Genomic DNA, 68180 nt, shown 5'->3' with positions numbered 1-68180 from the left:
AGTGACAAGACAGATGCCATCCTGTCCCTGCCCTTGCTGGAACTCGCTGGAAGGTTGCAGGAAGGGTCTCTGTCCCCCAGGACTGTCCTTTATACTTATGTACAGAAGGTGAGTGCCTATTTGCATCCTAAGGGCAAATTGCTTATGTTATCCATGCTGTGATGTGTGGGATGGTGACTTGCTGATTATGGCATGTCTTTAGTATAGCAGATACCAGAAGAAAGATGCAGAAGGACAGGGATATCTCTGTACCCATCACCAAATAACCCTTTCAGATGGTTTGAGCCCTTTCAGATGTTCTGGGGAGGGGGTTACCATTCAAATCAAGCTTCTCACTTTGTAGATCCAGATAGCTACTGGATGCAGCCATGTCATTTCATTGCTCTTAACTAACACCTCTTCCTCCATCTGTCTGGAAAAGGCCCTGGAAGTGACCCAGCAGACAAACTGCGTGCAGTATTTCATCCCAGAGTGTGAAAAGCAGCTCCAGGAAATACAACAGCAGAGGAAGAAAGGACTTCTCTATGGCATTCCTGTCAGCATCAAGGATCACATTGGCCACAAGGTGCTTCCCTTAGTGCCCATGAAACATCCCATCCTGAGCTGGGCTGGATGGTGAAGTGAATGAACATAGGAACCTGGCTAGGCTTGGGGCTGTGACTCCATATCTCATCGCTTCTGCAACCCACGGAGTTAGGAGCTGCTGATGAGTAGTGATGATTTCTTAGATGATCAGCTCCATGCTGATTTACCAACACAGTTAAGAGGACGCTGAGCCCAAAATAAGACCCAGACACCAAGGCTAACAGGAAAAGGACCATGCTGTCATTGCCAAGGGCTTGTATTCCCTCCCTGAACATTCAGCAGATGCTTCACCTGGACAGCAGGATTCTGGGTTTGATCCTGAGCAAGTGAACAAAGAATGCCTGCAATGTTGCATCTATGTCAGGGGAGAGAAATAGCATGAAAAAGAGCAAGGGTAGGCTCAGGAGAAGCCTTAACCCTGTGTTTGGCAGCATTGTGCTTATGATAGGAGTGGGAATCCTTGGCCCTTCATGCAAGGGAGTGGATTAGTACACCCCAAAGCAAACACCAGATCTTACTCAGAGACAGGTGAGGCCCTGGGACAGCTGCCCAAACGAGCTGTGGGTCATCTCTGTAGGTGCTCAAGGCCAGGCTGGATGGGGCCCTGGGCAGCCTGATTTACTGGGCACAACCAGCCCATGGCAGGGGCTGGGAACTGGATAGGCTTTAAGGTCCCTTCCAACCCAACCGTGTTATTGTTCTATGATTATGATATTCCTTCCAAAACAGCAGGGAAACTGAGCTGACACTGTCCACTGTCACCTCTCCTTTCTGCAGGGGCATCTTTCAACCTGTGGGCTCGTGAAGTTCCTCGGCACTCCACAGCAGGAGGACAGTGTCCTTGTCAAGGTTCTGAAGAGACAAGGCGCCATCCCATTCGCTAAGACCAATGTGCCACAATCCCTCTTCAAGTAACATACATCATTAGAAATGCCTCTTTTCCTGAACCTAAAACCCAGCCTGTAGCTCATGGGTTTTAGGGACAGACTTCTTCCTGTCTCCTGAGATGTTCCCAGACAAATCTGACTTCCATTTGTTGCCAACAATCTCAGTTCAACTGAAAATGGCTTTTCAATAAGATTAAGGGGGAAAAATCCCACCATGGTGTAACAGAAATCAAGTGCACTTGTGCATGGGAGGTGGCTTAATGGGAACGAGCCATGTGTGAAAGATTTACAGGGTGGAAGGAGGGGTTGGCTATGCCATGTAAACCCACTGCAAGGAACAGGCAACTAACTCAAGGGGCTTGGCTGCTCCTTACATCCTCCTTGCTGGTTTGCTCCACAGCTATGACTGCAGCAATCTCATTTTTGGCCAGACGCTGAACCCCCTCAACCACCAGAAGACCCCCGGGGGCTCCTCAGGAGGGGAAGGAGCTCTAATTGCAGGGGGAGGCTCCCTCCTGGGCATTGGCTCGGACGTCGGTGGTAGCATCCGTCTTCCATGTAGCTTCTGTGGGCTATGTGGCCTCAAACCCACAGCCAAAAGGCTCAGGTAGGTGCTGGGGTCTGTTCTTCCCACTCTGCTAGGAGACTCTTAGCTCACAGCCACCCTGTGCACCTACCTGCCACGTTCAGGGAGGAGTCAGTAAGCAGATGGATCTGCTGCCTGTTCATGTAGGGTGTCTTTGGTGAGAGAATGGGAATTCAAACCTGTCTGAGTTTCAGTCCTTAAATCTCTGGAAGCTCCAAAATTGAACAATTTTTGCTTAAACAAAAGTGGTTTGGGATTTTCTGTTATCATTTTGATCAAGATTTTCTGTTTTACTCAGTTCAAATTTATTCTATTTCAGGACCTGAACTGAAGACTAATAATGTGTTCAGACAGGTTGGGAATATTTTTCTTTTACTTGAAATAACCATATATATTTTTTTCTTTTCCTGCAGTCTGTCTGGAATTAATGGCCCAGTCAATGGGATTGTGTCAGGTGTGTGAATTTCAGATTGTTTCTCTCCAGGCACTGTGAAGAGCAGGGAGAGTGGAATGTGGTAGAAGCTGAGGTTTGCTTCTATCTGCTTTGTAGGACACTGATGTGGGTTCTAGAAACCCAGGTGCAAATTGCCATGTGTCCCTGGGGTCACCTCAGTGAAGTTATGTCATCTTTGAGATCTTCTGTCATCCTCCAGGCCTGAGGAGGGCTGAGACTGCCAAGATTTGTGTGGGGGCCAGTCTAGAACATCCCCCTTCGTTGCCCAATGGTTCCTTGCATGATGGCACACCCCTCTGTTTACCACAGACATTTTCTCTCATCCCATGCCAGTTCCGTGCGCACTGGGGCCGATGGCAAGGGATGTGGACAGCCTGGCCCTCTGCATGAAGGCGCTACTCTGTGAGGAGATGTTCCAGCTGGATCCCACCGTGCCCCCCATCCCCTTCGATGAGGAGGTGAGCCTTGTCCTCAAGGGTTCTGCATGCCTCAAGGACCCAGTTATCTTGACAGTACTGGTGTGGTTTGTGGTTTATCAGGTTGAGACACCGCAACATGGGATGAAGGCAGCACCAGACTGGTGTCTCCTTTGCTCCAGGTGTACTCAAGCTCTGCTCCCCTGCGGATCGGATGCTACGACACAGATGGTTACTTCCCATTGCCTCCTTGCGTGCAGAGGGCAGTGCATGAAACCAGGGAGGCTCTTCAGGCAGCTGGGCATGAGGTGAGCACCGCTATGGGAGCAGAGATGGCTGGGATGGCAAAGGGCTGCCCAGCGGTGTGAGGAGCCCAAGGAGGCTTCTACTCCAGAGGTCTACAACTATAGCCATAATCAGGCCATGGAAATTATTCACGTCCTCAGGCTGCCACATGGTCTTATGTTTTCATGCAGCTGGTGCTCTTCTCTCCACTTCACATCCACCATGTCATGACTGAACTGTTTTTGAAGACATTTTTTGCTGATGGAGGCCGTGCTTGGTTGGATGTGTTGTAAGTAGAAGCATTCCCCATGCCCATGAGCACAACTCACAGCAAAACCAGCTCTTTTCACACCCCAAACAGGAGATACTCAGCTTCCTGAGAAAGGGCCAACAGCTCCTCTGACATGATCCCCTCCTCTTGTCATTTTTCAGTACAGGAAATATTGTAGATCCAAGCTTAAAACCCCAGGTGAATTTCTGCAGGATCCCAAGGCTTGGGAAGAAGATGCTGGCTCTGATTCTTAAACCTCTGGTGAGTTCCTGGCTTCATTCTCAAAGCTGAGTGGTGTCAGCGAGCCTTGAGGTTCTTGAAAGTGGGATGGTACTGGCATCTCCATACACCTCCAACTAGGAACACTGGGACTTCAGGCCAAGGATCCTGCTGGGGTTTATCCTCCTGGGGTTTATCCAGTGCAAAGGAAAACAAGAACAAGACCAGCTAAGAGCTGTGAAAGAATAGTGCAGAGCCCACAGCAAGAGGTTCTCCAAATGCTAGATCTATTGGTGCCAGGTTTCCTACATGCATTGGGATACTGTGGCAGGGGGAGTCGGATTTGAAGCTCTATCCTAGGTTGGAAGCAAAGCAAAACAAGAGCCACGTGGAGCCTTTTTAAGCAGTGTCACATCCCTCCTCAAGGGCTGAGGCAGGACAGCAGTGGATGTTGGCTGGGAGGTGCTGCACCCCACCTTATCTCCCTAACAGCAACTCTTCTCCTTTCCAGTTTCCCCGCATGGCCGACTATCTGAACGCCCTGGGTGGCATGAGGTAAGACAGCATCCTCTGCAGGAGTGTCTGTGGAAATGAACTTTACCTTCTCCTCTGCCTGCAGCGGGGTGGAGGGTGCTGGGTTCACAACAGGTTCTGACCCACTTTCTGCAGGACCTGTCCTGCCCTGGACGCTTCAGATTTCAAGAGCTTGTTTCCCCACTCCTCTGGTGTTACACTGTCCCTGGTGTTACTAAAAGGATTAGGGGACTTGGGTAGGAAGAGAAATCTTCCAAACGTTTGTTGTTTAACTGTATGGACAAATGCCAAAGGAAACTTTGGTGAAATTGGGCAAGATACATTACTTTATGGAATTGCTAAAATCACTGAGGGTTATCAACCTGGAGAATTGTTTGAGCACTTTCTCTTCCTCACCAAAGTGCTTCAAAATGGCTATAAAAAGTTGCTGTGATTTCCACTCACAGGTCAGTGAAGGAAATGTGGGATCATCAGCATCAAATAGAGGTACGTTTTGAGGATTTTTCTCTCCAACATCATGTTATGAGTTGAGTCTTAAGGGCAAATTCCAGGCTTGTGGAGGCCTGTCAGTATTTAAGAAAGTGGGGTGCTGAGAAGAAGACAGAAAGAAAGGCACAAAAGAGAGCTGAGAATGGCATAGCTGGGACTTTCGGGTCAACCCACTTAAGACTTGACTGGCTGCACAGTGGTCAGTGCCCATGCTCAGTTGCCCCAGTGCAATAGGGCCAGCTAAGGAGCGACCTTTCAAATTCCTGTCCATATTTTGTCCACGTGCTGTGGAGACAGATGCTTATACACTGGACTTTAGTGTCTGTCTCCCTTTGGGGATATCAGCACTGAGAGACTGCAAGAGCTGGTTCCACTTCAGGACTGGGTCAGCAGTGACCTCTATCTGCTGTGGCAGCACTGTGACCCAGCAAGGATTCCCCTGCCATGCATACTCCAAAGAAACTGAAATGGTCCCAGCATGTCTCCCCTTTCCTCCCACAGGTGTACCGCTCTGAGTTCATCACCCAATGGAAGGAACTGCAGCTGGATGTCATGCTGTGCCCTGTGCTGGGGCCAGCTTTCACCATAGGGTTCCCTGGGAAACTCCTCTGTAAGTGAGCTTTGGCCTCCCTGGGGGCAGAGAGGACTGGCCTTGTAACAGGACTGGGACTTGTGGATGATCAGCCCTAATTAATCTCATCTCCAAGGAGCAGCTGCTTCTCAGAGCCTTCAAAGAACACGGATATAATTGAAGGAACACGAGCCTGTGGCCACATGTATTGTCTGTTTTTCTTCTTTCAGCTGCCATCTCCTCTACGATGCTGTACAACGTCCTCGACTTCCCCGCCGGGGTCGTACCTGTCAGCACAGTGACAGAGGCCGATGAGGAAGAGCTGAAGCTCTACAGAGGATGCTGTGATGACCTCTGGGACAGGATGCTGAAGCAGGTATGTGACACAGGAAGTGCTGGATGTTCAGAGTGACAGTGTCACTGAAAACAGCAGCTCCTAAACGTCCCCTCACCACCTGTGTCCCCATTGCAGGCTGTGGAAGGAGCCGTGGGGCTGCCCGTGGCCGTGCAGTGTGTGGCATTGCCGTGGCAGGAGGAGCTGTGTCTCCGGTTCATGAAGGAGGTGGAGACCCTTAGCCGAGCAAAGAGAGCAGCATAGCCCCTCCAGTCCCACCTCAGCAGGGTGGGAAGGGGGACAGCTGTGCATCACTGCTCCCTTTTGCAATCTGAAGGACACAGAATTACAGTAAGGAGGGACGGAAGAAAGAAAAGCTATTTCCTGCCCCTCTTCTTGCTGACAATCACAGATCCTGTTAAAGGACACAGCCATTTCCTCAGTAGCCATTACAAAGGCTGTAAGTCTGCCTTCTTATCCTGTCCTGGCTGAGACGCTGCAGGACTCAGCTCTAAATAGCCCAGCAGCTGAGGCAGAGACCAAAACATCAGCATAAAAACTGCAGCACTTCATCACAGTGATGAAGACTTCACAGCACCAAACTTCTTTGTAAAAGGGAATCTTGCCTGCATCAGTCTTCCTTTGAAGAAAAATGATAACACCCAAAGACTCCACCTGGACACTGCAGCTTCACAACACACCTGTCCCCCATTCCTCTGCTTCTCGTTAACCTTTTCCCCTTTTTTGCACCAGTGGCTGAAAACAACCAGTCACTGTTGCTGCATTAATAACTATACAGCATTCCCCACCAGCACACTGTGCAGTCACACCAACACTTGTCAGAGATGTGACGCAGAGAGCTGAGCTCAAATGATCAACAATCCATGAACTGCACCTTCCTGAAAGGATGGATACGGGTGGGTGGTCACTTTCATTTACATCTATGCAGCCTCTTGCAAGAAGCAGGGCAAGGATAAGGGAAAACTCAGTAGTGTTTTCTTGCTGGCAGAGGATGCAACTATGTGGCTAACAGCCCTGCATGGAATACATCCATGTCTATCTATTACTGCACCACTATTCTGCCCACAAAAATAAAAATATTATAATAAACTTGAGTAACCCTCCACTGATGGATACAATCATACAAGTGCAGTTATTACCCAAAATCATGCACTTTCCCACTGGCCATTACACAGCACCCAGAACGTGTGGCAGTTCTCACACCCCTCTCTGCCTGTCTGTGGGAGATGGCAACACATCCCTCTCTACAGCACTGAGCTTTTTCCACCAGCAGACCTCAAGCATCACGAGTGGTATTTCCAACCCCAGCAGAGGAACATTCTTCAGATCCTCTTCTTTCAGGATCTTACGCTGCTTCTTCTAAAAGCAGACAGGAGAGTAGAGACCTGGTAGAGTAGGAAGCCAGAGATCCATGCCCAGCTAGTATTTATTATCCTGAACATGTTCACATAAGATGAAAACAATTTAGCCCATCTGAGACATTTGAAAAGAAAAATAAATATCCTTTAAATACGCTCTCCCTGGACATTCAGGGTATTTCATGATAGCCAGCAATCGGGAAACAACATCAGTTCCAAACGTGATGGCCCAGAGACATATAGTGAGGAAAGTTGAGCTGCCCCAAGCCCAGATCTGCCATCCCTTATGCTCGGCGTAACTTGCAGAAATACATCGGCCCAAAGTTGGCTGTGAGGTGAGGAAGAACGAGCTCCCCCAGTCGGCAACCTGAGAAGAAACAAAATGTGTCCTGGAAGAGCACCCTGAAGTGGCTCAGGTCCTCAACGTGGACAGTGATGCTGAATTGGGTTTGTGCAATGTCTATCGCTCTCTCAACCACGTGTTCATTCTGCAGCTGAGAGAGGGAGCACGTGGAGTACACCACCTCTCCCTCTGGCTTGGCAGCAAGGATCCCGGCCCTGTGGACAAGATGGAAAAAACATACCATCAGGGGAGGAAGAGGAAAGTATGGGACAACAGCAATAAGGAAGCCAGCAAATAACCCATATGAGGTGGGGAGAGCTCTCGACTAGGCACGTATAAGTAAGAAGAGGTTTCAGTGCTAATACATACAGCAACAAAACAGCTTCAAGCTCACTCACATCAGCAGCTGCAACTGCAGCATTGGCAACATCTGACGCTCCTTGGTTCTCATTTTGTGGAAGATGTTGTTCTCCTCCTCCATGACGGAGTGCCTGTCTGTTGTGCAGGGCACATCCACAAGGACCTGCAGCAGCACAGATCCTACATCAGCTCTGGGCCTTGGTCTGTCTCAGAAATCCCCCAGCACCACCTCACCCAATACTTCCACCACACCAGACAAACTCAGCCCTCTGTGCCTTGCCTAGCTTATGCCACTAGATAAAAGTACAACTCAGGATACCCATACTCACAGATCCTGGAGGAATGGTACAGCCAGAGGAAATACTACTCTGTATCTGGCTTAGTCTTAGCTCTTGTTCAGCATATCAGGCTATGCAAAGCTATACAATTACACTGCTGTCCTCCTCTGAAACAGGAAGAAACTAAACTAGATGTGAGGTGCTGGCATAGGTTGTCCAGAGAGCTGTGGGTGCCCCAACCCTGAAGGTGCCCCAGGTCAGATGGGGCTGGTGGAGGCAACCAGCCCACAGCAGGGACTAGAACTGGAAGGGCTTTAAAGTCCCTTTCAACCCAACCATTCTATGATTCCTTTCACTGGTTTCCAACCATTCACCTTATGAAAAGTTCCACCTTGCAGCTCTCCCCAGTCTCTTCCATCATGCGATGTAACGCTCACAGTCTCCCTGATTTCCTTGGGAATGTAGCTATTGAGAATGTGGTACAACCTCCTTGTTCGGGAAATGGAGACGTCATTGGCTGCCAGATGCCCTGAGGTGAGAGATGGGAAACAGCATGCTGAGAAATTCACTCTGGAAAAAAAAAAACAACAACACACTAACTCCTATAAGCAGAAAAGATGAACAGAGAGGCATCATCATGTACCCCACACTCTCTCCATCTCAGCTTTGTAATAGAATGGGGCTGAGGAACAACTCCTCCACTTACCACAAGCCCCAGTCTGCAGCAAAGCCAGCGTCTTGCCACCTGGAGCTGCACAGAGGTCCAGGACGAGGTCATTCAGCTGCACATTGAGGGCCAAAACAGGCAGGAGGGATGCTGCATCCATGAGATAGTAGCTGAGGATCCCAAGAGAGTCTGGCCTGGAAACCACCATTTTGCATATAGAAAGCAAGGGAAAAAAATATAATTGGAAACTAAGATGAGGATGGCCAAAAGGACCTGGTGCTAACAGCCTGACACTGGTGCAGCAGAAATGCTAAGTCACGACTTGAAGTAGTGATGGAGCACCTGGTGGGAAGGCAGGGCCAACCCAGGGGAGTAACCAGAATATAGAGTCAGGATCCAGCCCTTCCCAGACCTCATTTAAGGGTTGGCAGTGGAGGTGAGGCTATCTCTGGAGAACATCTAAGGGTAAGAAGTTTTTCTTCCTTTGTTTCTGTGTCCATGGCTGCTGCATTTGGGCTTGTTCTCATTTGCTGCAGTCTAGGACTGTACCACCCCACTACTATCGCTGAGCTTTCTATCACATTATAGATTACAGTATTACAACTACCAATGTTGGTTTGTAGCAGGAACAATTACAGAAACACAGACTCATGGAATCATAGCATGGCTAGGTTGGAAGGGACCTTATGGACGGATCAGCCAGCTCCAACCCCTGCCATAGGCTGGGTGGCCCCCCAACAGCTCTGACTGCTTAGGGCCCCATCCAACCCAGCACTGAGCACCTCCAGATACGGGGCAGTCAATAAAGCATTACCAGAAGCCTGACTGTGCCTGCACTATGGTTAAAAGTGGAGTGAAGGAAGCAGGAGAACCATCTCACCACGCAGGACGGAAGCGTGAGATGTCGCCCCTGGGGAAGGTGTAGCACTTGATGTTGGAGCTGACAGAGGCATGAAGCAGCGGTGACGTCTCTGTTGGCACCATCGTCCCATCTCCACCAGACCCATCCAGGGAAGTTTTCCTCCTCTCTACTTCCACACCCTCACTTTCCTGCCAACACCGCGCCCTTCTGGCAGCTTCAGAAACAAAATCGGTGGCGCTGAGCAGCTCCAGCTGCTGGGCAATCAGGTCGGCAGAGGCGAAGTTGTTGAGCAGGGCTCCGTACTTCTGCTCGCACAGCATTGCAGCTCGCACGGCCGGCCAGCGCTCCTGCAGCTGCAGGCTGTAAGTGGTGTCAAAGTGGTGCAGTCCCAGGCGTGTGGCCGGGATGCGCGGGGAGGTGGTGGCCTTTGGAGAGAGACATCCAAGGGGTGAAGGGGCTGGGAGCCCAAAACCCGGAGCATTTAGGAGGGGAAAGGCAGGAGGGCTCAGGGAGAGGTGTATGGGGTGCAAGCTGGGATAAAAGGGGTGAGGGGTGAAGGAGGGTGCAATGGGAGCAGCGATGGGTGTAACGGGGAGAGGGAAAAGGGTGCAGAAGTAACAGAGCTGGGGGGGTAAAGAGGATGAAATGGGGACAGAAAAAGGAGGTGCGATGGGAGAGGCACAGCGAAGTTGGATCGGAGGTAAGAAAACAAGCGCGGAGCTCCCCCCCGTTCTCACCCACTTCTTCTTGTAGAGGTACCGCCGAGGCACCGGGCTCAGCCCCAGCACAGGACCTCTCCGCAGCAGCATCGCCGCCCGCCCGCTCCGCGCCGCCATGGCCGCGCTCAGCAGCGCCTTCCGGGGCGGGACCGGAGCTCCCAGCCCTCCCTCGGGTTCGAGGCTGCCGGGGAATGTGGGAAGCAGAGCCGGCCTAATGCGGACCTTACAGCTGTGCGAATAGAGCTGTTTCGAGCTGTTAGGGATTGAGCTTGAGAACCACCAGCAAAAGGATGGCATTGCTGCTACTGCTGCTCTAATAGCAGCCGCGTTTAAAAGGTGCCATTTTGCTTGGACAAAGAGCCGAGGAAGTATTTGCTGCCCAAGGAAACAGCCCTGTAGTATTCCTGCTGTTAAACCTCCTGCTCTGAAGCAGAATGACAGAGCCTGAACTGATAGGTTGCACTTTATGATCCCTAAGGCCACTCCTGTCTCTGGATCTTCTGTGATTCAAGAATTCAATCTCACCACCACAGCCCCAGGGCAGCAGAAAGGGCTGGTGCTTACAGTGGTACAGCAGCAGCGCACCAGTGACTCAGATGGCACCACCACTGTGCCCACCTGCAGCCCCAGGGACAGCTGCTCTGGGCCACAACACACAGGTGACAACAGTCTCCTCCAACCTCTGCTAGCAACAGGGGCAGCTGAAGGCTTTCCCCGGAGGCACATTAAACAGGAATGGCATCACCTCATAGCTCACAGGAGTGAAGTGTGTTATAGGAATCATAATTGCCTCCCTTCACTTCCTCTGGGTAGCAACATCTCTGGGAAGACCAATTTAGTCTCAACTCACTGAATGAACAGCATAAGTCATAAGTTCAGTGGTGTCTGCTGCTCCAACAGGTGAGTTTTTACCAGTGGGATGGCATCAGCCTCTGCTCATCAAGGGTGCACAGAAAGGAAATTCCTACAAGGGAGAAAAAGTCTCTCCTGGATACAAGCAGGTGGGGTGGGCTCTGAGCCTCACTACTTTCATCATAATTCCATACCAGTACAAATGAGCACTACAAGGACTATGAAATAAGCTGAGAGCATTTCCACAGGAACTTTAAATGTTTAATATGGAAAACTACAGAACATTCACGAGGTTTTTGTGTAGCTGCACATCTTCGATGAGAACAGACACAGTGACATTCTGGTGCTCAGTCACTGCCAAGAAGCCACTTTGTACTTCACATTGGCAATAAACAGGCAGAAGCAGTACTGTGAACCGATGAGGCTCTTCTGATGGACTGTGGAAGCAGATGGACAATCACTCCTGCATTCACTTCAGCTTGCTGAAGAGTTTGTGGGCAACCTGAAAAGGAGACAAAGTGCTCAGTAACTGACAGTTCTCCCAGTACAAAAGGGCTGGGAACCATCACAGCTTTACCACCAGGCTCTTGGCTCTCCAGGTCACTGATGCACATCTGCTCTCCTCATTTTTTTTGCAACAAGTTAATTCCAGCAAACTAACTAGATTTCTTACAAAGCTTTCAAGCTTGAAAAGGTAAGTCATAGAATCATTAAGGTTGGAAATGACTCAAGAGATCACCCAGTCCAACCTCAACCCACCCCACCATGTCCACTGCCCACATCCCTCAGTGCCACATCTGCACAGTCCTGGAACACCTCCAGGGACAACGATCCCACCACCCCCCTGAGCAGCTGTGCCAGCAAATCACAGCTCTTTCTAAGAACAAATTTTTCCAGATACCCAACCTGCACCCCCACTGGCACAGCTTAAGGCCGTCACCTCTTATCCTATCGCAGTTATCTGGGAGAAGATGCTGACCCCAACCTCCTTTCAGGGAGAAAAGCGTTAAGCCCACAGTTCTTAAGAGCTCCTGCCACGACTCAACAGCAATTTTTACACCTAGACTGAAAAGCCGAAGGCCTTTCAGCTCCCAGCACCGTTGAGATGTGCCACACGGCAGTGCTGCACTTACGCAGTGGTCCCGAGCATGCAGAAAGTCGAAGAGCTCCTCCGTGCACTGCTCCTCTGTGTGGGACCGAGAGGACACCCTCGCATCGCACAGCTCCAGGCGCTCCCGGGCCTTCACGCACTTCTCCGCCTGCTCGCAGTGCTCCCTGATCGTGGTGAGGGGGTCCTGCGGGCACGCCATAAGCGCGGAGGGCGGCGGTTTACCTCGGATTTCCTCGTCTTCAAAGCCCGGATGGCAGCCGGGGCCCGCAGCCCGAGCTCGCCGCGTGTTCCCCGGCCCTCCACCCCGCTCCCCGACTCACCACCAGCTCCTCTTCCTCCTCTTCCTCCTGCGGACAAAGCAAAGCACAGCAGTTACCACCGGGCCTAGTCCCGGCTCGCAGCGCGCTCCCCGCGCCCCTCCCCGCCCGGCTCCGCTCACCTCGGGCTCCCCAGCATGAACAACGGTGTCTCGCAGCCCCATGGCGGTACGAGAGGACTAACCAGGGTCACCCGCCGGAAGTGCCACTCTCAGCTCCGGAAGCGGAAGTGATCCAAATGCGCTCCCTGACTTTTTCCCGCCCTTAACGCTTCCCCTCCCAACATGGCCGCACCCCTGACCTCCTCAACATGGCTGCCGGTTTATGTTCCCCCTCGCCCCCTCCTTATCTCCAGAAATCACAACGCTGTAGCCGGGCGTTTCGCCCTCACTGCAGCACTCTGTCTGGTAGCCCACGGTCGCTATGCCGGCCTGCCCAGCCCTAGCGTAAGAAAGGGGAAACCCTTTGCCACCTTCTCAAGATGGCTGCCCGATCTTCCTCCCCAACCCCCCACAATGGCGGTGGAAGTAGGGAGGCGTGGCTCGCCCCTCCCAAGATGGCGGTGCCGAGGGACGCGATGTCGGCGGAGGGGCCGCGCAGCCTGCAGGCGCTGAGCGCGGCGGCCGTGAGCCGCAGCATGGCGGCCCTGGAGCCCGACGTCTGGGGTAAGACGCGGGGCGGCAGAGGCGCGGGTTGCTGGGAGCGGGACCTGCCCGCACGCTACCGCCATCTCCTTCTCGCTCTCCGCAGCGCTGCCCGGACACCTCCTGCGGGGTCTCCTGCCGCTGCTCTCCGTGTTCCGTCTGGAGCGAGCCGAGGGTGCCGCGCGGAGAGCAGGTAAAGGGGGGCGGGGGGCGGGCCTGGGGGGTTCTCTTAACCTTGGAGGGAGGTAATTCCAACCCTAGAGGGATCACTGCCCCCCAAACCCGGAGGGGAGGGATGCACCCCAAACTGAAGGGACCCCAACTTAATTGGAGACAGGCCCAACCCAGAGGGACGCTCCAGGCAGGAGCACTAGGCGTTAATTTGATTCACCTTCAGCCTTTACCTCATTGCACTCTGAGGGATAAATGTAGAAGATATTCCTCGTCCTACTGACCCTGCATCCCCCCTGCTTCCATTGCCTGCCCTTGTCGGTGGGAACGCTGAGCAGGACTTCCAGCTGGGGAAGAAGGGCTGAGAGCACCTGGTTTGATTTTTCAGGACTGTCCACGCAGCCCATCTGGCGCAAGCTGTGGGATGACGTGATGAAAACCAGGCCCCCCAACTCAGAGGTGAGGAAACTGCGTTGACACCCAGGTTCTGGTTTTACTTGAGCATGCCATGTCTGCTGAGCGCTGCTGGCACTTATAGGTGTTTGTAGAGCTTGGGACCAAGGCGTGGCTTTTGTGTAAGAATAATTATGGGAAATAAGCATCTATTGTGAGAAATGCACTATACGCAGCCTTCCTATCACTTGCAGTAAGCGCTGAAAGAATAAATTCTGCCTTTACAGATGCAGTTTTTAGAGGAGCAGAAGGTAAAAATGATATCTCATATTGTGGTTAAGCACACACGTGCAGAAACTGTGCTGATGTGTTAAAAAACACAGAAGAAAGGGAGTTTTGAAAGAAGTATTTTACATGTGAAAACTGAAGAAGCTCCATCGATTCAGTATCACAGAAGAATGGTCACCAAATTACCTATGGCCTCTTGGGAAGAAAAGTCCTGATGGTGTGTTCTTTACTTGGCAGAAATGTGATTTAGCTTTGGTTTCAAACTACTGAATATATATAAATTAGGCCAGAGCAGAATGAAAAGTTAACAGTGGGAACAGCACCGTATTTAGAACAAATACTCAGAGGAAGGATGTTGAGAATTAGGAAGCTAACTGTTCTAGCTGTAGCTTCATTGGATACTGCGTTTACCTGTGTAATAATTTGATTCAAAGAGAGTGAGGAAGATGGTGGCTGACTTTTTGTTAACATGGCCCTGTTGAGTAGTTTTTATCCTGGTTGACTCTAAGGTGATTTAATTGCAGAATATACCCTGCTGGAGGAAGAAGTTCTTTGAAACATTCTTCTCAAATGTTCTTCACGGTGTCTTGGATGTTTCCTCCGACTGGCGTCTCAATGACCATCATTTCTCACCACTGCTCCACAGCTCACCTCATGTTAGCCAGCTTACTCTGTGCAACATGTTGCAGGGCGCAGTGGAGCTCGCTGCAGAGCACAACCAAAAAGTTCTTGAGAACCTGGCTGGCTCATTGCGGATCCTGAAGTTCCAGCACCTCCTCTCCTCTGACCAGTCCATCAGGCGTTCACTGGTTTTACTCCTTCACCGGCTGATTCACCATGGCTCTGTTAGCCACGTGTCCATGTGTGCCTGGCCTGTGCCTGACACAGTTCTTCTTGTTCTCATTTTGAGCATGAGTGCTGGGTTTTGGCGGTCAGGAAATGCTCTTACATTTAACAGCAACCCGTGTGGCCTTTGCAGAGAGGAGGGCGATGCTCAAAGCCAGAAGTCAACACAAGATCAACGTGAGAAGGGCTGCTGCAGTGAGAGGGAGTGGAGTGATGGTGAGCACCAAAAGGAATCCCCTAGGGCTCTGGAGAAGGCCGATATGCAAGCAGAGGTGAATGGATCGATGGCTGGCGCTGGCTGGAACACTGCCCTCTCTGGACAGAATTGTTGTTCTTTGGAGAACCAAGCCTGTGAGGAGGCAAGCATCAAGATGTCCTGTGAGCACAGAAGCGGACAAGGAGGCTCTTCTTGCTTCTCAGAACAGCTGTCCCATCGCTCTGTTCTTCGAAAGGCACGCAGACGGATCAAATCTGCGGTAGGGAAGAAACGCCGCTGCCTCAGACGAAGCAGGGGACTTTGTGCTGACCTGGATGACCTGTATGATTTTGTTTTTACTGTTGCTAGAGAGGACAGCTCAGTGTCAATTGACCAAAACACAATAGCAGAGGGACAAAACGCTGATAACCGGACTAGTTCCTCCACAGGATCTCTGTGCTGTGGCCACGCTGGCTGTAAAAGAAGAGGAGGGTCCACTGGGATCTTTTCTTTAAAAGCTGCTCGTCGCTTCCGAAGTGTGTCCACGCTGGAACTGTTGTCCATTCCTTTGACTGGTGACACGTGTCGGACTCTGAGTAACCTGCTAAGTTCCTGGGTGTCTCTAGAAAACCTGGTTCTGTCTTACAATGGTTAGTGGTGTGAACAGGATGTTTCCTTTCAGCTGTGATTTGGTCTGATTTATTTTTTTACTGAAACAAGTGTTGTGAGAGTATTGATTCCTGATGTTGAGAATGGCATTAGCAGAGATGTTCAGTTAGAGTGAGGACTTGCTCGAGTGCTACAAGACAGTCAGGAATATGAGAGGAATCTTTATGTCTGAAATGGTGCTGAGATGAAAACAAGCAGCTGCAAAAGCACAGCGCATCAGGGGTGGAGAAAGGAGATGCAATGGAAGCCCAGTAGGATCACAAGAACAGATGGGGTGGCCCAGAGACAGAATGGGTGACAAATCAAACTCTGGTCAGATACTGGCTCCTCCTTTGTGGGGAGCTGTGGCCTGAGCTTGCAGGTTTTTCCAGGAATGTTCAAAGGAATCTGCTGAGCATTTGTCCATGTGGATGCACAAACCCATTTGGGTGAGAGACAGGATGAATGACTGATAATGGACAGTGGTGATATGCAGAGAATGCAGCACAGGAAGCTCTGTGGGTGTTGAACTGAGGAAAATAGGCCTGTGATAATTTTGTATTGCTGTTGGTCTGGACACAGATCTGTCACTTGGTGGTTTTGTATATTTAAGTGCTGATCTTTGCAAAAGACAAAGCAAAACACTTAGAAGTCAAACTGCATAATTCTATATCCTCAAAGATATGATGGTCCATGCTTGCAATATGGATTTCTTCCTTTATTTGTGATTCAGTGAAAGGCTCCTGGATTAATTTTTACTAGCAGCAGGAAATAGAATTACAGGATGGCCTGGGTTGAAAAGGACTATAATGATCATCTAGTTTCAAACCCCCTGAATATACTCAATTTTGGTCTTGCATCCTTGCATCCTGTACTGTAGCCATGTGGGACATATACAGAGTGACAAAGTCCAGGTAAAACAGAATTCTTTTTATTCTGACCAGTCTGATTTCTGAGTAACCCTGGAATAGGGCATTATACAGTTGTAACGAATTTCTTTGGCAGTGCCAGGTCCCAGGAGAAGTGGACTTTTGCGTGCTGCTCTGTATTTCAGCAAATATTTGTACAAAGACAAATGCTAGCAATGAGAGAGAATGGGCCTCATCTATCTGAAAACAGCCTGCAGCCTTGTGCTGAAAGACTGTCCAGAGAAGGAGAAGGAAAGAACCAGGTCTCCATCTCCTGTGTATAGTTGGTCCTGTAACTTAAGCATATATGGTTAGAGTACCTAGGAGGAACCTGTGAATTTAGCCTTTGACTCCACTGCTTGGCACTGGGCTGAAAGTTCCGCTGTCAGTATAGCTCTAGCTGCAGGTGCACCGGTGTCTGTACAGACACACCTAACTCCTTTCTCTACAAATGCTGTTCCAGGCCTGGGTGCTAACATCTTCTGCATCCTCTCTGGGCTCCGGGCCCTCTCCCAGCACTCAGACTGCTGCCTCCGTGTGCTGCGTGTGAGTGACGTCTTTTCCCACATGCCCTGCATGGAGCTTGTTCGCTGCATCCTGAGTGTCTTTCCCCGGCTCCACACGCTCTCAGTCAGCTTTGACCTCAAAAACCAACTGGAGGGAAACAGGCCAGATGGGAATCCAAGCTGCAGTAATGCAGAAATCCCAGGTAGGAAACTGATTCTGAGCAATGAGTGGGATGTGGCACGTAAATGAGAGCTGAATTCTGTATTGTCACAGTGGCATGCAATTAAGTGATTACAGCCTCCCCTTTCTGATTGAGATGGTGATGCGCTGTCATTCCCAGTCTATGATGTGCTCTTGTGGAGCCTGAGTCTTCGACAAAGCATCTTACTGCTGCATGCCAACCTGATACAGCACAGCTTTGTACAAGGCTGGGCCTAAACTGCTAGCCATGACTGTCCATGCAGCCCACAGGCAATGTACCCACCAGGTCTTTAAATTGTTTAGGAGCTTCTGCTCTTCCAACCTAAAAGATAGAAGGGCACACAGATTTTTGGTTGCTCCAGGACCTAGCTATGCTGAAGACAGGTACTCCAGACCAATCTTTCTTTTTTTTTTCCTTTTTTTCTTGTCTTAGAGTGCTGCCTGGAGCAGCTGGAGATCCGATTCCCCAGGGAGCCTCTGCACACCGCATTCCTGCTGCCAGTGCTTAAGGCATCAAAGTCCCTTCAGCAGTTGTCCCTTGACAGCGCCACACTGCCTTCATCTCTGGAGCTTGGGCTCCTTTTGCAGGCACTCAAAGGTACTCTGCTAACGTGTAGCTAGTATCACTGTGATACATGGAATAACTTCCTTGCTGCAGTCTCCCATCCCTGCAGCATCACTGCTTGTTTGTCAGTTAGCTTGCACTCTGCCAGGGCCTGCTCTGGTTAGCCCTCACTGGCAATTCTGCTGTGCCCAGCTTTAGTTTGGCAGCGTTTCCACTGCACAAGCTGCTGGGCCAGCAGTCCTTAGTTGTTCAGGTTCCTGAGCCTCCTGCATCTGAACTCTAAGCTCTTTCACATCCATGTATTTTTAGTTTGGAACCAGCTTGGGTGAGTCTGTTCTTTCAGTGCAGAAATTCTTGGAATTACCTGAGAAAAGAAAATGGGTGCCAGCCATCCCAGTTTCTCTATTGAACATGTGGATGACCCTACACAACAGGATGGTTTCTTTTTAACTATCCACAATCCAGCAGTTTATGCACTGTACAATACAGTTTCTGGCTGTTAGCTGTTAGTTACATCAGTTGTCTTTTTGTTTTTTTTTTATCCTAAGACCAGACAGTACTTTACGTGAGAACTTGTTTTGCTTTTAGAGTGTAATCCAAACTTGAAGAAGCTGAGCTTTCATGATGTAAACCTGGCTGACCACCAGAAAGAAGTTCTGCTTTTGCTTCAGGATCCCATGCTACAAGGTACAGCAAACTCCCAGGCACTGGTGCTGGAAAGGTGCTGCAGCTGGCTGTGCTTGACTGGCTGGTTGACGCTTAGGAGGTGGTATTTGGATGTGCAATGTTAAGCAAAAAATCAGGTGTCCCAGGGATAGACCTGTAGGTGCTGGAAGAGTGCGTGGAAGTCTGGCTCCCTGTGCTAGCAGGGCAGAGAAGATGAGATGCAAAGTTGGCACATGTTTTAGGGGAGAGTCCATCAACTTGGCTATAAAACAAAGATTTTTAACCTGCAGAGCAGATCAGCTTTTAACTGGGTCAGCTGGCAAAGTCACCTCCCTGGTGTGAGGATTGCCATCTTTATACTGATGGAATGACAGTGCTCTCATACGTGGTCTGCTGCCAGGGAAGCTTTGTTCTTGCAAATAGATTAAAGTCTGGAGCTGTCTGCAGGATGTAACTGTGGAATAATTAAGTGCAAAGGCAGTACTAACATGTACTGATAATCCATTTCTTCCACAGAAATAACGTTCTCTTTCTGCCGGCTGTTTGAAAGCTGCACTACTGAGTTTTTGTCAGAAATTATCGATACAGTAAAGAGAAATTCATCTTTGAAGAGCCTCAAACTGCCTGGGAATCGCCTTGGTGCGTACTGTAGATGTCAGCCTTGACTTCAGACCAGCTTTGCAGGGGGTGCCTTCAGGGTTGCAGTTGGGAGCATTGCCTGCCCGTGATCTTAGTGCTGCACTTTAACATATGGCATGAACAGCAGCAACTTTGTCACTTAGCTCACCAAGCGAGGGGGGGTGAGGTAACTTTTTTACAGGAAGAATTTCAGCTGCATTCAACAATGTAGGAAGCAGCCAGGTGCCACAGTTGCTTACCTCTGTGGCAAAAGCAGGTATCAGCATGACTCCAGATGCAACTAAACAGTGAGTGATCTGCTTCGGGTGCTTTAGCAGGAACAGACCCAGCAGCAGATGCATCACCAGATGCACTGCTTCTCATCCAGAGGCATAGATTTTTGCTTAAGTTGGGGCATTTTGTGCTTCAGAAGCTCTAAAAATTCTTGGTGGCCACTGAAAGAACAGGACCTAGTAAAGGAAGAGCTTGTGTCAAAGCTGTGGAACTGAATTTACAGAAGTAACTGACTTTTTGGATTATAGGCCAGGAAGAAATGTCTCAGAAAAGCATTTCAAGTGTTTTCTGATCTTTTAATGAAACAAAAGGGATCACCTGAAATGCATTTTTATTACCAAGGTTTGTGTTTAAACCTTGGCTTCTGTCCATTTTTAAAACAAAGCTGCATTTTGACTCTTAAAACAAATGAAATCTGGACTTTTTTTAGTGAAATAATCTGTCCTGTCAGCAAATATTTCCACCACTTCAGTGCTAAGAGGGCTAAATCTCTTTAAGGACAAACTGAAGATGAGTCCTTTATGCTGGGCATGCATGCTTTTAGCTTTCCTTCTCCATTGATATCTCAGCCCCTTGACCATTCAAATATTTAAGATAGATGCAAGCTGGGAACTAACAGCTGCATTTCTCCCCTCTTAGGGAATCACAGGCTGGTTGCCCTGGCAGACATTTTCTCTGAAGATTCCTCCTCTTCCCTTTGCCAACTGGATGTCAGGTATTCTATTGCTCTAAACACACTGAATATGTTTCAGGATGTCCAGAGCTCAGCTGGGCTCAGAACAGCAAGAGAAGTCTGAGCACAGATTTTTTTCTTTACTTAAGAGAACCTGTGCACAAGAAAAGCTTAGAGAATGCTGCAGTGAGCACTTAAAAACCCCAGGGAACTCCACTAAGGCCAAGCTGTGCTCCCTGAGGTGTTGCACTGTCACATCTATAAATGAATCAAAGTTCCATCTTAAAGCAGCTTTCATTTTCTGCTCCCCTGGGGGGCTAGTGCATACCCTCCTTGCTCTTAAGGTTAGAACTAATGTATCTACCTCCACTTATTCATAGCCATCAGCATGAACAGCTGTTCCCACTGCTCCAGCACAGGGAGAGCACTGTCATTCCCTGTCAGATCCTGTAAATGCTTCTGTATTCCTTTCATCTTCTTTGGTTTTCAACCTGAAATTCTGCTGGGTTTTTTGTTTTTTGTGGGTTTTTTTGAGCCTGAATGGCCATAAACACAAACAGTAACCTTCACAAAGCAGGTGGAGGGTGACATTTCTGCAGTACTGACTGTTTTACTTGATTTTAATCCCATTTACATCCTAAAGGTTCAGCTTATTGGGAGTACGCAGGCATGAGAATCTAACCATAGCCATCCTTTCAGCAGTTTAGTATCCTGAAATTGTCATCTCCACTTGGCTATTACGTGCTCTTCCCAAGAGAAAATCTTGTAAACTTTCTATTTATGTATCTATGCAAGGGAAATGATCTTTTAATCTGGAAACATGGGGATCTGACATCTCCTCTCCACGCTTTCTAAGAGAGAAATGATCCCTTACTGCTGAGGGCTGCACTGGGAGCTGTGGACTGGGCCAAGCCCCTCGGGTCCAGTCAGCTGCTATGAGACTGAAGGGCACTGACAGGAGCTTGAGTCCAACAGGATTTTAAGGTCATAGTGAGGACTACTCCAGTCATTTATTAGGAACTAGAAGAGTAAGTTTCATGGTTTTCTCCCATAGTTAAAAAGCTTTTAAAAACTTCCAGCCCTTTATATTGTTGTGTTTCAGGAGGTTTTTTTTTCTTCCCAGTTTAAATTAATGGCCCATTCACACTTTGTATGGCTGAGGGAAGTTTGCATTGAAACATCCTCATATAGACAGCTATTAGATGGAGCAGTAACTGCTCAAATTAGAGCCTAGACTCTTAAGTGACTTTTTTTTTTGTCCTTCTTTTTTCTGGGCAGCTCAAATTGCATCAAGCCTGATGGGCTCCTGGAATTCACAAAGAAGCTGGAAGGCTACATCCAGCGGAGAGGGGGGAAGATTCAATTCACCCAGTTAAGGCTCTTTCAAAATTGGCTGGATCAGGATGCTGAAACAGCTCAAGAAGCACTGCGGCGTCTCAGAGCAGTGTGCAGTGTGGTCAATGACTCGTGGGACTCTTCTCAGGCCTTTGCTGACTACATCAGTGTCATGTAAAGGACACAGGGCAAGAGAAAGCTGATCAGCTTGAACTAAAACACTTCAGTCCATGGCCTCTAAAACTTAGCACAGATGGAGGTCTTCTCCCAGTTCAAGCAGGGAACAGTTCTTGTCACTTTTCTGTTCCTCTGGAGAGGTACACAGTGAAGTGATGTAGGTGACTATGTGGGTATTTCCAGTTCAACTCTTATCTTCTCCATTTAACTGGGACAGACACATTAAATAAGCTTCTATGATATCCTGCAGACCTGTGGACCAGGGTTTTTGTACAGATTTCATGTTGGTTTACCCAACATCATATCCATAAATATCTCCACCCTTAGGGACTGTCTGAACATGGACCCTGACCAGCACACCTGACCAGCATATGGGTGCTGGGGTTGAAGAGGATGACATCCAGAGGTCCCTTTCAACCTCAGCCATTCTGTTAGTCTGTGATCCTTCAAATAAGAACTTCTCCCTTCACTTAAAATGAGTAGGGAAAAAAAAACAACAAAGATCCTCACTTCAACCTTTTGTTTACCTTATAGAAAAAGCTGCATACAAAGTACTCTGCTGTTTCTTAGCAATCATTTATCAAGGTATCTGGGAAAAGCACTGGTCTTGTCCCCTCCACTGTCTGCATCTTTTTTTCAGAGGCTTTGAATAGTTGGGTTGGTTTTTTTTTGGTAACATTTTTATAATAAAAAGAGAATTAAGACTCAAACATACTGAAGTTTGAATTTTATTACTGGGTTTTAATGTGACTTAATTAAAACACTTTGCCAGATGTGGGGATCCCACCCGTAATACAGCAAGTAGTTTTAAAAATGTAGTGACCAAACTGGAGCCCGATTTTCCACTGTCTGTGTGTGAAGGTGAGATGCTGAACATAAAAGCTGAGGATGTTTTTGGCACAGAGTCTCTTGATCCTGAATAATGAACTGAGTTTCATATTTTGTGACAGAAATGGAACCTGCACATTTTCAAATGAAGCTGGAAGTCACAGCTGCCAATAAAAAAGTGTGACTGCATATCAAGTGCTCTAAAACTGCAGGCTTATCATAAACCTGAAGGCAGAATTTTGCTGAGTAGAAGGCACGGCACAAGAACCAGCACTGAATCTGATCTAGCACACAACCTCTAGTTATTGCCACTATGCTGCTTCTCAGGTATAAGACACAGCAGCATTGACAAAGCGATGAACTCACTGCTGTTGCAGCAGAAACTGACCAATGCTAAGGGCATTCCAGCCTCTCAGGAACCATGCTGTTCTGCTGCCCCACAGCCACACAACAAATCCAGCATTGTTCTGCTATCCACTGCCCCTTTCCTTGAAAGGGATTAAAGACTGCCCCAGCAGCCTGCCCTCGCCCCCACAGGGGACAGTAACCTGTTAGGGAATCCCTCGCTGCTCCTCATGGGAGTGGTGATGAAAAGTGAAGGTGACAGCAGCATCCCACGCAGCCTTCAGCACAGAGTCCTGCAGGCCCCGCTTATCAGCAGAGTGGTTCCACTGGGAGAGGTCAGAGGTGCAGTCAGACCCTTCAGGAGGTGGCCGTACTTGGTGGCCGTTCACACAGCGACGACACTTGATCCTGGAACAAAATCAGTGCACGGTTTCTTCTCTGCTTAGGTGTTAAAAATACAGCCCAATAACATCTGGGTTGACTCCCCCTGTCACCTACACCACTGAGTGGATTTCAGAAAGGATGAATTGCTACCATGCTTTATTGAAACACACAACCACTCTCTGGCACATCTGACTGGTAGGGGGGAAAAAAAACATTGTGAAAACCTCCATTTTGTTTCCAATGGTGTTCCCCACAACTTCCAGCAAGGTAGGAAAAGGACAGCAAGGCCCAAAGTTCAGGATGACTTCTCTTGAAAGTGAGGAACATTTAAAGATCTTGAGTGATCGTCCCCACTGCTAACACAAACATCCTCAGCACTGTGTCAGGCTTGCTGAGCTCAAAGGAGAGTGCCATGCTCCAAGCTGCTCCATCCCAATTCCTGCCACAGCCACTGACTTGTGCTCAGACTGCCTAGCAGATGCCCTGCTGAGCAGCTGTACAAGGAGAGAAGGAACATCAGTCCTGCCGGCAAGGTTTGTTGCCACACAGACCTGTACAGACCTAAGCTTTGAGTCAGCTTAAAGCTTATCTTTGTCAATTCTTGCTTGAATTAAGAATCTTAGCAACCTTCTCAGTGAAGCATTTTCCTGCACTCCCCGTCCTCTTTCTGGTCTTGGGGGCCTGGGGAGCACAGAAGGGCAAACAACAGAGCCTATGACTTGAGCCCCTAGAGAAGTACCTGAGTTGGCCTCATCAGTTCTTAGCAGATGGAATAGCCCTGGCCTTAGAAGTAGCTCAGTATCTTGGCATTTGGAAGCCAGTCACACTACCAGGAGCAGTACTGGCAAAGAGCTCCAGCAACTTCAAAGGAAAATTTGCTCAGAGCTGTTCATTAACTGCAGTATTTCACAGCCTTCAAGCACAGTCAACAACATGCCTTGCTCACTTGTTCAGCCAGGGCAGCTTTTCTAACACAACAAAAAGGAAGACAGCAAGGAAGTGTTAATCTTTAGATGATTAACAGGTTCAGAAGTAGAGACACTTGAGGCCCTCCCTCTTGAACTTCCTCCTGCTAGCTAAGGAACCTCTGAATCGCTAAACCAAGCTTGGAGTTCTTTGCTGACCCCAGCCATTACTGTATCACATACTCACTTGTCATGGGTGTCACTGGTGGTGGTCTCATTCAATGCAAACAGCTCCTTGAGCTCCCCAAGCGAGAAGTGTCTCTCTACATCCTGCTCTTCATCCACCACACAGCTACTGAGTGCCTTCTTGTGGGTCTGGCGTTGAAATATTTTCTCCTCTATGGTCCCTGTCTACAGAAAAGAAGGTCAGAGATGAAGCATAGTTGGATGCCAGTGCAGAACACTATGCTGGGAAAGCATCAGAGATCAAGCAGCAGTCAGGACCACAGAGTGTCCCATCAGACCAGTATACAGATGAGAGGCAGAGCTGCACTCTGACCATTTCCCTTTTTGTTACTGATCTAGCCCAACACTGCTTCTCTTGCCTTTCACTGTGGCCACAGGAGTGGATCCAACTGAGATATAGATGTTTTGTCAAAGTCAAATCATAATTTATCAAGGATCACAAGTTTAAAGAAAAAAAGTCATCCTTAACTAGATAAAGTTAAAGGGAACTGAAAGGGGAAGGTAAACAAAAGCACATAGAAGACATTTCTGAGCAGTAATCACTGACACTCCCTGACAAACTGCTACAGCAGTAGCCTGAAATCACAGAATGGCCAGAGTTGGAAGGGACCTCCAGGATCATGAATCTCCAACCCCCAAGTCTGAAAAGTACTAGTACTTGTCATCTTCATTGTTCTCCTTACAAAGCATCTCCCTATTAACTGGTAGCCCCATTTCAAAAGCTTCTGCAGTTCTGGGAATGTAGTCACTTTTTAAGTAGATATCTGCCCAGCCACAACAGACCACAGCCCGACTGGAAAGCAGCAACTTCAGCATCAGACAACCCACAAGATTAAAGAAGTCAGATGACTTAATGATTTCAAAAAAGAATGTTACCTGGAAAGCCTCAATCATTTCTATTTCTCAGAAGCCAAACATTATTAGAAATCAAGGCCTGAAATAATGATCATTCCAGCTTAGAACTCATTGTTTTTCATGGCAGTACATCTAAAGGTAGGAAGCAACCGAGTTCCACTCAGTCTTGGTTACTGATACAAAAGGGCTGTCTCTCTTCTGGTCCCAATTACATCTGCTGCAGCCTGGGTTAGCACCAAGAACCCCATGCAGAGGAGGAGAGGATAAAGACTCACTGAAAGCAGTCGATAGATGTAGCAGGTCTTCTTCTGGCCATCCCGCCACACACGAGCCATGGCCTGTTCATCATTAGCTGGATTCCAGTCTGGGTCAAACATAACCAGTCTGTTAGCCCCAATCAAATTCAAACCACAACCACCTGCTTTGCTGCTTAACATGAAGATAAACTCAGGGCTCTGCGGAGAAAGGCAGGTTTGGATTAAACAACAGAGGCATCCAACACTTTTACTCACACTCCGAGAAGAGGCAGGAAAACTGCCCTTATCTGTTCGGTTCTACTTACTGAGGGGCTGTTAAATCGCTCCACAATCTTTGCTCTCTTCTTAATGGACATGGTGCCGTCCAGCCGGACATACAAATACCTAGAATATACAACACTGCAATTTCACTGCTCTGACCTTTAAAGCATCCTACCCATAAGAGAAAAAACCTTCCACAAACTGCCTTGCAACAAAGCTTTAAGAGCTTTTGCATAGGGGCCAAAACTTTTCTGCCAAGTAATCTCAGTAGCCAGAACACAAGCCATGTTAGTTCCAATTCAGGAACATCTGAGGTACATTACAGGTCAGAAGTTCCTGCTGACAAGAACTTTAAAAATAGCCAGTTTCTTTTGCAGTGTAGGCTGCAAGTACAGCCTTGCAAGATTAGACAAATAAAGCCCAAAGACAAACCTTCTGTTCCTGCAGAGCTTTTCAAATAGGTCCAGTGTCTGAGTGTAGTTAGACACTAAAACCACCTTGTCGTTACTGGTGCTTTTTGTAACAGCAAGGATGTAGTCCAAAACCAGCATCTTTCCTAGATAAAAAGGAAAGAAGAAAGCAAGCTAGAACAGAAGTTCCAAATTCCTGACCTTGGAAGGGTCGCTTAACAGTACACTAGACATACTCTCATGATTGCTTATTAGGCAGAACATCTCTACTATTGAGCTCCACAGTACCTGAAAGCTGAGGCTCCACAGATTTGGTACTGTAGCCAGCAGGGAACAAATCCAGGGCTCCCATAAAACCTTCTTCTTCTTCCACACACTTATCATAAATAAGAGCAGGATCTGGAGAACAAACAACTCAAAGTCTGTTGGAGTGCACACTGAAGACCCAAAAATCCACCAACAGCATAAAAACCAAACCCTTTACCCGAGTGGAACAACTCACGATTGCAGAGCTTCTTCAGGGAAGTGATGGAAGAGAGAGATGACACATTGATCTTGCCCTCCTTCAGCTCCTCCACTGGCTTGGCTTGCTTCAGGAAGTTCTTGTACAGCTCAGCCTGCAAAGGTGTCAGTCTGAAAAAGAGTAAGAGCCCTGCAGTCACTCTACCACCACCACCACCATCTTTCCTCCTCCATACCGTGGTTTCATTTTTAACTTGAGCACACAACTTTTTTAGCTACATCCCAAACAACCTAAAAACTGCTTCTATGACTGATGGTGCAATGTTGTTATTTCAGCTCAGAGCTGGAAGAAAAGTTCACAGATACTCTGCACAGTCCAGGGATCTGCTGCCCCACAGCTGCACAAAGCATGCCAGTCACTTGGCAAAACCATCAGCTCTGAGTTGGCCACCCCAGCTTGAGGTGGAAAAGCAACATAATGCTGATGGTTACAATCTCATTCCTAGAAGGAAACAGTCACCCAAGCATAGAATTCAGGGCTTTTTGCAGCTATTGAGTTGCTCCTCCCCTCTCTCAGGCAACACACATACTTCCCAGTACCTGCAGCAGACCACCTGCTCTATCTTCACCGGCAGGTATTTGGAGAGAATGTCTGAAGTTCTTCGGATTAAACACCTGCAAGGAGGGAAATGAAAATCAGATGCTTAAATGACATAAGAAACTCCATTTAATCAATGTTATTCATGTCTAACACAAAGTTTTGACATCTAATCTCCAAACGTCTGTGACAATCAAACATGTGGCAAAGGCTGGACACCCACCATCCACACTAAGCACCCACGTTACCTCATTATACAGAAACTGGAATAGCCTGCCATCTTTGTGAGGCTCCCAGCTGCTATTCATGAGACTTGGAGGGGTAAAGAATGATCACAGCTATCAAAGCCCAGTTCCCTAGCAGAGAAATTCAGCCCTTTCTCAACTACCAACAGCATTTTCAACAGCGGAGCAACACCAGACCAGTGGCATGGGCAGCAAACAAGGAAAGGATTCAGCCACCACACACAATACTCTCAGCACACAGTACAAGCAGTCAGATTCCCAAGTAACTTATCAGTCACCTTCAATCAAGATAGGTTCATTCTGGTCCAAGATTTGAGCTCAGGGCACATCCTTTAGGGTTCTAAAGGTGCCCTGCAGAATAGTTCTACCATACTTCAGAAAATATGAAAAGAACTGGGGGGGGGGGGGAAGAGCAACCAAAATAAGAAAAAGATGTAAAGACCCAGTTCTGCCAAGAGACATCAAAAACATGAGGTTACAAAATCCACAGAAGACACCAGGGATATACGACAGCCCCAGAATCTGTCAGAGGTTGTTAAAGAAAGGAATAATCTGGTCTTCAAACACATAAGCAGTGGGATGAAAAGACACAGGCTTACGCAGCCATAAGGAAGATTTAGGTTACATATTAAGAGCGTTTTCGAAGCACAAAGACAGTGATGCTTTGGAAAAGGTGTCCTGAGCATTTGTGAGGTCTCCAGTGCTCTGTGAGGATTACACAAACAGATGCTTTAGGTCTAACATCCTCTGCTTCAATACATCAAGATGGATTATGTGCCTTATCCAGAGCCTTTCGGCCCCACGCCTGTGATACCACATATCTTTGGATCACTGTCTCACTTGAAAGCCCTACTTAGCTTCTGCCAATTCTCTTGATATTGCCAGTGTGATTCATCTTCTCTATTTGTCTGCTAAGACTGTAGGAGGGTAAAGAGAAGGACACAGATCTCAACAGCCAGGTACAAGCATTCCTGAACACACTTTTACATCCTTTTTTGATAAGCTAAAGAAATAATGTGCCTGATAGAAAAACAACCTCTTCTCCAAAACTATTTCTTGTCTTAAGAGTTTTGCAAGCCAATCTGAGCCAAGGTCATGGCTATCTCTACAGACAGGCTATACTCAATGTGAAATTTCATTTACCATGACTATGAACTGCTGTATTGTATTTGTGATGGTAGCAACAGCTCAGATTTAATTAAAAAAAAAAAAATAAAAGAAAGAAAAAGAAATGATAACACCTGCAATGCTAAGAATACAAAGGAGTTTCTAGTAAGAGTTCTTTAGGGTCAGTGATTGTCAGCAGATGTGGATGCACTGGTTCTATTAATCAACAGAAAACAAAACATATTTAAGGAATTATCAAAAATCAGAGAAGATAGATGACATTTTACTTCACAGAGGTGCTCCTTAGGGATCAGAAGTCACATTTCTGATGCTAGTATTCTAATCCCGTTAGCTCTACAAAGCCAACACAGCTGTGAAAGTATGAGCTGAACTCTTCTGTGACCTGGCTATCATCAATGAACTGAACAATACTCCTCATCCTTTGCTGCTCACACCTGGTCCGGATGGTCTGCAGTCCAACCCAGTCTACACACTGCAGTTAAATTAGCACAAATAAAAGAATGCTACCTGACTATTAGATACCAAAAGAAAACAAACATAAGAGTAAAATTGTGATTCATATCTGAGCATGTTTGTTTGGGAGTGACTGCAACTAACTGTGCCATTTTGATATGCTACTTTTCAGACTAGAGCTACATACTATGTAGATTTCTTAAGGCAATAAACACTTGCATAATCACTTGCTGAACAGTCTTAGCTAGCAAGATATTTGTTACAGCTACAACTTGCTTTTTGGAAGACATTCATGCATCAAGGGTTTATGCAAAACCTCTGCAAAGAGAAGAGGGATGAAGTTCACCTGTTCACAATGCTGATCAGCTCTTTAAGCCTCTCTTCTCCTTTCTGTCGTTCAGCTTCACTTGCGTCTGCATCTCTGCCTTTCAAGATAGGCAATTCAAAATGTCTTTTAAATTCCTGTGCAGTCCCTGCACAAACAGAAATGAAAAATGAGAAAGTGACAGCTACTACCAAATAACCTTCGATCAACATCCCCACAGCCCCAGCTATCATGCCATAAACAAGAGGCCCAGCAGATAATACAAACTCTTGCCCCATCAGTAGGATTTGGTTTTCTTTCTAGCCAGGAAAGATTTAAACATGGCTGGCAAATCTGTACAACTTGAGATTATTTTTTAATTCTAACAATGCTGCACTGCCAAAGGTCATTCAAATGTAGTTAAACCTGAGTCCTATCAGGCATGTACTGCTTTTGCTTTCATTCCAGTTACAGTTTTACTCTCAGAATTTGTATCCTTGTCAGCAACAGTGCAGAAATTATGTGCCCTTTCCAAAATGGTCTCTAATCAGTTGCTTACTACTGGTTACAGGCTGAGACAGAGAAAAGTGACCACTACATGCATACGGCTCTGGTAGAAGTATTTATAATATTAATCTCATCTCAAAGAGAAAGAACTGCAAGTACAGGGGAGTTAATCTGTGTCCAAAGCACAGGTTGAGAGAAAAAAAGTCACATCAAATAAGAAAGGAAAAAAAAAGCTGAAAACAAGGAAAAAGCAGATGCAGAACATGTACCACCACATCTCACCCTTCCCTTGAGAAACACGGCCCAAAAGTTGCTTTTAAGGCTGAGAATCTGATGACTAGGTGTTTAACAAGAGTTGTACATGCACTAGAATTAATGAGAAGCCTTTTTGACAGGATTCCCAAGTCTGACACAAAGGTGGGTGACAAGATGCAGCAAATAAATGATTTACAGATCAGTTTATTCTCAGTCCTTGACAGAAAAATTACGTCTCGATAAAGACAAGCTGCTTCACACCAGAAAGCAGCAGACCTGCTTCTAACCCAAAGATGTAGGAGAGAATGCAAAAGCTATTCTGCTTCTCAAAAACAAACAGAGCTTAGGAGCCAGAGGCAGGATATTCTAGTCAGTTACCAGCAACTATAGAAGGTGTTCGATCCTGAATCATAGAATGGCTTGGGTTGGAAGGGATCTTAAAGATCATCTAGCTCCAATTCCCCTGAAAACACAATAAACAGTGTCCCTCTTTCAGGTTCTTTTCAACCCCAGACTCACAGGCCTCCCTTATCAAAGAAAAATAAAACCACCAAACTGCCACATCATACAAACACAAAACACAAAAGTCACGGTCTAGAATTTGGAGTTAAGATTATACATTATCCTCAAATTTTTCTCAATATATTTGAGAGCAGGATGGCAGACTACCAAAGATTTGGGCTTTGTTTGCTCTGCCTTAAGGTACACCATTCTACCTTGCAAATGTCACTTCAAACTCCTAATCCAAATGAACACAACAGAGAGAAAAGGAAAAAGCACATTTTCCAGGCTACCTCTGTTAAGAGTACAAGGAATATGTCATGTAAAACCCTTTTTTTCCAGAGCCTCTCCCACAAAGGAATTGTACCTGGCTTAGATTTCTAAATTTACTGTAGGCTGTAAGCACTGTGGGAAGCACTATTTTGAGCCAGATCTTCCTGCTCAGCAACTCCTGCAGTACCTCAAAGTGCACATTATCAGAGACACTCCTAGCCCCACACATTCTGGTTGATCAGTACAGCTACTGGAGATCAACCACACAGTACTCAGGACCACATGTTCATCTTATCTTAATAATTAATACTCTTAAAACATGTTTGACATCCATACTTTAAATTGAAACAGAGCTCCAATTCTGTACAGCCTCTGGAACAGGAGACCATGACATAGACTTTCTGGACTCTCTGAAGGAGACTAAGTCTCCAATCTGTACACAGCCTTTCCTTTCTTTAACTTTTTGATTGCTCCTTTCACTAGCACTGGTAACCAGAGGAAGCCTTGCCATTAATTTCCCCCTTTCTCATGCCTCACACATTCATTTTTCTCACCTAGGATGCCAGAATTAACGAAATGCACCAGGCTGAAATATTCAAGCAAGTCATTCTGGATGGGAGTACCCGAGATAAGGACTCTTCGAGGTGTATTTAAGCTGTTCAGAGCTTGGTACGTTTGGTTTTCAGAGTTCTTCAGTCTGTGTCCCTTAGAAAAAGAAAAAAAGAATGTAGTTGAAAAATCCAGTGGCCTTGATGGGAAGCAGCTTCGAGACCATCATCAACACATGTTGTATTTGTGACAAAGCACCTCACAGCTTTTCATCTGTTCAGAGTAGAATAAGTGTCTTTCCTGTATTCAGGTGTTGTGACTTCCTTTAAAGGTAAGAAACTGGTGGGAAATCTGGAGCAATTACATGAGGAGAAATACCATTTCCATTACAAGCTTCCCAGGCTAGGAACATGTGAGTCACACCCAAGGAAAAGAACCTGCCATGAAAATACTGACAATCATGAGTTCTAATTATAAGAAATCAAAGACAACAAACAAAATACCAACCCCACAAACAAGAGTGAAACAAATAAAATTAAGATAAGAACATTTAAAATCTGCTTTATTTTCCAAATATATTGATGCTCTATATACAAATACTTGGGACTATTGACACCTCTGATTCCTAAAGGATGACAAACAAAACTCCATTAAGTGCTGCAAAACACAACCTGGGAAAAAGTAGCTCTTATTCTTATGCTGCAGGACAAAGTGTAAGTGAAGAAATGCTTATTACAGGCTGAAACATAGGGAAAATGCAGAGCCAAGGACCTGTGCTCTCAGCTGCTGGTCCTGTTCCAGGGGCACTGATAAGTATAGGCAGCCACAGACTTGCAGCATAAATGGTGAATGGGAGCCATCCATCACAGTCCTGATGTCCAAGTCCCTCTCAGTGCCATACCAGCACATGAAGAACCAAACCGCTGGGTGGCACCACTTTCTAACAAATCTAAAGAGCCACAGGGGACACACACTGAGACCTCCAGCTACATTATTTCAAGGAGGCATAGGTTATTTGCTTTTCTCCTCAAGAACATCTCTGTCTCTCACTATCTGTAATCACAAATATAGAATGATAAAGCAAAAAGAAAAACTCAAGTTCAGACATGTGAAAGCTTAGCTTGAAAACCAGGCAAGGCAAAGCTAGATCCCAGCAGTCAGTGAGCCAGGTCAGTCCTTGAACAAGCAGCAGAAAGGGCCTCCTTATCCAGATCTCCTACCTCCACTCCAGGCAGCATGCTACACTGGGAAGAGGGTCCTGCTGCAGCTGAACCTTCAAACTCCCCTACAACCACAGATAAATTCTCCTGAGTTTTTAACTCCAAAGAGCAGGCCACTTTCACCCACTGTATGCTAAGGGAACAGATGTCTTGGGACTGCTGGACAAACAAAAAAGATCAGCAAGGATCCAACAGAGCAAGGGCTTTTTCAGAGTCACAGATAGGTGGTGAATCTTCTTTCTCTACATATTACACTCCAAGGTAGGTGTACGTGTCTCCATTCTTCCAGGGAACTAAGATACTTACCACCACTTCATTTTTTTTATTGATTATTTCTTCTCCTATTTCAGCTTCTGAGAACAGTTTCTCATTCAGGCTCACCCACCAAGAACAAGCTGGGTACCCATAGCCTCTCAAACTGAAATGGGTGCTCTCCACAGGCAAACCTTGCTTGACACCTCCATCCTCACTCCCTGCCTTTTCAGAAAGTTGGGCCACTTCTGCCTGAAATTCAAGAAAACATCAGGAATCGATTCTCCTTAGAGATTTAACCATACCTCATCACATATGACCAGGCCAACGCTGCCCTTCTGTAGTGCCTCAGCATGGAGTCGGAAGGTCTCATAGGAGATGATCAGGATGGGTGAAGGCACTCGCAGGCCGCGTTGGTTCATAAAGCCAACTGTGGGTGGAAAGTAGGAAAAGGATGATGAAAACAGTAATGGAAAAGGCTCCAAACTCTGCAGTAAAAATCAACTTTTAAACATCCAGGAAAACCTTTCTGTTTGTTTCAGTGCTGTTGGTTGCTGACAAAGAGCTGATTCCAAATATATCCATGCTCCATTCCCCACAGCTGCTCCCATTTCCACTCCCTCCCACCTCTGCTCACTCCCACCCTAGCTTCAGTCTGGAAGAAAGATGACACACAGGAACTGCCTCAACTTAAGGGCACAAATGGACTTGGATTATTCCAAAAGAGAACTTTTATCAAAAATGCAATGATCTGATCTAAACATGTTAGAAAAGAGAATTTCACTCTTGTCAGCCCCCAGAGCTCTAACAACTACTCGGAAACATTCCCTTCAGCTGCTGTAAGCTTCTTCCAATTAGAGGTTTCACTCCAAACCAGCCAACCACACCATTTGCAAACATTTCTGTACCTAGTTTTCGGTCAATCTCTTCTTTGGAGCCTCCATCAATGGCCAGTGGCTGAATCCTTCCCCCCAGCCATTTCTCTACTTCGTTGTACCAGTTTCTCACCAGGCTGGAGGGAGACACCACCATGGCTTTCTCGATTTCAGGCTTGCAGTCTGGACTCTGCCGGAGAAGCGTCCACATCAGAGTGATGCACTGCAGGGTTTTGCCCAGCCCCATCTCATCTGCCATGATACAGCCATGACTCCCAGGAATACGCCGGCTCGTCACGCAGTCCCAGAGGAATTTCACTCCCTGCCAAGAAATTGTTCTCTTATAGCAGGATGGGGACATTCACAGAATGACAACTTCATTAGAGCTTTATTACTGCAATGCACAGGACTGATATTACAACAAACAGCAAATTTGTATAGCAGATCCCAAGAGACACGCATTCTAATGAGACAGAGGGAAATCAGCCGAGACACAGCTAAAACATGGCCACATCTGGTCCGGAAAAACACTGCTGGTGATGACACACACTTCAAAACACATACAAAACCATACTATGCATTAACTGCACTGTTGTAACTAGTTTCCTGACTTAGAATCCCCAGGAATTTCTACCCTAACTAAACTAGTTAAGGCTGAAGCCATTAGCTAACCTGCGTCAATCAGTGCAAACACGTTAAACATCTTAAAAACACCCAATGGAATGTCCAGACCTGTTTCTACTCCTTCATTAACCCCCAGGACACCCCCAGCAGCTCTCATTGTCTCCACCTAGAAGCAAAGAACCACCTGGGGACACAAAGAGCAAACCAGATTTAACTTCAGAGAAGAAACAGGGCTGAGGTTATTGCTCATCGCGTGATGGAAGCGCTCAGCCTGGTTGCTAGGCTCTGACAACATCACCAAGACAGATGAAAGCAGAAAAAAAGTCTGCGAGGTGTTCTATCATGTGATGATAGAGTCAAAGAAAACCTGGGGCACTGTCCTGGCAATGGCCAAGATCCCCATAACGTCAACCAAACTAGGAGTGACAGATACAGCCTGAACACAGCCTTTATGTTCTACTACACAAGACTGGAAGATAAACCACTTAAATTTCCAAGTCATTTCATTTCTTTCTTAGGCTCATTCATTTAAGCCAGCTGAACAATTATCAAATATATTACTAACTAAAAAGAAGAATTTGGCTGGGGATCTAGTTCAGTAACCTCCCAGTGACACGACAAAGAACAAGGCCGCAAAACAGCCTGACAGCAACCGGAAAATCAAAACAAAACAGCAGAGGAATCTCAGCAAGCAAAGACTGATCAGTCAGACTAGAACAGAGACTGCTATTGCAGATATCCAGCTGTCAAAAAACAATGTGCCCAGGACACCTCCGTAACTATCAGTACTTGACAAAAGTGCCAGCAGGCAGCATCTTACACAACACAGAGTCCCTCCAGCTATGTAGCCAGAGGCCAGCATTATAATGGCTCACAGGTTAAGTATCAACTCTGAGATAAAAGCACAAACCAGGAGAGTGCTGTAGGCTGCTAAAGTGCCATCTGACAATCTCCCATACAGCAATACATACAGCTTGACCTGTTCAGCTCAAAGATCAGCAACAACAGCTCTTACCTGTGCTGCCTCTAGGCTTACATACTGCATTTGTGATAAACTTAAAACTCTGCACATACCTACACTAGACATTTGTGGATTAATTCCAGCTGCTTCTGTACTGTGATGTTCCACATGTTGTGACAGAAAAAGCAAATTCCACTGGTAAACTCCAAGTCCACTTAGGTCACTTACAGTTTTCAACTACAAAAGGTAATCTCTGAATAAAATACACTGAAGTAGGACACCACCTCATACTATAAGAGTACCAGAGAGAACTTTGCTGTGTATCAAGGCAGACACTGCAGGTCCAACGGATTCTGGTGATCAACAAAACAGTGCTGCACAATCTGCCCTGAACACAAGAAGAAAATTTACTGCAATTACATCCTATCACCTTTCACAGAGTTCCAGTCTGAAGAGCTACATCGACAGATTTCAAGCAAAGTCTGAACTTTTAACCCTTACTTTGTAAAATCCCATCTCTTTGCAGAATCTAGTAATTTCCTAGGGCATCACTGGTGACATAAAATCAAGCCAACATGCTTTAAAAGACCTATGCAACCAGTGCACATATGCCCACAAATTCCCAGATTTCCACTATAAGCTGATCTAACCTACAAGCCTGCAGAGAACAAACTTCTGCATTAGGCAGTACTGTGTGTAGGCTGGGAATGCTCTGACTCTGCTAGATCAGAGGCAAGAAAAGAGGAAAAAAGTTCTTGCCCACTAGAAAACAATAAATTCCCCCATTTTTAAGGACAAACAGGGCTGTTGTAAGACTTCCAGCACACCCCTCTTGTTTAGGACAGGATACAATATTTCAGCATTCGCGCTTCTAAAATGGTGTTTAGAACAAATGTTTCACCTTATGTTTGCAACATGCCAGTCTGTTAGACAGCCTATGCAGACCTCAGGGTTATTGGGTTACAATTCCAGCAGAGGCCTGCACCTTTCTGAAATGCACCAAGTTCACCAACCACAGCCTCGTGTTCCAGCAGAAAACTTACTTCTCTCTGATGAGGCCGTAAAACACGACTGAGGACAGGATCCACCACAACATGCACAGGCACTTTATCCCTGCAGGAGACAGTAAAGGTAAAGGCTATGATTAATGTACTCAGTCCAGCATATGCTTAGTTAAGGGTTTCTGTTTGTTGGTTTTTTTTAATCTCACTGCTATTCTGAGGGCTTCTCTGTGAAGTAAGAGAATCAACTATCAATGAAAGTGAAAAAAGGATTAATTCAATTCTGGAATGGAGTTACACAGGCCTGATTTACAATCTGAAATGTCAATGAAACCAATAGCCGAGCTGCGGTTAAAACAAGGGCAGAACATCTTATAGAGAGGTATTTTAAGAGCCAATATTTTCTTAGTCTCATTAACATTGGTGTAATTGCATTAATGAAGAGAGTAAATCAAGGAACACCTCCTTCATCTAAGATCCAGCTAATAGCTCTTCTCAGTCAAAAAAAAAAGAAAAAGAGGGCACAGAAGAAACTATTTAACAATAAAAACCATTAGGCAGATTAGCATTTGACTGTCAGTCATCTCCCTCTGGCTGTCTCTAGATGCTGATGTATCCTGACTTCAAACTGATCCGTAAGATTTCCTAAACAGCTTATCCATGCATGCATCCTTATTCCGTGCATCATGCTTATATTTTTGACGAGTGGAAGATCAAACAGCCTGTGGAAGAAAGTAAACAATCTGGCATGGGTACATGCTTTCCTTTGATCGTTACCATACCTGCAACAATTCAGTGGCAGAATACTTGGAACCAAGCTTCCCTTGATGTTCAGAGCCCAGCTCAGACACATGTGGGAAGAAAGCACACAAACATACACATACAAGGAGGTCAGAGCTGAAGCATGTGCGCCAGGTATTGACTCACTTGTCTATTTTCAGCTGCTCGTGGGCACTCAGCAGTGGGGGCTCGTACAGAACCAGAGCTCCTTCCTCAAAAGGATCGTGGAGAGAACTCCTCAGCCCTGCCCGTTTAATACCCAAAGCCCGCAAGCCCGTCGGCCCTGAAAGCAAACAAAAGCACAACTCAAAGAACAACATCCTGCTGAAGAAAGCAGAGACTTGCAGAAGCATCTGATTAAGTTTAGAAATGCTGAATTAATTGCATACAGCGCTAAGGTGGAGAAGGCAACCGTTGCAGACTGCGTTGCCAGCACACACTGCTCTACTGCAGGAAAGAAAGAGCAGAGAGAAAGATGGAGCAGTGGCACTGCCCACCATGCTGGATGCAGTAAATTCGGAATAACTCAGTGCAGCAGATGCCAGAAATGCTGGCATACAAGAGCATACACTAACTTGCAGGGTGATGGATCAGACTCTGGGCAACTTGATCTAGATGTAAGTGTCCCTGTTCACTGCAGGGAGTTGGACTAGATAACCTGCAATGGTCCCTTCCAACTCTAAGGATTCTATGCCATGCTAGATCCAAGGCAAAGTGTTCCTCTCAGCTTCACTTGGGCACCACAGCTGCTACCACTCCTTGTTCCACTCACAGTGATTCTTTTACTTTTTTGAAAGACAAGCAAGGTTCAAGGACACACTTGAGCTTTGGCAGCTCAACAAATACATTTCCATGTATATTGTACATACTGGGTCAAAACCTCTTTTTGGATCATCTAACCAAGGCTTTGCAAGAATTCTATCTTTTGTATAATATCAGAACGAGGCCTGTAAAAGTAATGGAGTTCTACAGTATCATAGTCAGACTCACACTGCCATTACCTAGTCTAGAGAATTATTTGCTCTCTCCTGAGCAATAGCAGATGTTGGGCACAGGAGCCAATTTCTCTGAAAAGAAGAAAATAAGGACAAGTCTCTCTTCCTGATGTTATATTTTGATGTCACAGTTAGGAATAGAGATGAACATAGAAAGAACATGTATAAAAACTGCTTGTGTCAAAACCCAGCTCAAAGACTCATCTGAGTCCTGGGAGACAACTATGCTCCCAGGAGTGATTATGCTTGGGAAAAAATGGAGCAGAGTTAATCCCCTGCCACCTGCTGAAACTCCTTGCAAAACAACAGTGTACCACAGGCTGGGACAATGCCTCCACACGAAGAAAGTAAACGAAACAATCTCATCTCCCAGTTTAGAGAGAAAAGTAACAGCCATAAAAAGAAGCCTCTGCAGTTACAGCTCTGTTTCAGTCTCTTGACAAGTCTACTTCTCCATCAAATAAGAACTAGGGCAAACAAACTCTTCTGTGACTAGCTGTTTCATATTCAGCACCTGCTGAATGTGTCTAGAGACATATTTTATGACTAATGTTTGAGTGAAACGGTCCCGTCCTTCAGTTTTTCAGCTGGAGGGTGAAGGGGAAGAAGGAGACGAAAAGTCCCATTTGTTTCTGGGATCATGTGCTGCCTGATTCAAAACCAGCTGAGGCTTTGAAGTTCAGAGTTACCCTTGTTTTGAAGATCACCTTGAGACTCAACAAACCAAGTAAAATAGAAAGAGAACTGGCACATACTGTCTTTTTCACCCTGGCCTTCAGTCTGTTAGCACAATTTAGATATTTTTTAGATTATATTCTTCCATGGCTTAGAATTCATCTTGCTTCTGTATTTGCAATGTGGCGTACCACCTTCTGGCACTACATCAAACACACAGCTGCAAGAATACAAAACCCAGTTCTGAAATGTAGGATTATCCAAACAAAACACTAGAAAAAAATATGAAGATTTTGCTAATATGCTAGTATTTTTCTATCAGAATTAAGTCAGGATTTCTGGAACATATGTCATCACTCCAAAAAATAACACTAATCCCCGCAGGTACATTTGACAGGCCAAACCATCACGTTTCCCCAGAGTCAGACAACACAGATAATTATTAAACCTCGTCATCTTACCTTTATAATTTGGAATGGGGACTTTGAAGGGTTTGGACAAAATGCTGCGGATAAAAGCCTCCTAAGAATTCAGAGAGAAAGCACATGCTTCAGAAGTTTGAAGTCAGAGATTGCTCAAGACAGCAAGTCTAAAATACATTTTAAGAACTCATTTTTGCCCAGTGCCAAGGGTTCCTCTGTTTAAACTGTTCAAGCTCCAGCCAACCCCAATTATTTTCTATGTGCAAAAGGAAGAAAGTAACAAAACAGAACCGCTCCTGCTCCCTACTCCACTTTACAAAACTGTTTAAGTTTTCTAATGCATGACATTTATTTTCATAACTCCATCTACTTAAATCCACTGACAGTATTCAATTCTTTAAACACAGTTACGTTCTCCTTAACCTTAAGGTAACTCAGTCAAGCAATTCTCTCCTGTGAAAGAGCTAGGTTAGCTCTAAAGTACACTACGTCCCATCTCAGACAACTTCATCTCCATCTTCTCTGGGCTTCTTTGAAAGCTCGGTGAACAAATAGACAGCACTTGAGCCACCTATATCAGAGGAGCTTCCCACATCTGTCAACACCCAAGGACTCCCACCACATCCCCTTCACAACAGCAGGAGCAAGTGAAGATCCTTCCAAAGAACCACATATGACCCCTCCATAACACCCGGGATAAATTGGCCCACAGAAGAGTATGGACTGTGCTGGTCAACAAGCTCCACGTGCAGCTCACCCACCACCACGAGCCGGCAGGGATGCCCACTCACATGCTGGCTGCTGTCCAGGCAGAGAAGCCTGTTGGTCAGTTGTGTCAATGGCTTCCGGAACGGCGATCTGAAGCAGTCTCCACTCTCCGCCTCACTGCCTGCCTTCTGCCTCTTTTGAATCTGAAAAACAGCACCAAGGCAAAGCCTGTGAGCAGCTGGCGAGATCGCTGTCACGGTCAGTGAGCGCCCAACCGCAGCTCAGAGCCAGCTGAGCATCCCTGAGCACCACACACCTCAACTGCCCAAAGGCAGAACCAGCAGCACCCAGCAACTACGGGCGAGCCTGTTCCGCTACCGCCCAGCAGCCCCTCACTCACCGCCGGCGGCCGCCACTCGCCGTCCTCCTCCTCGCCGCCTGCCTTCCTCTTGGCCAGTTGACTGGGGGCCAGGCTCCTGCGCTGTAAGAAGGGCACAGCACACTGCATGAAGGCGCGCGCGGAGCGGAGGGTTCAGCCGCCCAAAACCGCCGCCCGCCCCGCACTCACCATTGCCTCACGGAGGGGTTGGGGGGGGGGATGGTAACGGCCGGCACAAGGCCAGGAGGGCGGGAAGGTGAGCGACGGGACGCGCGCGCCGCTCCGCAGGCGCGAAAATCGCGGGAGGTTCCGCCCCGCCCCGCTCGCCCCGCCCCTCGGGTAGAGCAACAGGCATGGCTAAGCGAGCGTCGAGCGCATCGAACCGAATCGACTCGCTCTGGGTGCCGCGGCGGTACAGGCTGAGGTTTTGTTATCCCTGAGAGCGACTAGGATCGTGGCTGATGCTCGCTGAGGTTTATAGGACGAGTGTTTACAAACTGCAAAACCACAGCATGCGAAGATATCCAGCTAAATTGTCCCTTTGGTCCCAAGAAACCCCAGACTTCCTGAAATAAGACATTTCTTCTTTTTTAATAGAACTGTGAAAAGCAAAAATACACTCTTCAGCCCAGCTCCTCAGGCTCCACTCAGTGGTGGATAGTGCATGCCTCACATTAATGAGAAACACAAGAAAACCCTCTGGCTGTACCCCCACCTCATGTTGCACAGCATATTCATATTAACCTTTATGTTAACATATTGATGCTCCTTTAAAGTACAGCCATAAAGCAGAGTGGACATAAGGCAAAGCCACATTCTCACACGAGGACCTGGAGGTGTGAGGGGCACAGGCTACCTGCCGCTACCTGGAAGCTGAACATCTCGTCCCTCAACTTTATTTTCCTGTCTTTTTCTCCACAACCCAAATCCATTTGCCAGAATTTTACTCCTGAAGTGCTCTGAGAGCTCAGTGACAAATGTCAGATGCTGCAGTTATCGGCTCACTGGGCAGAGCAAAGCTCCATAGGAAGGTAATTGGCTATTTTTCCTGGCATGAGTAATACTCACATTAATTGCCTTCCTCACTCTGGCTTAGAGAGCAGTCTTGCTCTGTGCTTTTTGCCTGCTATAGGAGCTGACACATTTTCTGGCCCAGGCAGGCTGAATTAATAACAAGAAGGGAAGGCAGAATGTTCTTCCTTGCTCTGTGTAGACATTACTGTTGCAGCAAGAAGATCTCAGTCCTCTTACACCCAACATAGAACTGAGGAATGCAGACCTGTGACTTGTTTAGCTTTTCTCTGCTAATCATTCTTGGAGAGGGGAACTTGGGACAACATCAGGGAACAGCCACGCCATGAGCCTGGAGCACCATGGGCAGCTGCAAGGGTATCCCCTTGTGCTAGGCACAAGCTGTGAAATGTTCCCAGACATAAAGGTGCTATGAGATACAGCAGAAAGGTTTTGTCTGTCTGTTTTTTGGTGCTTTGTTGTTTTGTTTTCCTGAGGGAAGGCTGAAGGACTTGCCCACGACAAGGTCAGAACAGCAATTCCCAATACAGCAGATCCCACCACTCTGCACTCACCTCCACCCTTCTCTCCAAACTATCACCTTCAGGCAGAGGTTAAATCATCCTCCCCTCTCCCTGTCTAATTACACAATTTACTCCTCCTCTGGCTGTAATCAACTCCCATTTATACAACCCAGAGAGATCACAAGATAATCACCACAGGGAATAACCCTGTCATTTCCCTTGCTGTCTCTGCAGGGTGCAAAGTCCCTTCAGTACGAGCAAGGAGAGATGGCAAACATCCTCCCTGATAACTCTGCAGGATCAGCTTGTCATCCTCCTCCTCCCTCCTGGTCCTATCCCATTCTCTGGTGGATGCAGTGATTTCCCAACTTGCAGGATCCTCTTTTATTCTTCACCCCTCCTCCCCCCCCTTTTTTTTTTTCCCCCTCCTCTTTTTGAGGCTCCTTCTTTTCATTCTGCAGGAGCCAGGGCTTTGCATCCAACACTTTGCAGGCACCAGGTAATGAGGACAGGCCCTTCCTAGCCTCCTGTCCTCTCTGTAGAGCTTGTGACCTCAGCAGCAGGCAGAAAACAGCATGAGGGAGAGGTAATGTGACAAAATGTCTCCTGATGGATGCAAACCTCAGGCCTGATTGAGGAGCTTCAGCAGTGCCACATGGATCTTCCTAGCTAAGCTAGGAAGGGACCAGGGCTGCAGGATCAGGACCTCAGCCCCACCAGTTTAACTGGGACATATTAAGCTGGGAAGGTAATTAGTTAAATATCCTTCCAGTTAATTTCTGCAGAAACCACAAGAGGGAAACTGAGTATGGCCACACCAAATTGCTGTCAGCTGGAGTTGTAATCCCCTTTCATCACTGTCAGAGGCAGCTCAAATGCCCTTCCACCAAAGCCACTTACTGTGAGAGAGGAAATGCTAAGTGCTTTAAAAAAAAAAAATTAAATTCAAGGAGAAAAAAATAAAAATCCTTTTCCATTCCTGAGGTCGGATGCCACTCACATACAGGCAGGCTGCATGCCGGATGTAGGCAGAGGTTCAGCAGCAAGGACTCAGTGTTGCAGCTGTTTTTGGTACATTTACATAAGTTCCACCCAAAGGAAAATTGAATCATGAGCCCAGCTGGGTTCAAGTTGTGCAGCTGACAACAGTTCACATCCCAGCAGTGAGCACTGGACTGGGGTTACAGCTGCTGCACAGCGCCCATGGTGCAGGTGGGTGCAGTCAAGGCACAGCCCTGGTGTCACCCAGCCTGGGGACACAGCTGTTTCCTGCTTTAGTCTCAGAGCTCTTTGCAACCATGCATGAGATTTCATGGTGTCTTTTGATTCATTTATGACTGCTGTCCTTTTGGCCCAAGTGGTACCTAATCCCTATTACTGCTGCTGGAGAAGAAATAAATCTCTGCTAATATTGTCTATTTGGAAAGGAAAAAAAAAAAAAAAAAAAAAAAAAAACACCACAACAGCAAAAACAAACAAAAAACCCCCATAATCCTATTTCTTAAAGCAGCAAAAGCAGAATGAGCAGGGGGATCTGAGGCTGATAAACCTCCGAGATGCCTCTCCAGCAAGATTTGAGCCCAGGAATGCTGCAATCTCCACTACTGTGGGTCTGGTACTTCCTTCTCCAAACCCCTTGTTTCTGTGCTGGATATTACACCAACAACCCCCAGGTCATGGCTGGGGAGCAATGAAACAGAGAAGGAGCCAGGGGTATAGGAGGAGGATGTGGACCAAGGGGATGCAGGGGGGCAGCTTACCTCCAGGTAAAGCAGCAGCCTCCTCAAGGGACAAGGACCTGGGTCAGAGCCATGGGGTTTCTCCTTCTGTATTGTTGCTGCTTCAAGCACTGATCACAGCCCTGTCACTAATGTGACACAAAGCAGCCTATTTTTTCCAGGCTCATGGTGCTGGCTGAAGAGTGATTTTCTTTTTCTTTTTTTTTTTCCAAAAACTATTTTTAAATGTGCTCGAGTCTGTGTCAGGGTTTGAATCGATCTATAGAATTTCTATGTTCTATTTTATTTACAAGCTAATTAGCCACTCTTGTCTGTCTCACCTTTATGAGCACGCACAAGTCAACAACGCAAGCTGCAAACATTACGAAGGCAGGATTTAAGAAATGTTAGACTCAAACTATATTAACACTTCCAAAAACACATCCCTCAGTTTTCAAGAGGAAGTGGTCATGCTGAAATGACTTCCCAAATTCAGCTTTTGATTTTGCAAATTGGTTTAGCCCTTCTGAATGTCCTTTTCTGCAAGAAATTCACAATCAAATGCTATTTTGCCAAGCTCAGACTTCTTACAGAGCACTCAGCCACAGAAAAAAAAAAAACAAAATCCAAGTGCAAAACTCAGCCTCATGGACCAGGAATAGTCCATGATCACACTGTATTCTCTCCAACCAACCAGCATTGCCACTAGAGTGTTTCAGGGGCTGTGTTCAGGGCATGGGTACATGCTCATGAGTACAAATGCACCTCTGTGCCTGTCCTGTTGCAGGATCAGGACTGAAGTACATAAGGTTACAAGCATCTTCGCATAACAGCAGCCTCCATCACATCACTCTTACGACCCAGAAAGAGTCTCATCGCAGTCAGCCTGAACATGAAAGCTGAAAGACAGAATATATGCGAATGTATCCTATATATACACAAACTTGCTAAGCAGTTAATCTACCAAGCTTCTTCCAGCTTGTTTAAAAACACTTGCTCATCAGCTGGCACAACCAAAAAAAAAGACCTCCCTGTAGATATTTTTCCCCCCCCATCCAAAAAAGGAGGAATTTCTTACCTCCCTGCTGTTTGAGCCATGCAGAGAACAAGCCCTTTCCCCCTTGGCAAAAGAGTTTGGTCTCTGTATCATTTCTGTGATGCATACAGCTCCAAGGGCTAGAAGCAAGGCTGGCCAGCAGCAGAGATGCTCTCTACGCCCAGCACCATATTTGTTACCTGGAGCAAATCATCTTGATGCCTGGTAGAGTTGCACCTATTGGAAGATATCTTTTGAAGTTTGCACAGTCCCCCAGTGAGCTCTGAGGCCAGCTGAATGATCACAACATAGATCTTGCAGCCTGAAACTCAGTGAGATTTACACAACAAACAGAGCATCACGCTGCTCTGCCAGGGACTGCTTAGCTGGGAAGGAATGTGTCACCCCAACCGCTGCACATTGGCTTGGAAGGGTCCTTCCCCTAGCAAGAGACAGAATGTTATTCTCTCTGTCCCTTGATTAAATCTCAGCAGAAATAAAAAGTCTGGCTTCTGTAAGTAATGGCTCAGGACAGAGGAAACAGCATTTCATTGGGGCAATTAGCGCACTCTAATTAAACCCTAGTCTTCTGATCAGGCTCTCCTGATTAAGTGGGTTGCAGACACTCTGGATTACATTAACAAAATGAATCAGTTAATTACATGACAATCAATAAGAACCAAAAAGTAGGACAAGCAATTTGCCTTTAAATGACCATTTAAATTCATCAACATGATGCATGTTTGTAAGCGTAAAGGGGAGGGGCTGATATGACAGATCTGTCAGGCACTGGGGTAACCACGTCTGATGACTGCAATTCATGAAAAGCAGAGAACTTACAGCACCTTCCTGAAAAAAAAAAAAAAAAAAAAAAAAAAAAAGCATTATTTTCTATACTGGTTTACAAAACATCCGTGGCACAAATAAACCTACTGGGAAAAAAAAAAAAATCTGCAAAAGCTCAACTCTTTAATAAACTGAAAATCTTAGTTTGGAGTTATGACTTAAAGATCAGCTTTGCTTTAAACCAGAGACATTGTGGTCTTGAACGATTATCTGACTTAGAGCTCCCATCCAAATTGAAAACCATGGTGAACTGGAAGCTGTAAAATGACATTGTTAGAGAAGCAATTTCGCCCTGAAAAGCTTAGAGTCTGAATGGAAAGACTTAAAAAAATAAAGGGGGGGAAACTATTTTGGTGAAAAATGCATAAGTATCTGTTGTCATTTTGCAGGGTTCAAAACAGACCATGAGGGATTCTGAACTCCGCTAATGAGGGCTTTTAATTATATATATTAGAAACAAACAGACCACAGCAACAAATAGAAAGCATTATCACGATGGCTATTGAGAATTTCTCCTCTCTGAAAGCAGCTTTTCAGTCAAGCTAAAAAGCAATAACATTTTCTTGAAAAAAAAGTCAGCAAAAATGTCATAAAAAAATGAAACATCTGACAAGCATGACAATCTCCCCAACCTTGGGAAAAAAAAAAAAAAAAAAAAAAAAAAAAAAGAACTGGTTGGTGTGGGGGTTTTTTTGTTTTGTTTTGTTTTTGCTCTTTTTTAAAAAATTTATTTTTTTACTCCTTGCTTTATGATTTTTGGATGCTTGGATAATGCAGAATTAGAAAGGTGAGTTTCCCTCCTTCCAGACCTCAGGACCAGAAAATGGTGCCTGCAATCACAGACTCATCTGGGACATGAGTGAGGCAGGACCTCTGGAGCTCTCTGGCCCAACCCCATGCTCAAAACAGGGCCAATGTTAGAAGTTAAGTTTGCTCTGGGCTTTGCCTGACTGAGCTTTGAGGATCTCTAGGGACAGACACAGGGCAGCCCCCTAAGCTGTACTCCAGAACTGTCACACCTGGTTTCTCATCCTTGTTTGGTTTTCCTCCTTTCAGTCTGTTAGCAGTTCCATTTCTGAAGGCACAGGGATTGCTTATTGACAGTAAGCAGTAAAACAAGAAGGCAGAACTGATCAGCCATAGCCTGCCAAGCAAGAAATCTGCCTGACATTTGTGGGCAATCATTTGCCACGTGCCATCTGGTTTATCTTGCATAGGGAGCAGATGAAGCTACCAGGGGAACTTCAGCTCCAAAAACTGCTAGAAGGAGATTGAAGCTGCCAGGAAAAAGAGTGCACTGCAGTGAGATGGCTCTGCTGTCCCAGAGCAGCTCTTACAGACACTAAGAGCTCCGGGCTTTTCCCAAAGCTGGCTTTTCCAGCCAGCTGCTGAGGTGGAGCCAGTAGAGAGCTGAGGCAAATACCTTTCATCTTTTTCAAGCTTCATTTCTGAAGGAAGCAGAATTATGCCATTTTTATGCCATTTTTCTCTTTTCCTTCCTAATAACTTTTAAATCCTTTGGCTGCTCACACTGATTTTTCACAGAGGTACTGGGTTAAACAGGCAGTCAGGGAGAGAAGAGAAACTCTGCTGGCATGAAGCACCTCCCACTGACAGTCACATTAAACATCACATCTTCCAAGCATAACCTGGCCTCTAGAATCACTCTATGGGATGCAGAAGTTCGACCTGGTAGAGTCCCAGGCGAGTTGTTCTGCTTCATGGCAGGATTTTGCAGCTTGCTCTGAGCAATGCTGAAATAAGCTTATGTGCAAGCAGAAGCAAAGAATTGATTTGTAGTATGGAAGGAATTTGCACTCAGGACTTTTTCAGCGATGAACAGCTTGAGACACCCTGCATGCAGCTGCTGAAGAGCTCTGCTATGTCCTGGGGTACACCATGAGACCTCAGACACACTAAGACATCACCCTTCTCCACACAGCTGCAATTCTGTGCCTGCTTTAGAATATCCAGTTTTAGAAGGCGAGAAGCGTGACCAGTGCTTCAGAAGCATAGAAGGGAACTGAGAAGTTATGTGATTGTTTAGTCTTAGAAAAGGGAAAATATGAAAGCAATCAGCAAATTTGCAAAACGTCCTCGTGAAGAAGGACTTCCCTTTGACCATTACATCTAGGAAAGGAAGTGGTAGGTTTCAGTTTTAACTAGGAGATACCAGTTAGAAATAAAGGAAAACCTTGCCAAGAGGAAAAATAATCCCTCCAGGCATGGAGGGCATTCAATTTTTGCAGTTATTAAGGCAATACACCCGCCATCTATGGATGAACTTTGAATGGTGGTGACCCCTGAACCTCTCTCATGGCCTAATTTCTAATTACCAACCTAACCTCCACATTTCCATAAGGCAGCAGCTGCCACTGAGGAGACCACTGGCAGGTCTATGCACTGCCTTAAATAAATGAGCAAGTGTAAAGGCAGCAGGTGCAGTCCCAGATACGTGTAATGGGAAGGTGTGACAAAAAAAAAAAAAAAAAAGAAGAAGAAAAAAGATACTCACCCTTACCTGAAGATACAGGCTTACAGAAAAACTCCACAAGGAAGAATGCGCAACAAGAGATCATTGGTCAGGAGCAGTCAGCCCTTAAAATGAGGTCTAAGAGGTGTGGAGCCTAGCTCCTGGTTGCACAGGTAAACTGCCTTCACCTGTGTTTCCAGGGCTGACCAGGCCTTTTCTCCAAGTGTTCAATCAGTGGCTCAGGCTGTGATTCAGCAGTTCCCACAGAGGAGGATTTGAGCCTTAGAAGAGAAGAAGCAAGTATGCCAGATTCCACTGTGTGCATGGTGCTGTGCAAAGCTCATGGCAATCCCTTCCCCACTGCTCTAAGCTATAAAGATGATGCAAATTCTATGCCTAAATTCATGCCTAAATACATGCATGTTCTGGATAATTCTGATGCCCCTCTGAACTTTTTCCTTTTCAAAGTCATCCTTATTTGTCTTCAAGAGTGTGCTTGGAAGGCATAAGGACCGTAAGTCAGCTGATGCTGCCACACAAGGTCTAATCAGCAACCCTGACACGTTCCTGTAGAAAAGAGATTAAAAACAAAACAAAACTCAATCACTATTTGCTTTTTGCTTTAACCAAGCCTGCCTTGATCTCACAAAACCCAGGGTGCTCGCAGTACAAAGGCACAGGTTCAAAGAGACAGCAAGAAGTTAATCTGAAAGCAAAAAGTGCTCTTTCGGGCAGGTGGGAAGAAGTAATTAGAAAGCATAGCTATTCCAAAGCTTCAAAATAAATCAGGTCAGCCATTATACACTCACTAAAGCCAGTGCACCCTCTACTTTTGTCAGTCAAGAGAAAAAGGCAGACTGTAGACCTATGGACCAGGCTGCAAAGGCAGGAGCTGGCGGGGCTTCATGTGACACTGTTCAAATGGGCAAAGGCACAGACACTGCGGGTGAGCAAGGGAACTAGTGGCTTTGGGAGGCTACGTCTGTCAAGGCTTTTTTCATTTAACTGTGCTCCTCATTCTCCTTCACCATCAGCATCCACTATTCCCCACAAGCTCCACGAGCTTCTGCGTTCAATAACTGATGTCCTATTTTGATACTGTCCTCCAAAATGAGCTGACAGTGGCTTGGGTTGGAATGGCCCTTAAAGATCCAATTCCAACCCCCAGCTCTGGGATATCCACTTGAGTGTGAGGTGCCAGGCCCTGCTGTCAGCTCCCCATGAGCTCCCCAGTGCAGAGCCAGGGCAGCCAGCAACAGTAGGAGCTCTTTCCCCCACTGTAAGCACTGATCCCTCCTAAAACCTGAAGCGATTGCATTAATCAGTTTGCTTCGAAGTAGGCCATGCTGAATGTGTTTGAGCCTGGCTGATAAAATGGGGAGAGGAAGAAGTGCAAGGAGATTAGAAAATAATCGTGCTTAATTTGGGAACGTCTCTGAAGATTTATTCCAAAGCATGAAAGCGACGGAGAACGCTCCCGCCCAGAGATTAAAGATGCTCTGACTCACGTCTCAGAGGCCTGACAATAGCTTATTCAGGAGAGCTGCCTGCAGCCACGAGACAGAGGATGAAGTTTTCCCAAAGCATTTCAATTTGTGTGAGAAGAAAAAAAGGCTAGATTTCATTAGTTTCACCGCACAGCATGAGATGCAGTGGTCCCCATCAATCCTACAGCTGGCTGTGGATATCTGTCCATTCGTGGGCTGAGGAAAGCCACAGACAGCAGTTGGTCACAGCTTCTGGATCTGCCACTTTTTGATGTTTCCAACTGTCTGTGGCTTCCAAAGGAAAGCAGAGCTGGAGAGCAAGCAGAAGGTCCTGTGCAGCCAGAGGGGAAATCAGCCATCACCACCCCCCACAGAAGCTAAGTGCAGGGGCTGGAGGTGTAAGAGGTTTTATCCAGGTCTCCTTGCTGTGGGGTTCTCCTGGCTCTGTGGGCATCACGCAAGTGTGGGTGTGCATCCTCATTCTGCCATCCCATGGGTGGCCTCCTGAGCAAAGAGTATGTGACTGGTGCCAGGACCTCAGCATCTCTACCCAATGAGAACTTGATGGCCCCACTGTCTGTGCCAGCTCTAAGAGAAATAAAATGTCACCAGCAAGGCATGTGAAGGAACTGTCTCATGTTTTCTCCTTTGCTTTGAATCCGGGAGTGATGGAATGGCAGCCATAGTGATCTGTGAGATTGCTAACTGCCTGTGCTGCAAGTCTCTCTGGGGTGTTTGTTGGTGTACCTAAGCCTTGGGGATGAGCAGGGCATCTCTGCAGCATTGGGTTGAAAGAATTGGAGTCAACACTTGGCTGATGTAGGGACAACTGAACATCACCCATTGCAACCAATGTAAGCACAGAATCATGTTGTTGGTCTTTTGGTAAATAAACCAGTGGAGAGCTTGTAGCTGATGCTATTAGCACCAATAATTGGTGGGGACAAAGGCTGAGGTACAGCAGCTTCAGCTGCATCTAGGAGGTGGCAGCTCATTTTTAGGGAGGCTGTGCTGCAGCTGCAGTGAGCGCTGCCCATGTATGGGACTACAGCTTGTGGCATGGCACTTCGCCAGACAGGAGAGAGAGCATGGCACTGAGCTGCCTGTGCCTGGAAGGTTCCCCTGCATGCTGTGTGGCAGAGCATCCTCAGTACAACAGCACAGACAGTCCTTTCCGAGCAGCTGTGATTGCTGCTCCTTGTTCTATTCTCCAAGACAGCTGGAGCAGAGACAAGTCCAGCACCGTCAGAGTCTCTGCAGAGTTTGTTTTGATCTTCATGCTGATGGGGAAGGACAGCCAGAGCCTGCTGAACAAAAAAGTCTGTGTCCTAGCTCTCAGCTTCCAGGTAATTGTACTCATCTTACATCCATCACCCCAGGGATAGCAGGCTCTGTTGCAAGACCTAATGCCCTTTATGCCATTTCTTTCATGGAATGGGCTTGAAATTGATTCTGAAACAGAAGAAAGCATCTGTATCAATTTTCCCCTTGAAGGTGTGACAGTGTCTGCTTTCAGCCAGGTTAGTTTATTTTTGTTCTCTGCTGTGCTTGTGGTCCCTTCTCTTTATTCACTGAGACAGGTAGAGAGGAGCCCATCTTTCCTCAGTCACACTGCTGGTGAGAGGAGGTGACTGATAACATGTGACAGCAGAATGACAGCCACCCCCACACTTCACACAGTGTCCATCACCTCCATCCTCACAGGCTCTGTTTCCCAGGGGAAAAGTTCAAGGAGGAGATCTGAGGCAGATCTGTTCTCTGCAGCCCAGTCAGGTCTTTCCAAGTCACAAAATCTGACTGACAAATTGTGGAAGGAAACTGAATTTAAAGGCTAATGCATGAGGTTTCCTAACGTATGGCAAAGTGACCCCATTAAAAGGCACCCATTGGTTTTTAAGCAGTGCAAGGTCATAGGACTGTTTTTTTGTGTCATTCTTGAGCCACTGAGGCTCATGCTTTAAATTTGTCCCACTGACTAGGATCTGCAAAGCTAAGAAAGTGCAGAGAGGTGACAGCCATGCCCACAGGACTTCTGTGTGCAGCCATGGAGTGAGACTGTGATCTTCTGGCTGGAGACAGAGCTCTGAGTCCCCAAGGAGAGGGATGTACATCCTATAGATGCTGAGGAAATTCAAAATTAGGAGGGTAAGGGATTTTTTCCAGATCTCTGTTGGATTAAATACTAGGAAAGCAATCAAAATTTCACCCATTCTTCAGCAGAAATCTTATAGCACCATCTGATCTTGAAGATTCCTGTTAACACTGCCTTGTTCAGCAAACGCAGCTGCCAGATCTGAACCTAGCATCATCACACTTGCCGACAATATAAAATTCATGGCATTTCAAAAGGTGCTGAATATGGCTGTGGCCAGTATTGACCTTGGGGCACACTGCTAGATGCTGTCCTACAAGCAGACCTCATACCACTGACCACCAGCCGCCAGGCATGGTCATTTAGCCAGTCTTCACAATAACTTCTTCTGCTCGTGTCCAGCAATTGAGAGATCTTGCTTTCATCTGCAAATCCATTGTCATCCTTCACTGTCTTTTCTCTTGGGTTTGTTTTTTTTTCTCCTTTCCCACTGCCTTTTGAAGCTGACTTCCAGTCATTCTGTATTTGCACCTGGCTAGACCTTGGTGCCACATGTGAGGGAGCACCGAGAGAGACGTTGAATTCATGATTTGCTCTGTCACTGGAGGGAACAGCCCTGGCTTGTAGCTCAGGCTCATTCATCAGTGTCTTGTGTCTGTGCATCTGAACCTCTTGTTTTCCAATTACTCTGGGGCTGCCTTTAACAGCATTCGATTGAGAGGTCTCAACATGGTTCTCGTGCAATACTCATGGAGCAGGTGGAAATGCTTGCAGTGAGACATTCATGCATATGCAACATCTGTTGGGGAAAACATCTCAGATCTTATTGCTGCTGCCTGCAGTGTTGCCTGTCAGCTTCTGGATGAACTTGTAATGGGATATTTATTTGGGCAGAGGCAGCATTGGTGGAAAACCCTCTAAGTTAAAATGCTATTGCTGATTCTGGTAGAAAGTCTTCAAACACTGTAAATACCCCAGTGAAGCTGCTCTTTTTTGTCACTGACTGCTGAAATCCTGACAAAATGCTGGGAAAAAAAGTGTCTTGTGGAATATTTTGACCAGATTCATAATTCCAAAGGATGTCTTTTCACTTGAAGAGCACGTTGTACCTGCTGGAATCTTAAGATATGAAATTGAGGTCTGAAAGACTTGGGGAACCAAAACCAAAAATGTTTTCGGAAAGGGCAGAGATTACTCCACTGAAAGAAATGGATCTTTGAAGCAGTCTTAAGATCAGAGAGTCATGGTTTTGGTGCCCTTATGTTAGGAGAAAGGAGGGAGCGAGGAAACCGAGTGGAAGCCTTTCCCACCAGCTGGAAATGGATGCTGTATCTGATGCACCTGCCTAGTACAAATACACATGGATTTATATTTAGGGCCAAGTGAAGGGAGGCCCTGCATATCTCCAATTATCTGTAACACAATAGGCCAGCTCTCCTCTCCCCCTTGCCCTTCTTAGTTTGTTATTTTTATTTATGCTAAGAAAGACATGTTTGCCATCAGTTGTGTCCATTCTCTAATCATCATTCTTGATCTAGCCTGACCTTCCATTGGCCACAAACAACCTATAGGCAAAAGCCTGGCACTCTCAACAAGACCTCAGATCCATAAATGCTTTGATTCAGTAGAAATAGAGTCTTTCTGGGCCTTTCACGTGCAGACACAAGTTTCTCTAAATGCTGTCCTGAAGTCTATGAAATGCTGAATGTCCAAACAGCAAGGCAGTGGGCTCAGGCAGTGCTTGCATTGATTAGCATGCCCCTGATTGATGTGTGGATGCTTTATGATTTGTTCTCTAATGTACTTTCAGTGGTGCTAATAAAATTTCCTTTGAACAAGAGGGAACAGGTGATCACACAATTATGTGTGTCTTATCTGTCTGGATGATTCAGCCTCATGTTGTTGTCATAGCAGCATGTCCCCGTCGCTGGCTCTCACACTGAGGTAGGGCTCCTGTGTATGTTCTGCTCAGCAGTTTGCAAATAATAAACAAAACCTGATCACCTGCTTTATTAGGGGAGGATTTGCTGTGTTGTTAGAGTTGTAACTGCATTTGAAGGTGGGAAAAAACAAAATGAAGCTGATTGTTAGCACCCCTAGCACACTCCTGTTAGGATTTCCAAGGATAAAAACCGCTTTTGACTTCAATTCTCAGAGCCAAAGGAAAGAGATGTTAAAGTTGTTGTTGAATCCTCTGGAGTGAGCATCTCATTCCCTCTCCTTCCTAACTGGTCAAAGCACAATCTATGGCAGTGCTGCATCATTGCCCATGTAGCATGGCCAAGGAGCAGGACTTGGTTATACAGCCAGCTCTGTCTGACACGTGGCTCCCTCCAACCCAAGCCACAGATCCACCCCTCAAGAGTAGCTAAGGAAGAGCACAGTGGAGATCCTAGGAGAAGCCTGCACTTAGGAGCAATCGGAGTGTCACTGATTCTCCTTCATTTGCTCCAATAGACAGAGCTGATCTTGATTCAGATTTCTAAGGAAATTTTTGAACATATTTTTGAAGAAAGATTGAGGAAACGAGGAAATTGAATGGGATTGCACTGTGGCGCTGTGACCTCTGTGTCCAGAGCCCTGCCATAAATTGGAAGAAAAGTGCCAATTAATCTGACACTGAGGAAGGCTCAGGCAACAAAACCGTTTCATGTCTGCTCATTTCCCCCCATGACACGCAGTGCTCTCCACCTTGCTAATTGGAGAACGCTTGCTAACAGCTCTCTGATGTAGGTTTAATTAAATACCTTCTGAATGCCTCTGAGCTGTGGGGAAAAGTGGTGGAGCCATTCCAAGCGTGGCAGACTGAGGGACCGCTTCAAGTCTGGGGCTGCTTTCTTCATTGCTGAAAAAACACAGATGCTATGGGAGCAGTAGAGGAGTCTCTAATAACAAGCTAGAAACTAGAGGCTGATATAACATCCGGCTGGGGAAAGAAGGGTCTCTTACATCACAGCTATTGTCATCCTGCAGAGATGATGCTTGGTCATCCTGGTATAGCTGCAGCAAAGGAAGAGTTTGAAGGACGAAAGACACACCTATGGGGGATATCTCTGAAGTGAGGATGCTGCTGTTGTGGCCCAAGAAGAAGGGATACAGATCAACAAGGAGGGGTAGAGCAGTGAATGGTGGAGGAGAAGAGAAGAGGACATGGTGTTCTTGAAGGGCAGAGCCCCTTCAAGTGAGGTCAAACCCTCAGCCAAAGTTTCAGCTATGAAATAACTCTTCCAGTTTCTTTTAAGTACCCATTTCCCCCTTCATCCCTGCTGCTGAGTGCTGCAGGAAAGAACTTACAAATAATCTCAGAGCAAAGGAAAGCGTCTATTTAGCTTATCAGAAAGGAGGTCAAGAGGTGATTTGATTACAGTGCATAAGAGTCGTCAGCGGAAGAAAACACCAGTTTCTAAAGAGCTTTTTAATCTATCAGAGAAAGCCAGAACAAGAACCAATGGCTGAGAGATGAAGTCAGACAAATGCAAATAAGCCATAAGGCACATATCTTTAGCAGAGAGGGAGATAAATGAGAAGAGCAAACTCAAGGAAATCGGTACTCAGTGCCTCTGGGTGCCTTCAGCTCAGAGCTGGGTAGCAGACCTAAGCCAGGGAGAAGCTGGACTGGTTCCAAAGTGGAGTTTATGGGTCTGCAGTATATAGGTATATGTGTACAGGGTCTTCTTTCTCTCTTAATAGCAATTTCAGAAAGTTTTAAGTTCCTTGCTAATTATGGGGTAGAAAAATGCTTGATATTCATGGTTTCAAAGACAAAACCTTATCTTTGGGCCTGGGATTTCCAAAGGTTTCGTGGTAGTCTGAGTGTTTGACATCCTTCCTGTCAATGTGCCAGCCACGTCCTGGTGAAAAATTCCAGCTGAGTGGAAGGAACAGTTCTGCCATGGGTAGAAATGAAAGCATGGACAGTTAGCAGCATAAAACAAAAACAAATGTAAGGAGGTCTAGCTCATCATATATTCATGTCTGCCCTGGCATGAGACATTAGCAGGAGCGTAGGTGAAAAAAATGCAAGTCTGGAGTGATCCTTTATTCAAATTTCTTCCTTGTGTCCGGAACTTTGTGACTGCTGGACTCTTAGAGGTTACCACATAGCTATCAACAGGCTCTGAATGACTCTACTGCCATTACATTTTCAGGCTGCTTTTACATCTGTTCACACCTGCCTGGAAAAATAATATTCATAATTTAATAACAAACAATGTGTTATTTGGCTTCTTTCAAATCTTTCCACTGATGCCTCTATTTTTTGTGTCTGTCAGGAGCACAATATACTTACTAATTGCCACCTTTTGCACGAAGCTGAAGCTTCTCACCCTCACTCCTTCGTCTTTCAGTGAGTGTCCTGGTGAAGTCAGTCCCATTCAGTGATAAAGGGGCACAATCACTCCATCAGTAAGTGTGCTGTGGCCTGTCCACCTATGAGTTGTTCATAACACAGTTGAGCCATCTTCCAGGGTTGGATTGGAGAGGGCAAGGAAAGTATATACAAACAGTATGCCAGAAAATATGTCTTATCTTGGGTTGACTGGGAAAATTCCTTTTTTTTCCTCATACTGCTAATCCCAGCATCTTTGGGCATCTCTGGAAGAAGTGACAGTAAGTATAAGCCCTAATTTCCATGTTTCTCATCGGAATTCCTCCCATTTGATGATAAAAAAGGGTTTCTATGCCTGGATCTTCCAGCAATGACCAGACAAATAGCTCTTACTGCCACGTTTTCTCCTTTTTCTTTGTACAGCTGTGTTCAATTAAGGAAAAGTTCTAACAGATAAACCAAGCAGACCCTTTTTGGCCCTGAGGCTGTTTCGTGGTGAAACAGGTATTTAAATATTTATCACTTGCATGTGAAGGAATATCCTGGATTGCACTTCTGGCAAATAAGAGTTTTTTCAGCATCAAGTTAAAGTCATTGTTAAGATATGGCAATAGTTTCATAGCAGTGATGGGTGCTTACTAGCAATTGGATAAATTCTACAACAACCGAACCTGTCTTCATTCTCCTGTGCTCCATGGGCTGTCATAATCATAGAATCATGAAGGTTGGAAAAGAGCTCTGGGATCATCCAGCCCAACCCCAACCCACCACCACTGTGCTCACTGACCATGTCACTCAGTGCCACATCTCCTCAGTTCTGGAACACCTCCAGGGGCAGTGACCCCATCACCTCCCTTGGCAGTCTGTTCCAGTGCATCACTGCTCCTTCTGAGAATAATATTTTCCTAATATACAACCTGAACCTCCCCTGGTGCAATGAGGTTCCATGGGTGGGAAAAGTGGGCTGAAATTGGGTTGCCCTGCGAAATGCTTGCCAAAGCCTACTAAAGGCAGATATCTTGGCTCAAACAGAAAAACACGTGGAAAAACATTCTGATTCAGCCCACATTCTTTTTTTAATATGATTCTAAAAATAAAATAATCCAGCCTCATACATCAATGTTTCTTTAATTTAAACATTTAATCTTTTTAATTGAATCAATTTAATTTATACAATGTCAGTTCAAGTGAAGGTTAACGAGTGAAAAAGAAAATAAAACATCTGAGTATCTAAAGGAAACATATTGCCTGGGCCACTCTGGGAGTTAAATAGTTTGGGGGTGCGACAAAAGTCAATGTTTGGATTTCCAAGGAAAGATTTGTCGGCTCTTGGTTGTGACAGCTGCTTCCTGTATTTGTCTGGGTGGCATGAACAATCCTGCCTGAATCATTAGGGATGTATGGGACTTTTCCTTACTGTTCTTTGCAAAACAGCATGCACAGAGTTTCCATCTGAAAACAAGACCACCAATTCCCAGCCAAACAAACTAGAAGATAGTCTAGAGACGGAAGAGTTCTAAATGAACAGACAGAATATTATTAGCCCTCTTTTAACAAGTGGATAATAAAGCCCAGAACCCTAAAAAATGGTAATTAATTATTTTAATAATATTAATTTTCTAAATCAAAACACAAGATCTGGGTAAATGAATAGTCCATCCTGCATTTCCTCACTTCAGCTCTCCTTCACTGGACCTGCCTGTTTGGCTTCCAGCTGCTTTTTGTCCTTGCCCAAATATCAGAGAACAGCTGGCATCCTCCTGCAAACTGGAGAGCGGGGTCTCCATCAGCAGCACCCAGAACTGAGCAATTAACAGCAAGAGGCTTTTAGCACGCACAACAAAAAAAGGGCTGGGCTTTGGTTTTGTTTTTTGCTCCTTTTTAAAGGATGCCATTAATGTTCTGGAAAGAGCCTGGACTTGTATTCTTTAAGTCTGCCATCTCCAAAGCTTTCATGGAGAAGAGAGCATAACTGGCTGAAATTCTTGTTGTCGTAGCAAATGATCAATGCACTTATCCATAGTGCTGTAGCGTCTGCAATTAATTCATAGCCAGAATAATAGCAGAGAACCCGCTGTGTTGCTATTACCTTATCTCTGCCTCACTGCTAGGATCTCAGGTACGAGTGAAATCAACCATTAAATACTTGGTTAAAAACCCATCTGCTGCTGGGGAACAAATGGAATGATGCAGCTGTGAGTCTCAGCAAGTTCCTGATCCCTCAAGGCAAGACCACTCAGGTTAGGCTGCCCAGGACTTCATCCAGCTAAGTTCTTATTTTGAGACCCCCCCCACCTCCCTGGGCCTTTGTGCCATTCTCTGACCATTCTCAGTGTGATTTTTTTCCTAACTTTTAACTGCAATTTCACTTGTCACAGTTTGTGTCCATTGCTTTCTTCCTTTCATTTGGCATCTCCAGGAAGAGCCTGGCTCTGTCTTCTCTACACTACTACCCAATTAGTGACTGCACATAGCATTCATTTTCATAGAATCATAAAGGTTGGAAAAGGCCTCCAAGATCATCCAGTCCAACCCCCAACCCATCCCCATTAACCACGTCCCTCACTGCCACATCCCCACAGTTCTTGAACACCTCCAGGGATGGTGACTCCTTCACCTCCCTGAGCAGCCTGTGCCAGCACATCACCACTCTCCTAGAGAATAAATTGTTTTTAATACACAATCTGGACCTCCCCTAGTGCAACTTCAGGCCATTTCCTCTCATCAGTGGTTCATTTCCATGAACTATTGGCCTCATCAGCACCAGAACAGTCCTCTCATATTGTCATGTGCCTGCAGTGTGCTTCTCCAAGTAGGGAACATTCTGAGAGCTGTGGCTCTCAGGGCTGTGCAAGGAGACATTCAGATGTCCTTGGTGTGGCAAGCAGACAGGTTTGTTCATGCTGCAATAGAACATGCTGCGGGATAGATATGATTGCTTCTCAGCCACTCTCTTTAAGGACACAAGCAAATAAAAATGCAGAAGAAAATCAGCCGTGTTACATGGTGATGCTTTTAATTGCCTTAGCTAAATGGGAAATTAAGCACTGAAAACTTCAGGTCCTGTTTGATGTTTAGCATTTGCGCTCTGAAAGGATGGGTTCTCCGAGCACAGCTTCCGTACGCCCAGGAAGCGTGAAATCACTCCCAAATTGCTCGACGTGTCAGGTAATTGGCCTCCAGTGCCTGCAACGCTCTGGCTGCAAACTGGGAGAGCAGTCGTCTCCTCCTGAGCAGGAACAGAGTAGAGACCACGGGGCTGTCCATGTGCATTGCAGGCTGAACAGAGCAGACACCAGCTCTTACCCAAGTGAGTAGCTCAGTGCTGGGCAGGGTAGGGGAACCAAGTTGCTGAGAAAGAGCAAGACAAATTTCCTATCAGCCCCAGGCTATTCACTTTGCATTTTCTCCTTGTCACGCTCAATCAAGATACATTTGATGTGAGATTAGGAGGAAGTCAGAGAGAGATTTCTTTTCTTCCCAGAAAAGAAGCGAAAAACATGGGTTGAATGCGGCATGTTTCTGCTTGTCTTTGCTCACAGACTGCCCCACACTGGGAGCTTTGCTCTCTCAAATAGGATCCATAACAACACCTCACCTGCCAATTTTGTTACCCCAGTGGCCACTTCCACCTTCTGCACTGACAATGTCCTGCTCACAGGATGCTTATCTCAGCAGCGATAAAGAGCAGCCCATCATCTCCAGCAAAGACAGTGCAATTACAGAGCGTCACTGATCAGAGTGGTGATAATCACCAACGTGAGCTCAACTCCTCCAACAGCTCATTTGTTTGTTTTGAAGGTTTCTTAATATACCAAGAGACGGGGGAACTGGTGCTAATCCAAGCCCCAGCAGGATCTTGGCCAGGAAAGATGAACTACCACATCCTTCTAGACAGACAATACAGACAATAACAGCTTTGATAGTGCAGGGAGGTTCCCCCAAGCATCACAGTCACCTGCTTGCTGTCCCTCATCTTCATCCAAATCTTGTATCCAAATAATCACCCTTGATAAGCAAAGTGAGGGGACCTGCATGTCCTATGCACATGCCTTGAATCATAGAATGGCTTTGGTTGGAAAGGGCAAAGATACCTAGTTCTAACACCCTGCTGCAGGCACAGTTGTCAATCACTACCTTCTCTGAGTCTAGCAGAGAAAGAGCTATCAGGGCTGCATTGAAAGTCAGAGAAACACAAATGTGAGCAAGCTGCCTAGCAGAGCAGCAGGGTCTCCAGTTTCTGATGGTTTCAGATCACAGGCAGATGGTACTGTTTGCTTCTATGCTGGAAGAGATACTCTAGCTGGCCTCAGATGACTGGCCTTAGCAGAGCATAAACGGGAGAAACGAAGCCTCCAGCTTGGACAACCTCTCCAGCCCTAGAGTCAACAGGGTTTCCCTCTCCACGCCCTCAGCCAGCCTGAATGCTTCCAAGACCAGGTGGGCACGTCATCCCAAAGTCTCCAGCACACGTGCTGCAGTCTGGCACAGAGCTGGCATGGAACATACCCATTAGGCATTCCCAAAAACCCACAGTTCTCCTAGCTTACTTTCTTCCTTTTATTTTCTGCAGTCTTAGTGAACGCAGGGTGTTCCAAAGAGCTCTCTGCCAAACTCTGGTACTTTGAAGCCAGCTGGCGGAGCAGCCCCGGGTGACAAGGAGAGGAGTGGAGCCCAGCTGGGTGAATTCACAGTAGAAATGAATCAAAGCTAGAAGAGACAGCAGCATGAGCTGCTCCAATTCAGTCTAACTGGGGGTCCTCCCTTTATCACAGCCCCAGCCTTTGCTAAGCTTCAGATTATGTTCCTGGTTAGCAGTAAAGGTGGCTTGTAGCAAAGCCCAGGTTTCAGCTTTAATTACCAGCAGAATCTTTACACTTCTGCAGAAACTGAGCTGAGAAAGAGCCAACATCTGTGATCCCTGCTGGGGAGCTGAGCGCCTGCTCAGGGAAAGGCTGGCAGTCAGGGAGAGAAGGGTCAACAGATGACGATCTCCTTAGTCTTTCTGTACAGACAATCTCTAATATTTACTTAGCCAGAAGCGTAAAAGTATGCACAGAAAATTAACAAAGTGAGAGCTCTGGTCCTTTGTCAATTGCCAGTAAGAGTCTCCTTGGTGACTATGTGGGAGAAAGAAAATATTCTCCCTCCAGTGCCTGGGAGACAAGGCCATGCTTCCAGCAGCATTCTCCAGCTCTAACCAAGGGGTCTCATGCAGAACCTTGCAGCTTTGCTCTCACATCTGAGCCCCTCAGGTCAGAGTCCTGCACTTGCCCACACATAGAACCATAGATGTGGCACTGAGGGATGCAGTGGTGATGTGTTGACATTTGGATTGTATGATCTTAGATGTCTTTTCCAACCTTAAGTATTCTATGGTTCTCCCACCTGCTGGCTGGAGCTTATCTTCATTAGCATGGATTAAAGAAGCATCCCAGTGACTGCTCCATCAGAGAGGAACCCTCACAATTCCACCTTTGTGCCCACTGTGGCAAGCACAAGTGTCAGCTAGAAAGCAGGGACACCGTTTGCACATGGCCACCAGTATACATTTGAGCTACGGCAGGGAGCCCAGGAACTGGAATCCAAGCCTGGCTGCATGGTTTTGGAGCAATCAGGAATCTCCCGTATGACTTCCTATGCTGGCCTGGAAATGGTGCCTTTGCTGGGTGATAGAGGAAGAAAGAACAGTATGGGCTGAGCTGCTCACCGCACAAAAGTCTGGGGCAGGTCCATGTATTTGCACATTGTCTTCCTCACGATTCATTTTTCTTTCTGCTCTTGACAAAAAACATACTGATCAGGGTGTGCAGTATTCTTCGGGTCCAAGGTCACCTTACATTCAGCCCAGAACAACGTAACCTTAAAGGAATGGAGTGTAACGAAAGACCTGGGTGGCGCTGAGCCCTGAGGAATGACAGGTCTGTAAACATGACGACTACCTAAATTTTAAACAGCCCTTTGCCAACTGCCTTTACAGCTGGTTCCCTGCAACACCCTGCTCCTGCAGTGCGGAGAGCTGGGGAACCCCTCTGAGCTGATGGTGACAGTTAAGGAGGAAAGAGAGCCTGTGCAATGCCATTCCCACTTCAGCCAGCCCAGTCAATTAAAAAATAAAGACAGAAGCATTTGGTCCAGGGCTGCTGCTCCTATCAAATTCATTATCTCCCCATACCAACAGAAAGAGGGCAACCATTCACGTAAGACAGCTAATAATATCTGAGTACAGGACATTGCTGCTAAATTATAGGGAGGGCTTGGGAAGGGAAATTAGTGTCATTTGCAAGCCCAATAATAGGGGCTGCGCAGTATGAATGCCTATACGGGAGCTGGAGGAGGGTGTATGGCTTATGCAACCGTCCCTGGCATCAGGGCACATCCACCTCCTGCCCGAGCAGCCAGCTCCACCAGCATCCCATCTATGGACCAGTTACCAGGGGGATGCAGCATCCCTGTGCTTTTCTCCAGCCTAGTGCAGCCAAGTCCTTTGCTGGGTTGGGGGTCCCAGCCTAAGGGATGCGAGGAGGGCAGCACAAGAAAATCTCATCACTCCTGTCTCCGTTCTCATCTCCATCACTCACAGCCACTTTGACACCAAACATCCCCTACAGACCCCACACATGGATGCAGACACCTCAGTGTCTTGTCCCCATGGCTCCCACCTTGCCTCCCTCCCCCTCCCCCCCCCCCCAGAATGCCACCTCCAGTCTGCATGCCCACAGATGGGACAACTCCACATCAGCTTCCTTGCTTGCTCCCTGGGCACGGCTACCCTTTTCCTCCTTCATTATCCTATAAGTCAGGTTCTCATTCCAAGGCTTCCTCCCACAGCAGCCACGCTGGCTTTAGAAAGACACAATTAAGATGAAAGCCACTTATTTAATACTGCTCCTCTCCCAGCACCGCTCTGATGTAATCTAGCCCATGGATTTGCAGGGATGCATCTTTTCAGTCTTCTCCCTTTTACCATCCCTCCATTCAGACCAAAGTAGTTTCTTTCTTCCTTCAGCACTTCCCGATGGTGCTCTAAGCATTTTGCAGAACAAAGGATACCCCATTTTTATGCTGACCAGTGGGAACCTGGAGCCAAATGCTGGGCTTGGACTGGTGGAAGGCCAGAGAGGTCACACACACCATACTGAGTGCTTGATCAGGGTACAGATCAGGGATGAACTGCAACAGGGCAGGAATCCCTACACCAGCACATCCCAGAGGGAACATCCTAAGGTTACCATGGTGGGAGGAAAGCATTGCTGGGGGATACTGGGCCATCTCCCCCACCTACAGTGGCCAGCTTGCTCACTCCAGCACCAGCCTGGCTGTAAGCCCCCAGGCATACCTTGTCCTCGCACGCACACACACACACACACACACAGGAACTGCAAATATCAGAGTCCTCTCATCCTCATCGTCTCCCCCTCATTGGACTGTCAGGTGTTGAAGCCTCAGCTCTCTCCTCCACTGCATGCATCCATCAGGTTGCATTTTCTATCAGACAGGAGGTTTCCTGCTTGTCAGCACTTCCACCCACGCGCAAAGCTCTCTCCTGAACTCTGTATCCAGCCCTCCCCGCTTTGCTTCTCTTTTTGGTTAGGGAAATGAAGAGCAGATCCATATGCATCTCCGCCCCCCTTCCCCCCCTTCCTTCTCACAGGGTTATAGGGGTGTCATTTACAGAGGTCCCTGAGCAGATGGGCTCATCTGCCCGAGCCCTTACTTCAGTCTGGTTCATTTTGCTCTCAGGAGAGAGATGGAGCAGAGAGAAGAGGGAGAAGCTGCCCTGTTACAAAAAAAAAAAAACACCAGTAATTTGCAATTCATCATTAGCCCAGGTGCACTCTGCTGCCATTACAGGATGACACTTTCCTCTAATGCTTACAAACAGCAGCTGTCATGCCACAAGTCTGGGTACAGAAGCTACAGGCTGCTCTTAATCTCTCCAAAGGTCTCAAATGTGGCAGTTTCTGAGGATTTCTGAGCTGGGTCCTGGCTGGAGATGGAGTGAGCCAACCACACCAGGAGTTGGAAATGGATGGGTTTTAAGGTCCCTTGCAACCCATCCCATTCTGTGATTGTAAGATCCTCCCTGCCCTCGCATCCTATGGGACCGGCTCTTGTCACTTACAGGTGTGATCAGGAAATGAAGGGTTTTCAAAAACCCTGCTATTAACAACAATAAAAATAATAGAGCAGGAACATATGTCTCTCTGCAGGTCCATCACTTTCTGCTTGCTCAGATTGAAGTGTTTTGCCATCAGAGTGTGACAGCATGCTGATATATCACCAGAGCCATAAAGCTGCTGGGTTTATTACTGTTATCAACCAGCTTTTCTAGAGAAACAACAGCACACCACATGTAACTGTCTGTGTGTCATTCATTTCACACTCTGCTTGGGAACTGGTCAGCTAATTTCAACCCAAATATCTCTAAAGGTGGAAGGTGCCAGAACACTCAGTTTGTGTGTGTTTCTGGAACAGAGGAGTGGGATGGAGCCCCAGTGGTTGCTCTGTGGAGTCACCCTAACCCAAGTCTCCTGCCCAGGCAACCTGTACTCAACTGTTTTCATGGTATTTCCTCCAACCTCATGCACACCTCAGCCTCACTGCTAACATCACCATTCTCAGTGGGACCTGATTGGGCACTAGCACTGAAAGTCTTTCATTCCATCCCTGTATACTATTCTGTTAGTACCCCCCAAAGAACTGTTGGTGTTCTCATGGGCTGCTCAGGGAAGTAGGGTAGCTCTGCATTGGGAAGGTCAGGGCCATCCATCTCCCTCAGCAGGGATGTCACTTGCCAGCCCAGGGGAGCAGCAGGGAATTTGTCATTTGTTATTACTGCCATGAATTAGCCTTTTTCCCCTTGCTGGCAGCAGGAAGCGATGATTTCACCCTGTCCAGCAATTTAATTCCTAGCCCACATCAAACTGCTGTTTGCTGTGGCAAAACAGTGGTGTGCACAGATTGACATTTCCTTTCGGAGAGAATCCAAACACCCACATCACCCCCAGGGTGGGACACGTCCCAGCACCAGTCTGCTCAGACAGGCAGTACATCAAGAAAAGAAGCGGTATCTCAAGATCAATCTACACCAAAAGGCTTAGAACTGAGCTCAACTTCTGGCCAGTGTTTGCACTGGACAGCAGCAAACCCTTAAAGCAAAGCAGCTTTGCTTTAAATGAAGTCACCACAGCAGTCACACTTCCAGCATCTCCAAGGTTGGGATTTTCACACCTCCCCCTCCTGTGCATTGGATTCAGAGTCCGTTTTTCACAGGTACAGAGAGTCACAAGCTTGTGAAAAGAAAGCAGGGGGATGATCTCAGCTGTTGCTGTTCCCCCACCTCCCAGCAACCACTGCATCTCCTCCACCTTGCTTCCCTTCCACCTCTCACAGCTGGCAGAGCTCTCACCAGGAAGCAAGGCACCCCGCAGCAAGCATTGCCTGGGAAATGAAATTCTTCAGTCTAACACCAGGACAAGCTTTCCACCTGCAGCAGGAATGGCTCTTGGTGAACTTCCAACCCAGAGGAAGCTCTCCCTGAGAGCTGCAGGGGAGGAGGCACATTCCCAGGGCTGACTCCTGCCCATGATGGCAGCTCTGAACAACCCAGGTATCACCTTGGGACAGAAGGTGAGATACAGGCATGCAAAACACTGTCACATCACCCTGCTTAACCTGTGACAGGATGAGTTCCCTGGGTTTGTTATTGCAGTAGTCACAGCTATGCTGAAGAAAAGCTCTCCAGAGAGCGGATTTTGCTTGGAGACTGCTCCATACCTGTGTCAAGAGGGAAATTAGCAGTCTGAGCCTCCTCCAGAGCTTTTCTTTCTTCCAATTAATACATGAGTAATCAGCATAATTTCCTCCCAATTGTTTAATGCTCCTACACCAGGGACTGCACTCTCCTAAGCCAACCAGCCCCACTGAGGGGACCACTGAACTGCTAAAACAACTTCTACACCCTCAGGAAGCACGAACACTGTCTGCAAGTTTGTCAGGACCTACTGAACCAAAAAGAGGTCAAAGGTGACAGTTTACTGGATTACATCATTACCAGTGACAAAAAGCAGTGTCACCACTATGAGTTGTAATCAAAACTGCAGTCCATGGAGTGGTGGCATGCAAATTCCTCAAACAAAAAGCTCAAGATACAGCCCTCAGTGGGTACAGTGATGTGCACTGTCTTTTAGCATAGGAAATGAATGATCCTTCTGGATTTCCTGGAACCCAGACAAACCATCAGCTCTGATCACTACATCACAACACTGACTGAGCTGAAGGCTCAAACTTGCAGGGTAAGAACAGAGAGGAATACTACCTTTCTCCTGCAGAAGGATAACACCAGGCCCCATCCCAATTTGAAGACCGTGGGGCACATGGTTAATCTTGGCTGGACTGTCCTACCCACAGCATAATCCAGATTTGGCACCCAACTTCCTTCCATTTAAGAGAATGAAAAATACACTGCGTGGGCAACATTTTCCCAGCAATAACATCATCCTCGCTGTGAAGCAATGGGTCATCTCCACTGGTGCAGGTTTTTTAATGAGTGTGGTACACAGGCTCTTATTCATCACTGTCAAGAATGCACAGCTAACAGTGTTCACTATATTGAAAAACAGAGCAAGCTCTTAGCTAGAAACAACTATCAAATAGCGTTACTGCGCCCTTCACATCTGTTGTTGTTTCCATGAAACTAAATAGGAGGAATTACTTTCCGCATGACCTACGTATGTTCTTCACAGTGAGATTTCCTCTGGGTTTCTGCCAGCATCCACAGACAAGCACAGAAAAATATCTATGTAGTTAGGTCCCACAAATCCTCTGAGGATTCTGAGGACATCAGTTTGGCACTGGTACACGTGGCCAAAGAGGTGAGATTTTTATATTCCTGAAAGCAGACTTGTCTCTGAGCAGCTGTCCATATGGTCAGCACACACTACCATCATATTAAAAAAAAAAAAAGAATAAATATTAAATGCATCCAGCATGCACTAGTGATTCAGTGTCATTCAGAGAAAGGATATCAGGATCCCTGTGCAATGGTTGTGTTGTCACTAAGCTCTGTTCAGAGCAATTCTAGCCCATGCTGGGTTTAACCATGAGAGCAGTGAGTATTTATGGACCACAACAAATAGGGGGCCATATCAGAGTTCACTGTTTCTACATTAATGGCTTGGCATCACAGAGAGCTGTGGGAACCCTGTCCCTGGAAGTTCCCAAGGCCAGTTTGGATGGAGACCTGGGCAGCCTGACCTGGTGGGGGGCACACAGCCCATGGCAGGGGTTTGGAATGGGATTGGTTTTAAGGTCCCTTCCAACTTAAGCCATCCTCTGATTCACAATCTTGCAGAAAAAGCAGGTTTGGATTGTTCATATATGATCCATGCCATTACACTCAAAGTAATGTCTTCATTGTTACCCTGGGATGTTGGATCAAGGCTTCTTTGGATGCGAAGCTGCCAATAGAAAGCCAGGGAAGTAAGAAGATTGAAGCAGTCTTGTGATGACCTGAAGCTACAGCCACCTGCAGGCACAAGTCTTTTGGCCCTGCAGAACAGCAGAGTCTTCATTAAAACACCAGCTGGGCTGGCAGAAATCAACCTCTCAAATCATCCTGCGAAGCCCAAGTGATGCAGGAGGACTCTTGGCTGTCCACTGGGTGCCCTTCTGAGCTTTAAGGCACCTGCTGTCCTCCTTCCCACGTGGTTTGTGGGCATATCCTCAAGCTGTGTTTACAAAGGGATTTCAGCCTCTTTTAGGCTAAGAGGTTGCTATAGAAACAACAGATAAGAGATTGAGCTCACTGGGAGAAGGCCTGGGCTCTACTGGCTTAAACAATAGAAAAGCCCAACAGGGGAATACATCTGGCTGGAGACTGAGTACAGAGCACAGTGTTGTGATGAACATATTCTGCTTTTTAGGAGACTGGATTTCTGCAGTACTGGAAGCTTTTCTGTCTTCAGGAGGGTGAGAAAATCCACTAAATAAGGATCACAAAGAGACACGTGCATCCAAGGTGGGGTTTGGCCACCTAGTAGGTTCATGTAATCATTAAGTTTGAAAAGACCTCCAAGATTATTAGACCAACCCCAACCCACCCCCAGCCATGCCCACTAGCTGTGTTTCTCAGTGCCACACCTCCACTGTTCTTGAACCTCCAACGATGGTAACTCCATCTCTCTGGAGATACGAAGGACCCGATTTAGGATGCAGCAAGATGAATGAAGTGACAGACTGGTGGGGTGTTGCCCCAAGGAAGCCTGAGCCAGGATCACAAAAGTAATCCATTCCAATCCAAGCCTGAGCCATTTAGATATGCAAAGCAAGACAACAGTATGTCACCCCAAGAGTAC

The 68180-nt window shown here is 46.6% G+C and overlaps 5 protein-coding genes across 9 annotated transcripts in view; 2 read left to right on the top strand and 3 right to left on the bottom strand.

Annotated features, from left to right (window-relative positions):
* Window positions 1-6757, top strand: part of LOC122160971 (vitamin D3 hydroxylase-associated protein-like) — an 8288-nt gene extending 1531 nt beyond the window's left edge. Inside the window, exons 2-15 of the mRNA XM_042820015.1 lie at window positions 1-108; window positions 422-565; window positions 1363-1496; window positions 1873-2079; window positions 2472-2512; window positions 2846-2970; window positions 3111-3236; window positions 3405-3502; window positions 3646-3745; window positions 4215-4258; window positions 4684-4723; window positions 5228-5336; window positions 5528-5673; window positions 5770-6757. The exon at window positions 1-108 is cut by the window's left edge and continues 6 nt beyond it. Of these exons, the coding sequence (XP_042675949.1) occupies window positions 1-108; window positions 422-565; window positions 1363-1496; window positions 1873-2079; window positions 2472-2512; window positions 2846-2970; window positions 3111-3236; window positions 3405-3502; window positions 3646-3745; window positions 4215-4258; window positions 4684-4723; window positions 5228-5336; window positions 5528-5673; window positions 5770-5895 (1548 nt within the window). The 3' untranslated portion in view covers window positions 5896-6757. The remainder of the gene's footprint in view (window positions 109-421; window positions 566-1362; window positions 1497-1872; window positions 2080-2471; window positions 2513-2845; window positions 2971-3110; window positions 3237-3404; window positions 3503-3645; window positions 3746-4214; window positions 4259-4683; window positions 4724-5227; window positions 5337-5527; window positions 5674-5769) is intronic.
* A 303-nt stretch (window positions 6758-7060) lies between these two features.
* On the bottom strand, window positions 7061-10356 carry NSUN4 (NOP2/Sun RNA methyltransferase 4). Its single transcript, XM_042820016.1, has 6 exons — window positions 10258-10356; window positions 9539-9945; window positions 8698-8852; window positions 8366-8520; window positions 7752-7876; window positions 7061-7568 (listed from the first exon to the last, which is right to left on the bottom strand). The coding sequence occupies exons 1-6, from the start codon at window positions 10354-10356 to the stop codon at window positions 7295-7297; spliced, it is 1215 nt and encodes a 404-aa protein (XP_042675950.1). The 3' UTR covers window positions 7061-7294.
* Window positions 10357-11330: 974 nt separating this feature from the next.
* On the bottom strand, window positions 11331-12746 carry LOC122160851 (cytochrome b-c1 complex subunit 6, mitochondrial). The gene is made up of 4 exons (XM_042819776.1): window positions 12642-12746; window positions 12523-12549; window positions 12225-12386; window positions 11331-11593 (listed from the first exon to the last, which is right to left on the bottom strand). The coding sequence occupies exons 1-4, from the start codon at window positions 12681-12683 to the stop codon at window positions 11561-11563; spliced, it is 264 nt and encodes an 87-aa protein (XP_042675710.1). The 5' UTR covers window positions 12684-12746; the 3' UTR covers window positions 11331-11560.
* Window positions 12747-13075: 329 nt separating this feature from the next.
* LRRC41 (leucine rich repeat containing 41) lies at window positions 13076-22359 on the top strand. 3 transcript variants are annotated; one of them, XM_042819704.1, is made up of 10 exons: window positions 13076-13184; window positions 13270-13356; window positions 13723-13793; window positions 14540-15707; window positions 17077-17322; window positions 17755-17919; window positions 18475-18573; window positions 19069-19191; window positions 20104-20179; window positions 21416-22359. In XM_042819704.1, exons 1-10 carry the CDS (start codon window positions 13076-13078, stop codon window positions 21648-21650), a joined length of 2379 nt encoding a protein of 792 aa, XP_042675638.1. In that variant the 3' UTR covers window positions 21651-22359. The 3 variants fall into 3 exon arrangements, with proteins under 3 accessions (XP_042675638.1, XP_042675639.1, XP_042675640.1); XM_042819705.1 differs by having other exon boundaries at window positions 13126-13184; window positions 14540-15593; XM_042819706.1 differs by lacking the exons at window positions 19069-19191; window positions 20104-20179 and having other exon boundaries at window positions 13126-13184; window positions 21416-21602.
* Window positions 22360-22374: 15 nt separating this feature from the next.
* On the bottom strand, window positions 22375-40581 carry RAD54L (RAD54 like). 3 transcript variants are annotated; one of them, XM_042819707.1, is made up of 18 exons: window positions 40497-40581; window positions 40329-40409; window positions 40012-40131; window positions 39260-39320; window positions 37276-37411; window positions 36391-36460; window positions 33796-34084; window positions 33193-33317; window positions 31421-31571; window positions 29373-29499; window positions 27203-27277; window positions 26643-26773; window positions 26429-26539; window positions 26163-26286; window positions 25775-25853; window positions 25488-25667; window positions 24359-24522; window positions 22375-23230 (listed from the first exon to the last, which is right to left on the bottom strand). In XM_042819707.1, the coding sequence occupies exons 1-18, from the start codon at window positions 40497-40499 to the stop codon at window positions 23029-23031; spliced, it is 2229 nt and encodes a 742-aa protein (XP_042675641.1). In that variant the 5' UTR covers window positions 40500-40581; the 3' UTR covers window positions 22375-23028. The 3 variants fall into 3 exon arrangements, with proteins under 3 accessions (XP_042675641.1, XP_042675642.1, XP_042675643.1); XM_042819709.1 differs by lacking the exon at window positions 22375-23230 and having other exon boundaries at window positions 24420-24522; window positions 25488-25576; XM_042819708.1 differs by lacking the exons at window positions 37276-37411; window positions 39260-39320; window positions 40012-40131; window positions 40329-40409; window positions 40497-40581 and adding an exon at window positions 37131-37256.
* Window positions 40582-68180: the final 27599 nt, after the last annotated feature.

The sequence above is a fragment of the Centrocercus urophasianus genome, unplaced genomic scaffold (assembly GCF_019232065.1).
Source record: "Centrocercus urophasianus isolate 14NV4802_14NV808 unplaced genomic scaffold, USGS_Curo_1.0 seq_18, whole genome shotgun sequence".
Classification (NCBI taxonomy): Eukaryota; Metazoa; Chordata; class Aves; order Galliformes; family Phasianidae; genus Centrocercus; species Centrocercus urophasianus.
Note: the sequence above shows the minus strand (reverse complement) of the source record. Positions and strands in the feature narration are given on the sequence as shown.

What these genes read in the sequence shown, in the direction of transcription:
- NSUN4 (XM_042820016.1), bottom strand. Translation starts at nt 10,356, where the DNA reads ATGGCGGCGCGGAGCGGGCGGGCGGCGATGCTGCTGCGGAGAGGTCCT. An exon ending in ACCTCTACAAGAAGAAGTGG is followed by an intron (nt 9,946 to 10,257) that starts GTGAGAACGGGG and finishes CTCTCTCCAAAG; the next exon opens with GCCACCACCTCCCCGCGCAT. An exon ending in CTGCAGTTGCAGCTGCTGAT is followed by an intron (nt 7,569 to 7,751) that starts GTGAGTGAGCTT and finishes TCTTGTCCACAG; the next exon opens with GGCCGGGATCCTTGCTGCCA.
- LOC122160851 (XM_042819776.1), bottom strand. Translation starts at nt 12,683, where the DNA reads ATGGGGCTGCGAGACACCGTTGTTCATGCTGGGGAGCCCGAG. An exon ending in AGGAGGAAGAGGAGCTGGTG is followed by an intron (nt 12,387 to 12,522) that starts GTGAGTCGGGGA and finishes GCGTGCCCGCAG; the next exon opens with GACCCCCTCACCACGATCAG. An exon ending in TGCATGCTCGGGACCACTGC is followed by an intron (nt 11,594 to 12,224) that starts GTAAGTGCAGCA and finishes TCTCCTTTTCAG; the next exon opens with GTTGCCCACAAACTCTTCAG.
- LRRC41 (XM_042819704.1), top strand. Translation starts at nt 13,076, where the DNA reads ATGGCGGTGCCGAGGGACGCGATGTCGGCGGAGGGGCCGCGCAGCCTG. An exon ending in CCTTTTGCAGGCACTCAAAG is followed by an intron (nt 17,920 to 18,474) that starts GTACTCTGCTAA and finishes TTTTGCTTTTAG; the next exon opens with AGTGTAATCCAAACTTGAAG. An exon ending in TCAGGATCCCATGCTACAAG is followed by an intron (nt 18,574 to 19,068) that starts GTACAGCAAACT and finishes TTTCTTCCACAG; the next exon opens with AAATAACGTTCTCTTTCTGC.
- RAD54L (XM_042819707.1), bottom strand. An exon ending in GCGAGTGGCGGCCGCCGGCG is followed by an intron (nt 40,132 to 40,328) that starts GTGAGTGAGGGG and finishes GCTGTTTTTCAG; the next exon opens with ATTCAAAAGAGGCAGAAGGC. An exon ending in TACGGCCTCATCAGAGAGAA is followed by an intron (nt 34,085 to 36,390) that starts GTAAGTTTTCTG and finishes ATTTCTTGGCAG; the next exon opens with GGAGTGAAATTCCTCTGGGA.